This window comes from Nelumbo lutea, chromosome 5 (genome assembly GCF_056320005.1).
Source record: "Nelumbo lutea isolate HS-2025 chromosome 5, American lotus-T2T, whole genome shotgun sequence".
Classification (NCBI taxonomy): Eukaryota; Viridiplantae; Streptophyta; class Magnoliopsida; order Proteales; family Nelumbonaceae; genus Nelumbo; species Nelumbo lutea.
The window spans coordinates 14,247,561-14,303,159 of record NC_142688.1 but is presented as its reverse complement, the minus strand read 5'-3'; the positions used below and the strand labels follow the sequence as shown (position 1 = coordinate 14,303,159).

The window sequence follows — 55,599 nt, the reverse complement described above, 5'->3', positions numbered from 1 at the left end:
TCCAAAATGGTCCAAAGTACTCATCAGATTGGATTGGAGGTCCATTTGCAATGGGCTCAGATTGGACCAGATCGGATCAAACCAAATCTGGTCCAATTGACACCCCTACCTGTCAGAGTGCTTCATGTCTCCTGCTGGGTCCCTCTTAAGTATCTAAAATCCAAATTGACTACGAAAAGCTTGTGATTCCACCAATATGCATCCATCAGTCTAGTCTAGCTTCATTCTTTTTCTTGCTTCTCCTTGTGTAATTATCAATAAGACAATCATACTTGGTATGATTTTGAATTTCCTTCTCTTTTCTTTTTGGGTTCCATTTACAGTAGGGACAAAAGATTTTGAATATATTGAAAATGTATATATATTATAATGGTTAAATGATAAACAGACTGTATGGGTCATGTTTGAACTACCTTTTTTGATGGAACGGCAGTATTATTTTTGCTCCAGGAAAATACAACATGGCTCAACTTCAAAATTAATGTCAATCGTCCAAAATCTTGGTCAAGGATCCAATGTTTATGCTCATTCTACTTTGAGAATTATCTTCATGAACTCGTAAACAAAATAACTAATAGCAGCCGAAGGTAGAACCTGAAAAATCAAAAAGAACTAGAAAAAGATGAGAAAGCAGCAGAAATTCCGTAAGGATAAAAGTGGTAGACCATCATTCAAGATATAGAATGCATTGCTGACAATTATCATAACATGTTGGAAGACTCACACACACACAAAAAAAAATAAAAAAAAACAAAAAACAAAAAACAAAAAACAAAAAAGCTGGAGAACGGAACTGTTTTGATGGGATCATTACAATCTTAATTCTTTTTAAGTGAGGACAAATGAAGGAATTCAGATTAGCTGAACGTGGTGTCTGTTCAGCAGGCTGTGGAACCAATGATGAGATTCCACGCCAGAAATAAATTCATGGGCCCCACTGTAAATGGTGCGGGTCCTATGTATTTAAGTGCATGGAACCTTATCATTGGTTCCACAGCCTGCTGAACAGCTATCGCGTTCAGCCAAACCTTGCTCCAAATGAAGGGCACTGAGTTAACACAGATCAGACCAATATTGATAAGGTTACTAAATGGCAAATAACAATGCTCGCATACTTGCATCAAACATGTACACACCACATAAAACTTGGATATACCAATACCCCTAAGTGACCAGTAGGAACACTTCCAACATCTGAGGTTTGACAGGCACTTACAGATCATTAGGCTGGAACCTTATATTTTCTCCCTAGTCAAGCAACCTCAACATACAAACAGGGTCATGTAGCTTCAATGTGATGTCAATATGGCATCATACAATGACGACAGAAGCTTTTGTTTCTAAGATGTTGCTGATACCCTGTAAATCTGTAAGTGCCAACAAAATTCAATGCTGGCACATCTATGTTGCTGGCTCGCTGCAACACTGTTAGCACTTAATTGCCAAGCTGTACATTCCTCATTCTAATATTTAGGGGTGTCAATTGGACTGGATTTGGTCCAATCCGATCCAGTCCAATGCGAGTCCATTATAAATGGACCAAGTCCAATCCAATCCAATGAATATTTTGGACCATTTTGGACTGGTCCAATTCAATGTCTGGATCGTCCAATCTGTTCAAATTCATTTTGGTTTAGATTGGTTTTAACCCAAACCCAATCCATTAACACCTATATTCTTATCTTATATCAATGGAACAGATATTTGCTTAATCCAATCCAATCCAATATAAACTTATTACAGACAGGACCAGGTCCAACCCAATCTAATAAATATTTTGGACCAGATTAGTCCAATCCAATATGTCTTGTTGGTTCGTCTAATCCATCCAGATTGATTTTGGAGTGGATGAGGTCCAATCCAAAACCGGTCCATTGACACCCTTACTAATATTCACCATATCCAGCAAACTGCGTATTGAAAGAGAAAAAGAAGGGACGTAGGGAACCAATGTCCAGGATCCAATTCATTTTAGTAGATGGATATTAAGCTCCATCAATTGAGACTGAGATGATGAGCAAGGAGAATAGTTCATTGAACCCAGTTTGTAGTGTTTAAATATCTAAGAATGATATTTCTATGAGGACATGGGATAACTAAGGAGGGAGAGATCAAGAGGAACTTCGATGTTCAGCTACTAGATCAGAAAGGCATGGTCCAAGTGTCAGCCCCTCAGACGGGCTCCGAGATCCACCAACTCCAATGTGTCAAAAATCACTAGTGTAGGAAAGTAAAGTAAAGTGGAGTGGGGATATGGGATCACCAAATTTGAAAGCATCTAATGTTTGGAGTATCATTGGAATACAGTTAGTGTGTGTACATGTATGTACAGTGTTCGATTGAGAGGGGGAGTGGATATAGTTTATGATGATAAAAAGAAGCTACAATTCTATAACCTCGATATAAGGTTCTACTATCTCTCAAACTCCATTTCCCAGTAAATCCAACATTGAAGAGCAAAAAAAAAAAAGTGTATAAAATATCTAAGGTTGATAGTGAAAGGGAAAAATCAACAAGGCTTAATATATTGAAGCACATTTTTCAGCTGGAAAACCTGAAACTTTAAAACCATCTTTCCATTATCTTGGAATCAGAGTACAGGAATGGCTGTGCCCCAAGAGTGGAATTATTCTCCCCACCACCTCATCCCAACCCCATGATGTGTGATTGATTTCCTGTAGGGAATTGAGACAAGTCTGCTAAGGTCTGAAAGGAGGTCATATTTATAAAATTCCAATCCAGGTATCAACCAGGTTAGATCCATAGTTCAATTAAAAGGTAAGTATAATGTTATCATTATCTAACAATTTGAATTTATCTGGCAGATTAGCATTTCTGGGTACACCCAGTTAAACAGAAGTGAAATTCCACATGATACTAATCAACTAGCAAACTAAATAACTGATATCTTCATTAATGTACCTGTAACAAGCTGGGAATGAGTCCTGCATATAACGCAGGAACACCTCCTTGCTCAACTATCTTGACACAAGTAGCCATTGCGTTCAACTTTGTTGCTTGCACTTGCATCTGTAGCTGTCTCCTCACAACTTCAAATGGATATGTAGCAGCTTCAGCACAAGCACCAGCAATAGCTCCATACAACAAGGTTCTAATAGGACCCAACTCCAGCCGGTCTAAAGCATTCAGTTCTTGGCCTTGTTGGTTCATATGCTGAATTCTCTTCCTTCCTTCTGGTGAGTGTAGATAAGCTGATTTCAATATATCGTACACACCATAAAAGACTGCACCAGCAGGTGCCATGCTTATAATAGATGGCACTAAGCCCTTATATAGGGAAAAGAATCCTTCAGTTTGGATCATGTGCCGAAAAGTGCCGATTACTCCACCCAGGGCTTCCCCACCAGGTGCTACCATCTTTGTTCGGATCTGAAAATTTATACATTGCAGGTTCAATGTTATTTTTCTTTATTGCAGGTTCAACATCATGCCAAGAAAGTATGGGTCATGCAGAAAGAATAAAAAAAACGGAAATAAAGTCAAGAAAGTCAATGGAAAAATCTACAGAGAACTTGGTTAAAATGAAGGTTAGTTCAAATAATGTGATCCCATAGCAAGAAGCCACTAATGAAACATATTATGAGCTGATAAATCACAAATAATCAATGGAAAAAAACTATAATTATGAATCCGATTAGAAAAATCTCAGTAATCTATGATCTCAAAAACTGAAAAGATGAAGATGTGTATAAAGAGAGAAGAAAGGAATGCAACGATTGTCCCAGTTTCTGAAAAGCTCATAGTACTGCCATAAGATGTAAGGACTTTCTTGCAGTTTGCCATTTTATTATAAACTTATTAAGTTCTAATAAAAACTGACTTATGTGAGTATAAACCAATTTACTTTTACATATAAAAAAAACAAATTTATTTTTAGAAAAACAATTCCTTCACTACAACCAGATTAATGCAGAAACAAACAGCTGTTACCCATTAAATTAGACCATGATGAATTCCCAAAGTACAACAGAGGTTTCCCTCTGCTGCAAAATTGATTCATATGAAAGACTAGAAGCCATCATTAGATGGGCCACCAAAAGATGTAGTGTTAAAATACAGTGTCTTTGTAGGGTATTCTGGTCTTTTTCCATATATTTTTATGTTCTGTTTTGTGTCTGTTCGCATATAAGTGTTACAGGGGTATTACTGTAATTTTTCTTTCTTTTGAATATAACATATTGGGGCAGCAGTTTGCTTCTCTCATAGAGACTGTTTGCCCTATTCTCTTCGTCTCCCTCTTATCTTCTTCTTCTTCTTCTTCTCTCTTGCTTCTCCTCCTGGGATCATATCAGGAGTACTTCATTTATTTAATTCAATACAGGTCTGATATCATCTAGGAGATCTCCTGGGTGAGACCAATTATGATGGTTGGAACCTCACACCCTGGACGTGCTCCACATGCTCAAGATAAGGGGAAATTCAATTCTTCATGCTCATCCTGTCTTCAACATTCTTTAATCCTTGTACATAGGCTACATACATTAAGTTTCATGTTATAATGAATGACAGACAGTTCATAGTGCAACCAACCACCACTTACAAAGGGAAACAGTGAACCCAAAGGAATTTGGGAAATTCATTTCATAGAGATAGGCGGACTGTTTTGGTATATAGGGGGTAGGGGCTCCATCATTGAGTGTATAAGCAGAACTAACAACTTATCTGTGCACCTTGTATCGTCTCCCAGAATCTATTTTCCATCCTAGATGGAGATTTGCAAATGCCATTTGGGGAGGGGGGTTACGTAGGGCCATGGAAATTGTCAAATAAGGTCAATAAGAACTGATTTTTAGGGGCACTTGCATGTTGGTTTCAAGATGGAATCTTAGTGGTTTGAACTCCATTGTAGATGGTTTGGCACTTCGGATAGATCTGGAGCGAACAGATGAAGGTTGTATAGTGGGTCATCATGGTCTTAGGTCTTGTGTGCAGCACATTTTTTGTATAGCTCAGATATGACTTTTTTTTTATAGTAAAGGAAAAATTATTGAAAAATAATTACAGCAATTTGATGACAAGAAATCACCCAAAGAAAATGTTTGATATTTTTCCAATCATGCATATAACCTTATTTTGTAATTGCCTTTCATTTTAATGACATGTCTTTGATTAATACAATACTGTTCAAACAAAAAAGGAAACTGCATTCAGTTCTTTTTTTTTTTTTTGAGAAAAGTTAACTGAATTCATTAAAAGAGTGGTACACAAGAGGGTGTACAAGGAGGAGAAGAAATAAAAACAGGGATCAGACCCCTGACAACTACACAGGGGGGGGGGGTCTTATCACAGTCACTTCCTGGCAGAAGCAAGGGATTTATTGGCAGCTTCAAATGCCAATCTGCACTGGATCCCAAGGGAACTCAAAGTTCTTGCAGATGGGTTAGCAAAATTAGGTGCTTCTTCAGTAAATTATTGTCATCACAAGAAAAATTTTGCATATACACATACCGTGTCCATTGGTAAGCAGAGAATAGTGGCAGTAATGCCAGCTGCAGCACCAGCAAGGAACCTCTCAAAATTTGTTGTTTCCTCATTTCCTGACATTTTAAGTAGTTGTTTTCTGTATGTATCATAAGCATAGAAATTTACTGCCTTAAATGGAGCTGTACGAAGAATGTTGACAAAATTCCCCTTCCAAAATCCTTTCAAGCCTTGAGAAACTGCAATTGTCTTGATGAGCTCAAAAAGATTTCTTTGTTCACCACGAACTATATATTCCAGCTTTAGTCTCTCAAGTGGGGCAACAAAAGTTCTGATACACATAACAGTAATGTCCATTAAAGCATAGTAATGTGAAATGGTGAAGATGCTAATGATAACGTAAAAAGAAAGAAGGCACTTGAAAGAATAAAGAAAGAAAGAAAAAACAAGAAAAAGATATGTCGGATAACAGTAATGTCCAGCTTTAGTCTCTCAAGTGGGGCAACAAAAGTTCTGATACACATAACAGTAATGTCCATTAAAGCATAGTAATGTGAAATGGTGAAGATGCTAATGATAACGTAAAAAGAAAGAAGGCACTTGAAAGAATAAAGAAAGAAAGAAAAAACAAGAAAAAGATATATCGGATAATGGCCACTCAACAAGATAAATGCAGGAATCATCCAAGATACTGATAGATGACTTATTTTCTCAAGATCCATATGTTAATGCAACAGATATTGCACAATTAGATTCCAAAATAATGGGCACCTGGATTACAAAGTTCATATGTTGGTTCCACACAAAAAAGCAACTACTGTGAAGAGTATTGATTAACTAATTGGTTCGTAAAGAAATGTGGTAAACCACATTTAACGGACATAAAAAGGTAAATCAACTCCAGATGAACACAATAAGGGATTCAGTAAGAGTTAATTGGTAAGTTAAGTAATTACTTAGCTCACATCTCCCCCTCCCCACCCCTGGTCAACCTAGAAGGGGGGGAGGGATTAGTCATGACTTTGTCTTTAAGGCCATATCTTCAGTCAAAGCATGAGACTTCAAATCTTTCTCAATACCTCTAGTTCTCTGCCTAAGCAACAACATTGTCTCATTTAGCTCTCTTTATCTTTTCACCTTAAAGGGAAACCAAATATGTTTCTTAGATATTGCATACACTATGATTATCTGAATGTTGATCCCATTATTTGTGTGAAGATTAAATACCCATTTGACAAGGCATCTAGCCTCCCTAGGTACGTAAACTACTTCACTTCGAAGCAGGTTGTTTTTGAAAGGAGATAAGCTAGCTATTTGACTTCTCAAAGTTTCTTTCTCACTATAACTCATTCTTTTGACCGCATTCTCATGTCCCTACCTAGATTATCCCCCATCTAATCCTCTATCTCTGGTGACTGGATTAGTATTGTCAGCTAATTGGTTTAAGCCGACTAGGATATACTCTACCTACTCTGACTTCAAGCCAACTCCAACTAAGATAAGCTCCACTGTAGCTCACTCTTTTCTATTTAATACTTTTGGATGGGGTTGGTGTTATAGACAGTGTTTTAAAAAGCGTAGGAGGTGTATGCCTTCCAAAATGCCCTGAGGTGTAGGCCAGAGGTGCTGACACCTCTAAGGCGTACACCTCAGGTGCAAGAGGCATACACCTCATACGCTTTTTTCATGAAACGTACTAGAGGCATACGCCTCATGTGCCTCATGCACACCTCATATAAAAGACAAAAAAAAAGAGAGAAAAAAAAAAGAACGAAAGGAAAAAGAAAGGGAAGGGTAAGAAAAAGAAAGAAAGAGAACAAATAAAAGAGAAAAAGAAAGAAAAGAAAGGGAAAGGAAAAAAAGATAAGGGGAAAGAAAGTGGATAGTACTACATCTTCATGCCTCTTATGTTCTGAACTATGCCTCACGCCTCTACGCCTCTAGGTAGTGGAACGCCTTGCTTCATGCCGCCTGTTTTAAAACACCGGTTATAGATTGTCTTGTTTGGTACAACCTTCAAAAGAAAGTTGTGGTGCTATGGGGTTTCAAAGGTAGATTTTATTGTAATCATAACAGAAATATAGTAGAATACATATGGAAGCCAAAACCATTGTGCCTGGAGAATCTTGTATAATGGTCGTCGTTCAAAGTGAGAGTGTCTTATACGAGGACATTATACTGAAGGAGGTATAAAATGGTTTTCTAAAAAATAGTTTTAGGCTTTAGAGCAGTTGTGCAAGAGTTGATGGTTAGTTTTCGGCAAAAACCACACGGAATCTAGTATTCATCTCTATTATCTTTCGCAGTGCAAAACAGTTTTTCCTCTCCCAAGAACTGGGTCAAACTCCAAACCATGCAAAATATTTGTACTTTGCGCCTCTCTATATCCTCGGAATTGTTTTTTGCTATAGTTCTCCGCAGAGATAACATTTCAAACCTACGGATTCCCAGCGGTTGAAGCTTCAAATTATCAAATCAAGCAATCAAAATGCAAATATGGCAGATCCTCCATCACATATTGCAAGTAGAGATGGAAGGCAATTAAGTAGATGGGCAAAAGGAGGGTAGCCAAAATGATTATAAACATTGTCATCTGGCAACAGAAGAAAAACAGTAAAAGGAGTAACAAATTTCTCTATATCTAGTGAATAAAGCCTACTTTAGAGTTCAGATTAAAAGAACAAACCTTGAAACCATTGCAGCAACTGCTCCAGCCCATAGATGCTTCGTGGTGTTCATAGTACCTGCTCCCTGTAACTTACCCTTCTCTTCCTTACTCTCTTCAAAGGCCACCGCCTCCTCCGAAGTCTTCTCCCCATTTTGAGGCAAAAACACGTTGGATTCCTGAACATATCCATTGTTCCCCTTAACAGACAAGCTTACCGATAAAAAACCATCACTGACTACTCCATATTCTCTCTTTTCTCGCCGGAATACCTCAAAAACAACTGGTTTCCGACAACAAATCGAAGAAGAAGAAGAAGAAGAAGAAGAAGAAGATGAGGAAGAGGAAGAAAAAGTCGAACTCGAAAGTGTAACTGAAGAATTCCTGGACGGAATCAAAGAAACAAACCAAGCCGGTACAGTAGAATCGAGAAACAATCCTCCGCCTACGAAGAAAATCGAATTGGAATCCTTCAAGACTGGAACTTCAGACGATTGACAAGCAATCGAATCCCTGAACCACAGCTCCAAACCCAGCATTCTGACAATGCGACAGAGGAATCCAATAAAGTGGCAGCCGCTCTCTTCTTCCGATACTGGATTTCTAGGGTTTCCTCAGCTTCTGGCATTAGTTTGTCAGCATGAAGCTTGATGAAGAAGATAGGATCGGATAAAATTGGGACGCCGAGAATGACTGCAACGACAACAAGGAGCAGGAGGATTCTGCTTGGTTTCCATCGCCGCACACTTTCAGCTCTTTTTGTTCCGCTCCTTGTTTCCGTTGCTTTTCCGGTTTTTCCCTTTTCAAGTTTCGGTTCGCGGGTTGTTCCACGCTACGCCCGAAGTCAGATAATATAAATCAGGTGAGACACAGTGACACCTGTGTTTTGCTCGTTCCTGGCCATCCGATCGAAGGAACATTGCTGCAATACCAAATCAACGAGACAGCGAAGTTCATGTGTACTTTCAATCGCAGCTCGCAGTGTTAAAAGATCTGTGACATTTTTAAATAGAAAGTAGGGTATTATCTACAGATACCAAATCGACGGTTAAAGTGTGAAAGCCGATTTATTGAATCATCAGTACGTCGTGGAAAATAATTAATGCACACAAAATCTCTTGCGGGAGAATATCGGTATCGTGTCGGTGACGGATTTATTTATTTTGAAACACAAGCTGGTTTCATTTCAGTTGTTTTTATGAATCAGTTTGGTAGAGTGATCCATTTGCACTCGGTGACTTTTTATTCTCTGTTAAAATGTCAAACCATTATTGACCGGGAAGGATGAACCGACAGCTGGTGACCAACGTCAGACTGGTTCAACGCTTTTTCACAGTATTACAGACAGTGAGACAGATCATCTGGTTGATCCGTTAAACCGGTGACCAGATAACTGCTTGTGGATTTGGGTATGTTCTATAACGTGCTCTCACGTTGTATTTGGTAATCGGTACTACTGCCAACTATGCAATTTTTTTTTTTTTACATGTTTTGAATTGATTAATACAACATTTGGTACGGTTGTTGGTTCGAAATGTGACAAAGCAAGGAGACGGGATCTAGGGCGCCTCACACAGATCTCGTAGGCACATCTCAGTCTGTTGAAAACATGTATGTGTTATTTTTTACGGAAGATGTTTTAATATTACAATTGGATGTGTCTGTGAGGTCGTTATAAGGCGCTCTGTGAGGAGCAGATTTAGATTCCTCCCAACCATGTTAGGTAGAAATTTCAATGGTACAAAACAAATTTTAAATTGCATATATGTGGGTTTGGTACCATTAATGGTGTTTTGAGTTAGGCCCGTTCATTTATTTCATGGAGATCAGTTTTCGTCGGGGCAAGGCCGTTCCCACACCATTCCAACCATTTTTCTCAATCTTGCGTTGCGAATATTTCCCATAAAATAAAGCATATTTTCATTGTCAGGCTGTAACAGCTGTTTTAATGGACTTTGTCATGATCCAAGTCGAATTCTTTTTCAGGACATTTTTTCAGGTAAGTGGATTTTTTTTTTTATGGGCAAATGAGGTTTTTTAGGCTTAGTTCAAAAGAAGTATAAATGCAAATATGTAAAGTGCAAAATCTTATATTTTGTACTATTTTGTATGTATTTACATTGTAACTCTTTCTAAATTGAGCCTTAGCTTTCTCATGTTGTCTTGCCTCACACTTTTTGGGTAAGGTGCTAATTTTTAATCTTTTCTCATTTTTACCCCTTGGATCCAATGAGGTTGCAAGGAGCCGAGAAACTCTCGAGCCTTAATTGCAGGTATTTTTGACCTTTCGAATTTTTAGCATTTATTCTCTAATTGAAAAACTCTATTTTCCTAAGGCTACATTTGTTTGAGGTGTAAAATCAAATTTGCACTTATGCAGGTGTTTGGATAACACCCCATCAGGTAAAACTCCACTGATAAATAATGCCTAAGCCCTAGGTGATGGATTGCACATTGAAGTCTCGGATTAATAAAAAAACAAAGGTACGGGTAGCTCTGTTCCATGAGGCAGAGATGAGGCACTTCAGGATGGTCAATTAACGACTAGAGTGGTAGAAATGGTGAGATGTTGTAGGAAATATAGGAAGGAAGAAAGAAGAACAAAAAAACAGGGGTTTTTTTACTGGATTCAAGCGAGAACGAAGAGGAAAGACTCGCCAATCGCCACTGCAACTCCCCGGCTTTTGTCAGAGAAGGGAATGAGTAATGGGTCACTGGCGAGAAGGAAGAGGGAAAGGGAAGCGGAGAGAATAGGAGGAAGATAAGAGAAACAAAGAGCAAGAAAAAAACGGAGGAAAAAAACAAAGAAAGCGGAGAGAATAGTGCTTTGGAATGTTGAGGACGATGAACGGGACCATTATTAGAGCAGAAAAATGGCGAGAAATAAAAAACCGATGAGAACGATAGGGCCGATCTGAGGAAAAAGGAAAAGAAAATGCGGGCAGATCTGAGAACGATGCATCGGTTCCTCAGATCCGTGAGAGAAAAAAAAAAGGGGCAAATCTGAGAACGATGCATCTCTTCCTCAGATTTGTTCATCAAATGGGAACAAAATGGTGCATATATGAGACTGATGCATTCATTCCTCATATCTGTTCCTCCATATTGGAAAAATGATGGAAGACTGAACTTGCACCGTTGCCAGTAGAGAACAATACCTGGTAATTGTTTGAACGTTGCAATGAATAGAGGTCTGAGGAGGGAGCTTTACACTGATGGGGAAGACGATGGAATTTTACATCGATTTTATCAATGATAAATTTCCACCGGTTATCGATGTAAAACTTGGGCACAGTGGAGTTTTACGCTGGTTTACGGTGTAAAACAACACCTCAAACAAACAGATGCAAATGGTTCAAGTTTTCACCTCAAACAAGCATCGCCTAAGGCTCATTTTGGAAGGAGTGCAAATGCAAATATTTACAGTATAAATACATACAAAATAATAGAAAATATAGGGTTTTATGCTCTATAATTTTGTATTTATACTCCTTCCAAATTAAGCCTAAGTGAGAGTCGTATCCAGGGAAACAATCTTTATCGTTAATTCCACACAAACTTAAAAACCAAACATAGTATGTTGGTCAATGAAAACAAGTGCTGCAAATAAGTTGGATCAAGTCCAATTTGAATCTGATTTAGATCCAATAAGAGCTGAATTCAAGTACCCATTGATGATTGATCCCAACAAATCAAGTCGGGTCGTTGGGAAGTTGATCCATTTAGTTAACGAATCAAATTTGAATATACCCCAATCCAATCAACCACGACCCAATCAATTAGTTATGAAATATTATATATTATAATACTACTGTATTATATAAACAATTCAAATCGAATCAGATTTGAATCAAATATCGGATAAGATACTTGAAATCAATTTCAAATCATACTCTTGAAAAATCTGACAAATTCTTATTAGATTTGGATTTGTGGGATTTCTTAGGGGTGGCCATGAGTTGAGCTTGTCACGAGCTATTCAAGCTTGGCTTGGCTCAATTTAAACCGAGCTTCGAGTTGAGCTCGAGCCCAGCGAAACTCGATTCATGAGGCTCGTGAGGTTAGTATAATAAATAAATAATTTTTTATTATACATGCATACATACATACATATACATATATAAATATATAAAATAAATAGTTTTTATTATATATATTAATATTTTTATATAATGTTTTGTTTTTATGTATAATAGTAAATAATTTTTATAATTCTTATTTTTTGTATGTAAAATAAACACTTTTTTATATGTATAATAACAAATATTTTTTATAATTCTTACTTTGTTGTATGTAAAATAAAAAATATTTTTATATGTATAATTTTTATTTTTTTAGAAAAAACTTGGCGTGTAGTCAAGCTCAAACCAAGCCAAGCTCGAACTTGCGAGCTTTAGACCAAGCCGAGTTCAAGCTCAAGTCTCTAGCTCGAGCTCAAGCCTAAGACTATTTCAGTGAGCCGAGCTTGAGTAGCCAAGTATTTGGCTCGGCTCGAATCCACTCCTAGCAATTCGAATTGGATATATCCTTTACCAAATCCAATCTGATATGATCCATTTGTAGTCCTAATGGGAACCACAATCTCATTAACCAACTTTCTCCCCTTTAGAATTTAAAAGAACAAATACGACCAAAAAAATATTGTGGGTTGTTTCATTTTGAAACACAAACACAATGTTTAGACTTAATCCTGTTTATTGGTAGTGATTAGGCATTTTAATCATGATTTAAATTGAATTTTATTTGTTACAACGCTTTAAAGCTTTTTTTATTTTTTTTTTAATTTTGAGGTAACATACTAGTATACGTGTAAGTCCTAATGGGAACCACAATCTCATTAACCAACTTTCTCCCCTTTAGAATTTAAAAGAACAAATACGACCAAAAAAATATTGTGGGTTGTTTCATTTTGAAACACAAACACAATGTTTAGACTTAATCCTGTTTATTGGTGGTGATTAGGCATTTTAATCATGATTTAAATTGAATTTTATTTGTTACAACGCTTTAAAGCTTTTTTTATTTTTTTTTTAATTTTGAGGTAACATACTAGTATACGTGCATGAAACCTACATTTACTCCTCATAGACCACTTCTCACACCAATCAACATCACATTGCAGGCATGCATTAGGAATATCTTTCCATGAATGATAAAACAACATAACAACTATGGGAGATGCTCCCGATGTGTAGCTTCAATGTGATATTGGTGTAAATGGTAGATATGATCTCATATCCTCACATACATCCTGTGATGAGTAGGGGTATTCATTATTTAGTTAATCTAACCATGAGCTCTTTTTTTGAAAACAAACCAAAATCAATCGGTTATTTTGACCGATTTGGTTTTTCGATTTATTTAATATATTATATAAATAATATATATATATATATATACCAGTCAATTCAACTCAATTAATCTTCGATTTTTCTTAACCGAAAACTGAAACAATACCATCAATTTTTTACCAATCGATTTGACTAACCGGATTTGTTATTCGGTTCAGATTTTTCGTTTTTTGTTGGGCATGGAATGTGGCAGATGGAGTCCAATGTGCGAACACATATTATTAATCATTCATGGATTTTTTTAATAAGGAATTAGAGATGATTGAGGGATTGTCAGAATGATAATTTTTTTAATTTTTTAATGAGGGACATCCACGCATCAGCCAAGCTAAAATGTCATATAATGGACTTTCATTTTGTTTGCGTTAATTGAATACCATTTGAGTGTTTTCTGTCATTTCTAAGTTCTAACACACAATTAACAATACCACCTATCACCATCATATAAGAATGCAGAAAAGTCCCCTCACAGCCACGTGTCCCTCAAAACTATGCGAGCCATTTTACACGAGCGGAGGAGCCTAAAAGCCATTCCGTTGGCGGTTACTCCTCTACACCTTCCAAAATTTTGAGTCCGGATCTCCTGCCTATAACAATCTTGCCCACGTCTACCTACAACACACTATCTCTCATGAATTGAATTCGGATCTCCTATTTACGAGAATTTGTTCACTTTTACCCACAACATACTATCCCTCATGAATTGTGAATATTTTCCCCTGTATAATATTATGTAGATATTCTTCATGTGTGATTGCGATAAATGTGGATAAGAGATCTGGACTCTCATAAATTGAGAACATCTCCCCCTATATAATACTACACAGAGGATGAGATGTTCTCTATGTGTGACTGCGATAAATGTGGGCAGAAAATCCAGACTCCCAAAATTTTCTAGTTTTCTTTTCCATTCCCGCTCAAAGACCCTGCTTTTTCTCTTTTCTCTTCGGCAATGAAAATATAAAACCCTAATGCCCTCCACCACCAGTTGCAATGCTTTCTTTGAGGGCCACCGATCTTATCGGTGACAATACGAGGGGGTTTTTTCTTTTTACTGTCATCGGTGACCATTACCAGGTTGAGATTACTATCATCACATGATATTATATAATGTTAATTGCTTTCGGATGGTAATCTTATTGTATGAACACTTTGTTTTTTAAGATGTTTTCAATCTGAATATAACTTAGTGAACCATTTCAAATGAAACTATCATAGACAATCGGTTCTTCATGGTCTCGAACTATTGTTTCTGCATTAATTTAAAGTTTTAGTAAAGTTAAAATCTGTTTTCTAAATTTTGTTCATTTCAATCAGCACCAAATAGCCACGAGAGTGAAACTTATATTCCTACATTAATGATTTAGAGCTCTAGATAATGGAATCGTTTGATTTATGGGCCTAATGTACTTTTTGACTAAGAACCGTAACACCCAAAGACCATGTTGGAATGTTTTCTGGAACTTTTTTGGTATATAATTTGTCATTTTTTATTTCAAAATGGTTAAAAGCAAGGTTTTGTTGATTCAAACGGTTAGACCGTTCGGCCTGGGAATCATCCAAGCAACTGGTTGTTCCGCTTTATCTCGAATTTAGGTTTTAGTAAAAAACCATTGAAAAAATCAATAACCTATTGATCCGGGCGGTCGAATCGTTGATTAATTCAACAATTTTGATAATTTTTTATTTTTATTTTTTTAGAACAGACCATCCATTCAAACTGAACAATCAGATCATCAACCCAAAAACTGATGGCCCGAACGGTTACATTTCCGGGTCATTTTTTAAAATGCTGGTTAAAAGTATGCAAACAAGTTATTAATCTTAAGTTTTGTAGTTATGAATCTAAGAATCTGATGTCTAACTTTAAAGATCAAAAATCCCAGTTGAAACTGTTGAATAGGATCTGGGTTACTTGAAAAACTATTTAGTCTTTTGTGGAAGAGGTTAGATAGGTGTACCCTATGTCTCAAATATGGCTGCCATCTTTGATACAAAGACTCGCTAAGCTATACGAGTCCTAAAATATATGAAAGCGGTTGCAAATTTAAAAGTTACATAACATACTGGAATTTTTTTTTTTTGTTATCTACTTATTTACCTCTGAAGGAGCATATTTGTAGAGTGGAGTGTATGTGTATTTTTTTTCTTGGATGCATACCATAAGGAGAATTACATGACTCCCACCAGTGGGATATGACATATTAAAAATTAGTTATTCAACAAAAAATAAGGAAAAACTAGACAACTTCTTAAGTTGTTAGTGTCTGTAAGAAAACAGAGAGAAGTTGTTGGTCTCAATGAACAAACTTTCTAGAAAAAAAAAATACTTAAGAAATTAGAAAACAATACATTCATTCATTGGAACCAAGTTGGAAGAAAAAAAATACTTAGAACTAGTTGTGGTCATCAATGTGAGTATTCTGCAGTTGAAAGAGACAAACAAAAAACCTCAACATGAGATACAAATTTTTTAACAGTCTTTTGTTTTTCGGATTTTGGAAGATATTTGCTTGTGTTGGAGTCTATGGAATCTCATCCACTAGACCTGTTCATGGGCCGGGTGGCCCGATGGGCTGGCCCGGCCTGGCCCGACCCCTGGACAGGCTTGAATAGGTATATAGGCCCGTGGGCTTAACCTCGGGCCAAAAAGCCCGGCCCACAATAAATTCGAGTCGGATTCGGGATTTGACAAAATAGCCTGGCCTGACCTATAACTAAGCCTAAAAACCCTAGTTGAATACCCCTCTTTTTTTCACCTCCTTCCCTTCTTTTTTCCAACCGAATTCTTCTTCTCCACATCCTCTTTCTCTTCTTTATATTATTTTTTTAATATAAATAAATTTTGAATTTATATATATTTTTTAATGTAAATAAATTCTGATTTATATTGATTATTGAATAGGGAAAATTTCTAACTTTTTTTATTAGGTTGGGCTTCAGGCTCGGGCTTTTTATTAGGGCCGGGCTCGGGCCCAAGTTATAGGCCCATTGATCGGGCCGGACTTGGGCTCGGGCCTAACATATTTCTGTTAATGGAAAGTAACCATGAACAGGTCTATCAGCCACCCGTGTTTGAGTGAACGTGGCCAATAATGTGTTGTGATCACCAGATCCGAACTTGAAATTATCATCACGACTCCAAGTCCGAAAGAAAATGGATTATTTCCACAGATCAGATACCGAGGTGGAATCGGTAGATATTTGATCAAGCGGCGGAAGTCACGACCGCATGGATGAGGAAATGCAGTGGTTCTTTTGGAAATATTTTCCCATTTAAGAGCTGAGCCAATCAGTAAAGTCAACTGACTGCTCCTGCCGTGTTGGAAAGGCAAGGAAAGAAAGACTATAAAGAGCACAAAATCGTCTCAACTCGCAAATAGACGGGCGTTGATCGTCTTCCTTTTTTCTCGGAAGCATTTCATTATTCAGGAATCAGGACCACCTCTTACATTCTTTCGTTTTCCGTCTCCGCCACGATTTCACCACGGAAGACCTGAGGAGAGGCGTTCACACTGCATGATACAAGTGTATAACCAGTGATACCCGCCAAAATCAAACCATACTTTCAGCTTCTCCGAGAACCCTTAACTGTTGCATTTATTGAGTCTTGTTTGAAATGACAAATTACCTGGTTAGATCTCTGGTCCTAAGTCTCCTACATGGGAAGAACTGCAATCGTCTCGTTTCTCCGCTTACCACTGTAAGACCTGCAGAAACGTTTTGTGTCAAGCATCAGAACTACCTCTTCTTGGGCATCTCGCAACTGAGACGGACGTTGAGCACTTCGTCTTCGTCGGCGGAGACTGGGCTGGCCGAGAAGGATCCAAAGGAGAATTCGGATGCGGATGGTGCAGAACGACAGATGGGAGTGTCACAGGAGAACGGTGTCGTGGTTTCTAGCTATTGGGGAATTTCGCGGCCGAAGATTACAAGGGAGGACGGAACGGTTTGGCCTTGGAATTGCTTCAGGGTAAGGAAGAGTAAGGCTTCACTTGATTTTTTATCGCTTTTGTTTAGGTGATTTTATTTCAACTCTGAGATTGATGATAGAATTAACTGTTGCATTGCCTTGGTATTTTGAGTTTTTTGGAAGATAACATCGATCTGGTGTTAAATTACGTACCGACCTTGATTTCTTTTTTCGGAAATTAGTTATGTTTGAAGCTGTGGAGAATGTTGATCTGGTTTTGTTTTGGGTTTTTAGCATATAAGGCTTCACTTCTTCTTCTTGCCATTTGTTCACCAGAACCGCCGTCCGCCTCCGGCAACGTTGCCGGAGGTGGCGGCGGTGCTGGTGGTCATTCTTCTGCCCGCCGCCGCCACCACCTCTGTCTCTACCCATCTCTGGCAACGTTGCCGAAGGCGGAGGTGGCGGCGGGCGGCAGCGGACGGCGGTGGCGGGTGATGGCGGACGGCGACTCTGGTGAACAAATAGCAATATATTTAAAAAGTAATATATTTTAAAAAAAGTTAACCTGTTTTTAAATTTTTTTTAAATATAGGGTTTTTAGAAATTTAAAAATAAATTAATTTTAAAAAAATATCAATAAAAATAAAACACTGTTCATCATCTTCTTATTGCTATTTGTTCACCAGAACCGCCGTCCGCTGCTGCCTGCCGCTGCCCCCGCCTCCGGCAATGTTGCCGGAGGCAGAGGTGGTGGCAGCGCGGTGGTCATTCCTGGGCGGTACCCTTTATTAATATTATTTTTAAAAAGTTAATCTATTTTTTATTTTTTTTAAATATATTACTTTTATTGATATTAAACCCCCAAAATTGCCCTTGTATGTTACCCCTTCTCTTTTATAGCTTTAGGAACTTAATTTTGTATTTCTCTCTAAACTGATCTGGTGGCACCGACATATATGGTCCACCCTTGGAGAATTTCAGAAAATTTTTGAGACTGCAAAAAATATGATAAATGGACTAAGGTCACATACCTTACTTGCAGAATCAGTTATTTTTAACTTAATCTACTTGATTAATTTCATGGAATGGAATGGGACTGAAAAAGTACATTTGTTTGCTCAGGAAGCAAGGACAAATCTGATTGAATTTTATAAAGGATTAAAACAATTTTCTATATAAATATCATGAATCAATTCATTATGAAATGTATTACTAGTTAGTAGAAAAAGCGGTCATTTAATTAATAAATATCACTACAAGAGCCCAATGTTTTGATGCACCAATTTGGTGTTAAATTGCTGGCCTTGATATTATGCACCAATTTTAATAAATATCACCGCTGTAGTTTTTTTCGTTGTATTCTTGTATGCTTCAGTGCCTAACTCTTTTCTCTGTTTTTGTAGCCTTGGGAATCTTATTCAGCTGATTTGTCAATAGATCTGAGCAAACACCATGTACCTAAGACCTTTCTGGATAAAGTTGCATATAGAACGGTGAAATTTCTTAGGATTCCCACGGATATGTTCTTTCAGGTCAGTTATCTACTTCTTTTTCTTTTTTACCTTGTTATGCCTATGTTTATTGTTGAGCTTGCTGCTTATAACTTACAGCACTTATATATGTACACACAGATACATATATATGTGGTGGGTGCACTAGAGAGGTAGTCTGTTAACAAGGTTATACGATTATCAAGTTGGCAAATAATTGGATAAATGTTTATGTTGATAACGTCCCAGAGTGATCTGATTCAAATTTGGTCCAACAGATAAAAAAGTAACAGATGCTTTATGAACACTTGAATGTGGTAAAAAGGTTTTAAAACCAAAAGCTGAAAGGCTGTAGAATAATGTGTGTAAATTTTAAAATTGGCTTTGGATTATAAGGAATAAGTAGGGACTTATAGTTGCTGGACAAGGTAAAAACAAGCTCAGAAACAAATATAGAAGATTTGAAAACAAAGATAGGAGAAATCAGGGTTTGTGATATGGTCTGTTTTATCGTGAGCTGAGAGTTATAAAGTTGTATGGGTAATAAAGATAATGATTAGGGATTTCTGGTGACTGAGCAAGGTAAAAACAACCTCACAAACATATCTGTGGTATAAAAATTGAAGGAGATATTTAGAGTTGTAAGTTAAAATTTTCTTTTAATTCATACATTCATTATAAAAAAAAAAGCCATACATTCATTAAAAGTAACTGAAATTCTTGATGCCAATACTTTGGATAGAATTTTATAAACACTACCTATTAGGCTTTTAGGTCTATAATCCTTTATATCACAAGCATCTTCTTTCTTCGGGACCAAAATAATAAAATTGGAATTGAGACTTCTCTCCAAAGCTACATTTGAGTGAAACTCCTCAAATACTTTTAGTAGGTCCTCTTTGAGGAAATGCTAGCCTACCTTGAAAAAAAGAATTGTGAACCCATCCGGCCCTGGAACTTTGTCTCTTCTATCTGTTTAACAGTCTCCCATACTTCCTCCTGTGAAAAAGGTTTTACCAGCTTCGAAGCTTCCTCTTCTGATATACTGCTGAACTGTAGCCCATTTAACTGAGGCCATATCTTGAAACTCTCCTTATACAGGTTTGAGTAGTATTCCACTATTGCTTCTTTGATTCTTCCAGCTCCATTCACCATCTCCCTATTGACTTTTAGGCACCTTATATTGTTCACTCTTTTCTTGGCACTTGCCATTTTACGGAAGTATGCAGTATTACTATCCCCTTCAACCATAAATTTCTCAATCTTTTCCTCCACTTTATTTCTTCTTGAACTGAAAGCTTGTCAAAAGTTAGTTTTGTTTCCTCCGTCCTTTTACTTCTTGAATTTCCCCCATTTCTTCTTCCCTGTCAATGCCCACTATATGTTGCAGAAATTCTAGCTTTCTGACTGCCACCCCTTAAAAGTTTTCTTGTTCCATTTCTTGATTTCCATTTTCTTTCAACCCTTTTAGCTTCAAAAACATAGCATGATTGGCTGACCGAGACAACTGCATCTCTACCCACCAATTCTTCAACAAGCCCACAAAGCCGAGCTCTTTCAGCCACATATGTTCAAACCTAAAAGGACCTGGAGCTTTTTCATTTCCAACATTATCCAAAAGTAAAGGCATATGTTCAGAGATGGGTCTCAGCAGGGCACTTGAGCCAAATCTTGGAAGCCCTCCTCCCAATCTGGTGAGATAGTGAAACCTGTCCAACTTCACTAAAGTAGGCTGTGATTGATTATTAGTCCATGTGAATCTTGCCCCACTAAGCAGAAGAACAATTAGATCCCTTCTGTTAACAAAATTTTCAAATTCTCTCATACTTATATCTCTTCTGGCCTTCCCTTCTTCTCATAGAAAATCTTGTTGTATTGAAGTTGCCACTTGAGAATATGTACAGTATGGCCCTCCCTTTTTTCTTTCTTGTCTTCAATCAAAGTTATCTTTTTTTTTTTTTAAAAAAAAAAAAGGCCACTTAAGCACCATGGCAATGACACATTACACCCTGTAATGTCACCCAGGTCTGCCCAAAACGAAGTCATCTCTGAACTGTCAGTAGGCTCATAGATGGTAGTAAGCCCCTGAAGTTGCCTGAAATCAAGCCAAGGAGTACAGTAACAGAATAAGCACCTACCTTTGTATTCGATACTTCATTTCTGTTACTGTCCCAGACTACTAAAATACTTCCATCTGTCCAATTTCTGGTAACATTCACACTACCTACAACTCCAAATACTTCTAAAAAGGTGCTCACTAACCTGCTGAAATTAGCTTCTTGTAAACATAAAATGTCATGGATATCTGCATTGTTTACCATTAAAACCGCTGGAAGCAAGCTCAGATGATTATGTCCTCGGAAACGGAAATACTAGTAACCATAAACACAATCAGAATTGTAAAAGTCTCTAAGCATTTTTCTCTCTCATGTATGGATGAATATTCTATTCAGTTTCCTTGGAAGGTGACCTTTTACTTTGAGAAGTTCAAAAAATGAGCTTTTGGTTTGAATTGAAAATTCTGTTTTCTTCCCCTCTTTCTTGGAGCTCCAAAAGGCAGCTTCATCAATGTCTTACCTAATGTACCCTTCAGAAATTCTTTATTTTATTTTCAAAGTTACTAAAAGAAATTGCTCTGAAAAGCTTATCCAGGTGCCCATACTCAGTTGAGTCATTTTAGTGTTCTAGGGCAGAGATTCTAAGGTAACCTGTCCAATATTCTTCATTTGGGTGGAACAGGGTGAGGGGTGTTCCAAACCTCTCTGTAGATTGTATTACCAACAGACTCAGAATAATAAAAGATAAAACCAAGCACTTTTCACAAAAAGAGAGCTTACCCAGGTGTCCCAAGCACCTTCCACACAAGAAATTTCAATAAAAGGACTCCCTTCTTAAATTTACATAGAAGGGAATGAAGTCAGTTCTGTCCTCTATTTTTCTCTATCTCAAGTTGGTATGAGGGTGGGGAACAGTATTTTTTCAGCAAAGAATATATTTTATCCATATGATATGGAACTTTAAATTGCATGGATTTTCTTTAAACATTATCATTCTAAGTTTATTGTCTATGCTAGCTTTTTTCCACTTTTTTTATGAACAGCGAGTGCCGGATTGGGTTTTCAAATATTGTTATTTTTTACTTTCTCTCAGTGTTAGGTAATTGGTGTTGTGACTATTCTTATCCTTTCAATTGTGATACAGAGGCGGTATGGGTGTCATGCAATGATGCTGGAAACTGTGGCAGCTGTTCCTGGCATGGTAGGAGGAATGCTCTTGCATCTTAAGTCTCTTCGTAAGTTTCAGCAAACTGGTGGTTGGATTAAGGCGTTACTTGAAGAAGCAGAGAATGAGAGGATGCATTTGATGACCATGGTGGAGCTTGTGAAGCCTAAATGGTATGAAAGGCTATTGGTTCTTACTGTTCAGGGAGTCTTCTTCAACTCTTTCTTCATTCTCTATGTGCTTTCCCCAAAGTTGGCACACAGATTTGTTGGGTATTTGGAGGAGGAGGCAGTACATTCATACACTGAATACTTGGAGGCTATCGAGAGTGGTGAAGTTGAAAATGTTCCAGCTCCTGCTATTGCCATTGATTATTGGAGGCTACCAAAGGATGCCACTCTGAAGGATGTTGTGACTGTTATTCGTGCAGATGAAGCCCATCATCGAGATGTCAACCACTTTGCTTCAGTGAGTTTCACAAGCCTTGTACCATCCATGATTTTAATTTGTTATCTTCTTCTAAGAAATTATTTGGTATTCATTTCTGAGGATGATATAATCAGCCACAGATGTTTTTTTTTTTTATCAGTGAAAATGATTTTATTAAAAAAGAGAATATTAGTACAGAGAATGGGTAGCCTCGGCTACCCTCCAAAGACATTCCGCCTAAAATTTGCTTTGTAGACTTACAACAGAGCCCAAAAACAATGTTCCCTGTTAGCCCCTTGCTTTGCTAGCTGATCTGCAAACCCGTTTGCTGCTCTTGGAGTCAACTGAAATAAAACCCGCATATCCTTTGTGGAGTGATTAATTTTCTTAATCTCATTTCTGAATACCCATGGAGCCTTTCCATCCTGCTTCAGCCAGCTTATCACCACTTTGGAGTCGCCGTCTACAACCAACTTCCTTACACCTATTTCTGAGGCCTTTTGTATACCGAAAACCAAAGCTTTTTGTTCAGCTGTAATGGAGTCTCCTCACCCAATAGGGCTGGAAAACAGCCCCACTACATTCCCCCTGTCATCTCTAATGACCCCACCAATACCAGCCATGCCCGGGTTGCCAAAACTGCTCCCATCAAAGTTTAATTTGAGGATTAAACAACAACAATTAGGTGAAAGGCACCAGCCAGGCTTCCTCCTCTGCATCAGATCACAGGTGTTAATTGCACCATGGTAAACTTCCCAACAAAAGGCACCCACTTTAGGGGGAATAGGGTGACACCAGACTTCACGGAATGGAAAATGGACCCCAGGTTGAAAAGAAGTCAAAGCTTTGAAGAAGGACGCACAACTGAACTCACCAAGGGGGTTAGGAATCCAATTTCTAGTGTCTTGCTTGGTAGAATCTATACAAATCCCATCAAGCAACTGAATAGTAGCAGACACCAAATCCAACTCCGAGTCACGCACATTTCTGTGTAGACCCAGGTTCCAAGCATACCCAGATTGCGAGGGAGAGGGGGACAGGAAATCAGCAACCAGCTTCCCTTTAAAGCAGGACAAAGCAAAAACTAAAGGGAATAAAGTCTTTAAATAAGAGTCACCCACCCAAACATCTTCCCAAAATTTGACTTTGTTACCTGAGTTGAGATCAAACCTGACATGATTAAGGAACGATGAGAGGAGTTTGTGAATCGCTTTCCACGGTGAAGCATTGGAAACCCTGTAAGACACTCCAGCATTCCAACCATTTTCAGAGAGCCCATGAATACTAGTCACAATTTTGTGCCACAGCCTATCTGTTTCTTGTGGGAACCTCCATAACCACTTTCCTAGTAGAGCCTCATTCTTTTCCTTCAACCTTCCTAACCCCAATCCTCCAAATTCTTTCCTCCTAGTTACAATATCCCATTTTACTAAACAATCTTTCTTCTTCTCGCCCGGTTCCCACAAGAAATCCCTCATTATTCTCTCTAATTTCTTTCTCACAACTTGAGGCAAACTAAACACCGAGAAGCAGTAAACTGGAAGGCTTGCTAGGGTAGACTTGATAAGAGTAATCCTTCCCCCCAGAGAGATATAATTCCTCTTCCACACTGCACGTTTCTTTTCAAACCTCTCCACAACTGGATTCCAAAAGTCTATGCTTCTGGGATTTGCACCAAGGGGGAGCCCTAAATACTTGAGTGGCCACTCACTGCTTAACATCCTAGTTCCTCGGCCCAAACATTAATCTCTTCTGGTGCTAATTTGATCCCTGCCACCTGGCTCTTGTGGAGATTCACTCTTAGATTTGTCACTTTTTCAAAGAGTTTTACCAACATTCTCAGATTTCTTGCCCCTAACTCATCACCGGCCTCACAAAAGATAATGATGTCATCCGCAAATTGTAGTTGTGTTAGCACCACCCTCTCCCTTCATACTTTCCAACCCTTTAACAAGCCTACCTTCGCTGCCCTCGAGATCAATCTGCTAAAGGCCTCAACTAAAATGGTGAAGAGGAAAGGAGACAAAGGGTCCCCTTGTCTCACACCTCTTAGTGCACCAAAGAAGTCCTTAATTGCACCATTCACCAACACTGAAAAATGGGAAGATTGAAGATATCCTTTAATCCATTTACACAATCTTGCCCCAAAACCATACTTTCTCAAAGCTTCAGCACACTCATTGGCAATGAGTATTTGATCTAGCTTACACACAATGCCCTTCCTTCTTGCTACTTTGAAATCCTCCACACACTCATTGGCAATGAGTATTTGATCTGAAATTTGTCTATCTTTGATGAAGGCCCCTTGAAAATGAGATATGATTGACGGGAGGGCCTTTTTTAACCGAATAGAGAGGACTTTTGCAAGGATTTTATACTGACTTGTCACCAGGCTGATTGGCCTAAAATCCTTGGGTTGGCAGGCACCAGATTTCTTGGGAACCAACGCAATGAAAAGTAGTTGCAAACTTGTAATTGCTTCAGCTGAGTTATTGCTTTGTCGAAGGGAATAAAGGATATATTGATGATAACTATTTCTATTTTCCATATTTCCATGCAAAATCTAAAGGGCACTGTCATTATCATCATCCAAGCCTTATCCCATCTATATGAGTTGGCGACATTCATCGCCATTCCGTTCTATTTAATGCATTATCCATTGTTAAATTGTTGATACTTGTATCATTTCTTACTACTTCTACCCTTGCCCCTTTTGATCTACCCCTAGCCCTTGTAGCCCCTACAACTTGCAATAAATCATTTCTTCTTACGGGTGTTGTTGATGGTTTTCTATGCACATGACCAAACCATCATTGTATACTTTCTCTCATTTTATCACCTATTGGAACTACTCCTAGTTCCTTCCAATGACTTATTTCTTATCTTATCCTTTCTAGTTTTTCCACTCATTCATACCAGCATCGAACTTTTGACGCTCATTTTTTTTTTACATGTTTCTTGACTGCCCAATACTCTACTCCATACTAGAGGAGCAAGTTGCACAGGTTGGGCTGGGTTTAAGCTCAATCCAAACCCAACCCTAAGAATTGTGCTTGAGTAAGTCCCAACCAGGCTTGATGTCATGCCCGATTTGTCAAACCCAGGTCCAGCCCACACTGAAATTTGTTGCAGTTGGGCCTGGGCAGGGTTCGGGTTGGTTAATTAGCTCACACTAAAATTTGACATAAATGTATGTCTGCATGCATGCATGTATACAAATATGTTTACATACATGTATGTATGCATACAAGTATGTGCCTATATATGTATGTATGTATGCATATAGTTGGGCCAGGCTTGGGTTGGGATAAGGTTGAACCAGGTTTCGGCTGTGCTTGAGCTACTTAAGGGCTAAGCCCAGAACCTGGCCAAACCTGAAAAAAAAGAAAAGAAAAAAATACCAAACTTTTGGGCCTAGGCCCAGCCCTAGGACCGAAATCCAAGCCTAACCCATGTAAAGTTGTGGGTTGGGTTGGTTTGAACTCGGGTTGGGCCCGCCCAAGTTACATCCCTACTCCATACAACATAGCTACTTATGACTGTTTTATAGAAGTTTCCTTTTAATCTAAGTTGTATTCACCTATCACATAAAACTTTGGATACAACCCTCTGTTTTTCCCATTTTGCTCTAATTTTATGTGAGGCATCTTCCTCAATCTCTCCCTTGTTTTGAATTATTGAACCATGGTATCAAACAGTTGAAAAGCAGTCCTAGAAGTATGGGACTGTGCTAGAAAACCAGAAAAATTAACAAGAGAAGATTAGAGAAGAAGAGAGAGAGAGAGAGAACTGCGGAAAGGAGAGTTAGAGGATGAGGAGTTCGAACTAAACCTCCCTCTAACACTCTAATACGTTTTATTTAAGTTAATCTTTGATAAATTACAGAGAGGCCCTTGAGTGGGCAGAAAAATACAAAAACAGAACACTACAGAGTATGGGCCCAGAATAAGGCCCATAACAGAGAGAAACATAACATAACATGAAGTGACAGTCTATGGGCCATTCGGCCCATCTCCTCTACACTCCCCCTTGGAAATGCCCTTGGTGAGAAAGTCTGTCAATTGTCCTTCAGAAGTAATGAATGGAAGACACTTCTCCGGAGGAGACTCTTTCTCGAATAAAGTGTCAATCAACTTCAATATGTTTGGTTCGATCATGTTGTACCGGGTTGTGAGCAATGTTGACGGCAGCTTGATTATCACAGTACAACATCATGGGTTTGTCATGATCAATCCCAAGTTCTTCCATTAAGGACCTTAGCCACAACAATTCCGAGACTCCATGTGCCATGGTTCTATACTCTGCTTCTGCGGAGGATCGGGCCACAACAGATTGTTTCTTACTCCTCCAAGAGACAACATTACCAGCCACCAGACTGCAATACCCTGAAGTAGATCTTCTATCATCAATATTTTCAGCTCAATCAGCATCAGTATAGGCATCAAGTTTCAGATGACCATGCTTGGTAAATAGAATTCCTTTCCCTGGAGAGCCTTTCAGATAGCACAAAATCCGTTCTGCTGCTGCCATATGAGTATCTCTAGGAGCATGCATGAACTGACTAATGCAACTGACAGCATACGCAATATCTAGCCTAATCATGCACAGGTACAGAAGCTTCCCAAGAAGTCTCTGAAAAACCCTTTTGTCTTCCAACAAAGTTTCATCCGAAGCTGAAAGTTTGTGACTCATATCAATGAGAGTTGCAGTTGGTCTTGCACCCAATTTTCCAGTTTCAGACAACAAATCAAGAACATATTTCCTTTGGGAAATAAGAATCCCATCCTTGGATTTGGCAACTTCTATGCCAAGGAAGTATCTCAACTCCCCCAGATCCTTAATCTCAAATTCTGTACGGAGGAAAGAATTAAGGGCCAGAATGCCTGAGGCATCATCGCCAGTCACTATAATGTCATCAACATACACAATGAGATACACTGCTAGAGATCTACTTTTCTTCACAAACAGAGTATGATCTGACTGTATCTAAACATAGCCGAATTTAACAAGTGCAGCTCTAAATCTCTCAAACCAGGCTCTAGGAGATTGTTTGAGACCATAAAGAGATTTATTCAATTTACATACCTTTCCTTGCATATCTTTCCCATACATCCCTGGAGGAAGACACATGTAGACCTCCTCATGTAAGTCACTATTCAAAAATGCATTCTTTACATCTAACTTATAGAGAGGCTAATCAAAGTGAACTGCTAGAGATAAAAGAACCCTCACAGATGTCATCTTGGCAACAGGGACAAAAGTCTCCAGGTAGTCAATCCCATATGTCTGTGTGTAGCCTTTTCCAACAAGTCTGGCCTTGTACCTCTCAATAGTTCCATCAGCCCTGTATTTAATGGTAAAATCCCACTTGCACCCAACTGGATCCTTCCCTTCAAGAAAATCCACCACCTCCCAAGTACCATTTGCATTAGAGCATCAATTTCGATCTCCATGGCATCTCTCCATTCTGGAATCCCAAGAGCTTCTGAGACAGACCTAGGAATGGGGTTAGAAGCAACAGAAGAGAGATAGGCAAAGTATGAAGGAGAAAGCAGGTCATAAGAAAGGTGTTTGGAAATGCAGTGTGCAGTACACTTCCGCTTCCCTTTCCTAACAGCAATGGGGACATCAAGGTTTGGGAAGGATGATTCCAAAGGAGCTGAAGCAGTACCTGTTATCTCATCTGTGATTGGGAATGTATGAGCATCATCTGTTGTAAAGGAAACTACTTGCTCATTCCTGGATCTCTGTCTTTGATACACTTTGGGATTATGGATAGGATGAGGAGGTAAAGAAATAGGGGCACTAGGACAAAAGGTATGAAGTGATTGATCATCCTTTGATTCATTTGGTGAGGATACAGGTTTGTCAAGAGACTCAACTGGGATAGGAAGAGGAAGGGAAAAAACCTGTGACAGACTCTCCCCTTGTGGACAATGTCCTTCTTGAGAGGAATCATAAAAAGGAGAAAGTTCATCAAAGGTAACATCCATAGAGACATGTCGGTTGCCAATCTTTGGATCAAAACAACAATAACCCTTTTGTGTGGAGGAGTAACCAAGGAAGATGCATTTGTGGGCTTTCGGTTCAAACTTATGTCTCTGCACACTTGGAATGTGAACATAGCAGGTACATCCAAACACACGAAGAGGAATTGGGAAGAGCTTGTCTGGATGAAGAAGACAAAAGGTGGATTTAAACCCTAAAACCCTGGATGGCATACGGTTTATGAGATAGGTAGCAATCAGTACAGCATCACCCCAAAATCTTGTGGGAACATGTGAGGCAAACAAAAGGCTCCTTGCAACTTCAACAATATGTCTATTTTTTCTCTCAGCAATTCCATTTTGTTCAGGGGTTCTAACACAGGAGCTTTGATGAATAACCCCCATGTCAGAGAGATACAAGGATAAACTCTTCTCAAAATACTCTTTTGCATTGTCAGATCTGAAAACCTTAATTATGGTATCAAATTGAATTAAAACAAGCTCATGAAATTGCCTCACAAGTCTTGGGACTTCATCCCGGGATTTCATTAAGTATATCCAAGTGAATCTAGAAAAGTCATCAATAAACAAGATAAAATATATGTAACCCCCCATAGAGGATAGGCGGTAAGGCCCCCACACATCAGAGTGCACAATATGAAAGGGAAAAGAGGATCTTTTATTGCTCATAAGGTAATTTTTTCTACAATGCTTTGACAACTGACAGGACTCACAATTGAGACTGGACACACTGACTCCCTTAAATAGTTTTGGAAACAAATGGCTTAAAGCAGAAAAAGGTAAATGACCCAACCGACAATGACTCAACATAATTTGACTAACAGACTCTGAAAAAGTAGAACCAAAAGCAACATTCTTGAGATGATTAAAGCATTGGCCAGCGGTGTCGAGCAAGTATATTCCATTCGCTTCATGGCCACTCCCAATCACCTTCTGAGACTTCAGGTCCTGAAACACACAGCGAGATTGGAAAAAGGTTACACAACAATTATATGACTTGGTCAGGCTACTTACAAATGATAAGTTGGTATTTAATTTCGGCACATGAAGAGTGGAAGATAAGAATAAGGAGTCTGTAGCCTTGACAGTTCCCTTACCAGAAATAGGGGCAAGAGAACCATCAGCTAAGGTGATTTTGTCACGACTAGGAAGTAAACCATATGAAACAAACAAAGTGTCAATGTTGGTCATATGATCAGAAGCACCTGAGCCTATGATCCAAGGGGTTTTGTGATTACCTGAGGTGGATGCATGGTTAGCGGAAGCCCTTATACCTGAGTGAGCAAATGCAATGGTGGCTGGACTTCCAGAAGGGATGGATGATGAAGATACAACTTCAAGCTGACTGATCATCTTTCCAAACTTCTCATATTCAACTATGCACTGGTAGACTCAACCTCTGTATCTGTGCTTGTGGCTGCATGTGCACTTCCTGTCTTTCTACTATCATTCTTCTTCTGGAATCTGATAGGTACAAGATTGGGATGCAATTTCCAGCACTTGTCCTTTGTGTGTTTCGGCTTCTTACAATATTCACACACCACATCCTTCCTTCCTGTGCCACTGTGAGCTCCTGTAACCCCTTTGGGTTTAATTCCCATATTTGCAAAATGGTCATTGATACGACTCCTTGAACCTGCACTTGCCTCCTACTTTCTTCACTGCTGACCAAAGTATATGCTTGTGACAATGAAACATCTTCCTTAGACAAGATGTTTTGCTTTGTAATGTCGTATTCAGAGTTCAGCCCTGTCAAGAACCCAAAGACCCTATTCCTTTCAACCAATTTGCTGTAGGTTTCAGCATCCTTGGGGGTATCCCATGTCACAGCCTCTATCAAATCAATTTCTTGCCATAGAGATTTCAGGGTTGAGAAGTATGCTGCAAGTGACTTCTCCCCCTGCCTTAGATTTTTCACATCACTTCTCAATTTATAGGCTCTGGCAACATTCAACTTCTGGGAGTAAGTTTTTGCAACACTGTCCCAGATTTCTTTAGCCAAGTTCATCCACAGGTAATGTTGGCTAATCTATGGCTGCATTGAGTTCACAAGCCACCCAATCACTATGTAATTCTCCTGCACCCATTTCTCATAGGAGGGATCCTCCTCTGGGGGAGCTTTCTTGCTTCCAGAGATAAACCCCCACTTTCCTCTACTGCAAATATGAATTTTTACGGATTGTGACCAGGCCAAATAATTGGTTCCATCCAATTTAATTGTAGTTACAGCCAACAAGAAATCAGTTGTAGTTCCTGAATTATGTCCATATTCAGTAGTGCTCTTGTTCTCAATTTCTGAGTAGTCCATTATGTAACAGTTTCAATTAGGGTTTCGGCAAGCCTTTAAAAGTGATCTGACTTCAAAGAACTCAGATTGAGTTGAAATAATAGCAAACACAACAACACACAAACTCAGTTCAGAACTGACAGCCGTGAGAACCAAGTTCGGTGGCAGCACTTTCAAAGAGAAGAAACCCTAGTTCAGCCTTCAAGGAACAATCAGCAGGCCTCCAAACAATATGTATTCTTGGTTCCCAACAATAATTTCCCAAGGAGAACAAAGAAACCAGTCCACAGTACCTAAGAGGACTTTTTACAAACATTATGTATGCAACAGTTAACACTTCACTATTAATAAGCAGAAATCACTTCAAGAACACTTTGTCTAGGTCCAAGAAGCAGCTGAACTAAAGTAGAGGCTTGTACCACTTAATTTAAATCAGTTTTTCAGCAGTTTGGAAGCCCAATAACAGCCGAACAACACTTTTAGAATAACCCATAAATCAGTCCAGCAACAATGGGCCGAATGGAGGTGTGCTTTGAATGCTTTAACAGTCCTCCCAAATAACAAAAATAACTCAGCAAATAACTAAGAAAACAACTTACAGTATCTTTGGTTTGAACTTCAAACCAGGCCGAACTCTTTTCTCTCTGAGCTAGCTTCGAAATCCATTTTCTTTTATTTCAAATCAGGCTGAAAAAAACATGTTCTCTGATTCCTCCTGGTCATCGAACCTTTCTCCAAGTGTATAGAAACTTGGGTACCCTCCAATGACCTCCAAGAACCAGGCGAATGACTGTAAACATTCAGCCCTAGAACCTCCTTATGCAGTTGGCTGAACTAGAACCACATGAGGGACACGTCAAGTAACGACCCGCTCTGATACCAAGTTGAAAAACAGTCCTAGAAGTATGGGACTATGCTAGAAACCAGAAAAACTAACAAGAGAAGATTAGAAAAGATTAGAGAAGAAGAGAGAGAGAGAGAGAACTGCGGCAAGGAGAGTTAGAGGATGAGGAGTTCGAACTAAACCTCCCTCTAACACTCTAATACCTTTTATTTAAGTTAATCTTTGATAAATTACAGAGAGGCCCTTGAGTGGGTAAAAAAATATAAAAACAGAACACTACAGAGTATGGGCCCAGAATAAGGCCCATAACAGAGAGAAACATAACACAACATGAAGTGACAGTCTATGGGCCATTCGGCCCATCTCCTCTACACAAACAATGTCATGTTGAGGGTTATCTGCTGGTTTCCAATCTTAAGTGCACCCTGATTTGCTCTCCTATTTGTATTAATTTTCATGTCATATATTCTATTTTAGTCCTACTTATTTTAAAATCTCTTGTTTCCAAGACATTTGTCCATAAGCTTAATTTTAATTTTACATTCAACCTTCATTAGTTTCATTTATTAAAGCAAAGTCACCAGAAAACAACATGCACCATGGGACATCTTCCTGAATATATTTGGTCAAATTCATCTATGATTAGTGCAAATAGATAAGGACTAAGTGCTGAACCTTGGTGAGAACCCACCCTAACTATGAAATCTGATGTCTCTCCCACAGTTGTTCTAACATTGGTCATTGCATCCTTATACATATCCTTATTTAAGTGTATTTACCCATTTGGAACCCCTTTCTTTCCAAAGACCCACCATACTGTCTCTCTAGGAACCCTATCATATGCTATCTCTAGATCAATGAACATCAAATCAAAGATCTCTTTTTTCTTCTCTAAACTTTTCTATCAATCATTGCAAAAGAAGATAGTTTCCATGATTGATCTCCCTAAGATAAACCCAAATTGATTCTCTGATACACATGTTTCATGTTGTAATCTTTAGTTTCCATGATTGATCTCCCTAAGATAAACCCAAATTGATTCTCTGATATACATGTTTCATGTTGTAATCTTTGCTCAGTTGGTCTAATTGATAACTCACAATAACACATCTTGGCATTTGTCTTTGAAATTAATTCTGACAATAGTTGCTTAGTTTAATACCGTATTTTTATATGTTGAGAATGATGTTGTTAGCTTTTTATAGAGAAAAATGGACATAAGAAAGAAGCTTGGAAATCTTGATGTCACGCTATAAGTTTTTATATATTGTGGTGTATGGTGTGGTATAAAGACATGTTGGGAGGGCTTTGTATGGCAACTACCATAGATGTAGCATGAGGTGGATATCCTAATAATTCCACATGCTTGATGTCTCCCCCCTACTGGGGCAAATTTTAACTTAGCAAACCCTTGCCAAGTGGGTACCATTTTTTTTTTTGAAAATTTTGACCTGTTTAACATTAATCTTTCCTTGGTTGATGATTGACATCCTTTTCAGTCTCATGCCTTGAAAATTAAAGAAAAGAAATAAGTAATCTCTGGGAATGTTGGAACTGCTGTAAATGTCTAAATATCTGATTTTCACTCTTCATGTTGTTTCTCTCTGTATTGTTGTTTCTTTTTTTATTTGGATATTTATATTCAATTATCTTGGTGTCTCATTCTGGGATTAATAGATTGATCAGTTAATTTTCTTCTGATTTTGATATAGATCTCCCCTCTCTCTGTGATAATTCATCTTATTTTAAATATTATATTGATGGTCGTGTTATTCTTGTATTTTGACACACTGCATGTGATGCAGGACATTCATTTCCTAGGCAAGGAATTGAGGGAGGCTCCAGCTCCTATCGATTACCATTAGTATATCATTCCCTTTCTGGTTTATGTGTAGGGGTGTATATTTGTATTAGCGAATCTGTATCTAATTGCTATATAGAGGAATAAGATGTACTATATAGAGGAATAAGATGTAGTAGTCCGTCAAGGGTGATAGAGAAGGGTAAATCAGTGTAATCCCATGTAGAAACACGCTATTTTACAGTATGTTCTTCCTAAGTGGGTAAATATGAACTTCTGATGAAAAAGAAAGAGAAATTGAATCTGGCTTTGGGGACCAACAGCAACAGGTAAGTGGTTGAATGGAATTGTTTCTGATTACTTATTATGGGTACAAGCTTTTAAGTTTTAGATGGCTGGTACCGGTCTAGAGGCGAGATCCTTTTCCTCTTATTTCTGTTTCCGAGTGATTTTTTTGCACAAATTATGTTTATTTAGGCTGTCTGTTGAGCCCGGATCCTGTAAGCAAAAAACGTGGTCTTCGTCTTAATTGCTTGGTTGTATTAATATTTTGTGGTGGCAAGCCTTAGAAAGTGTGAGTTCGAGACTTCAAGTCGGCCACTGGTCTATAATCAGACCACCACTGACCACTCCCAAGAACTCGACAGGACCAGCGTTAGGTAACGATCTTTTGGCCTTTTAAGGTGGGTGAAATTTAATTAAGGCCGAACAGCGCAACGAATAATCAGTACAAAGCATATTGGTATAAATCCATTCAAATGTGCTGAAAGTAAACATCGTGATTGAATCGTTGCAGGAAAATAAAGCTCAAATCAACTCTAAAACATCGACAGGAGATGGGGTACCGCGGATGGTGAAATCGGATTTGGTCCTCACAAGACCGTGATCACACCGATGGCACAGTCATTTGCATGCAGCTTTGAATTGAAAATATTCCCGATACACGGTTATAAAACGTCTCTGAGAACGGTATGAACATAGTCTTGTGAGCAATGAAACCGATCTCAGTTGTGTATCGTCGTGAAAGCTAAAAATATGTCATTATACGATTCAATAGACAAACCCAATCAAAAGCACCCCTAGAAAATTTGGTGAATTTTTCGTTGGTTAAGGGGGTACCGAAGAAGTTCTGATGATGACCAAAGAAAAGAAGACATGCGAAGGGGATTTAAAAATCGTAATTGAGAACTTTCAAAGGAAGATCACACCCCTGTAGAGCATTTAGAAGTCGAATAATCATCATTGGTTTACAGTTTTACCGGTTAGCTGAGTGGTACATTTACATCATTCAGACTGTAAAAACTGTCAACTAAACTGGACCTCAAAAGTTCTCAGGCCATCACTGGTCAAACCAACATCGCATCGGAGAAATGGACACGTCACCACTCTGCCCTACTACGGATTTTCTTCTCTCACTCTGGTTCAATGGTTCTTTGACATGGGCAAAGAAAAGGCCGGTCCAATCTCCATGAAAGCAAATGGATGGTACCATCTCCATATCTTTTGATGATATATTGGATATTGCAGAGAATATCATGCAATCAAGGTTTAAAATATCGATACATCTGATACACCGGTAGGGGCATATCGAACGAATCGATACACATTTTTATTACTTTTTTTTTTTTGTAACCGGTTCAGGGGCCGGTTTAGGTCTCCTCTACCCCCTGAACCGGTCAGACCTCCAATACATCCACTGTAGGGGCATATTGGAGGGGTCCCGAAATGATACGTATCGGCCGATACGTGTCGATACTTTGAACCTTACATGCAATACCAACCAAGAAATTGTTGATGTTGAAATTCGCCACAAGGGTAGAGATGGAAAGTTATTGGAGTAGGGTATACCTTGGCTCGACACCTTGACTAATGAGGGAGACCTGCAATCATACCAGAAGTGAGTTGGAGATCTCAATGGGATGAGCTGGAGAGTTCGGTGAGATGAGACGTGTGCCGAGGTGTTCAACATGCATAGTAGCATAATGTAGTGTAATGTTGTGTTCAAATGAATGAGGAATTCACCTATTTATAGGAGAGGGACTTCATCCAAGAATTGACATGTCATTTACATGTGGCCAGAGCTTAGTCCACTTGTCACACCCTTGCTTGACACATGTGCACATTGCATGTGTAAACATATTATGCATGTGATAGGTAGTGGACATGTATAGAAGGCACTAGCATCGATGTTCTGATCAACTCAGCCACATGTTGCTTGAGCATGTTATGAGTTGGTGCCAGGTTAGCTCGACAAGATTAGGTCAATAAGTCAGTTCAGCCAAGTCAAATCGACTCATAGATTCATATAGGTTAGGTTAGCTGGCCAGGTCAATTAACAATTAACACTTTTGACTATAATTGATTTTGGTTGTATCAAGAAGCATCGTAGCCACCACTATGCTAACTCATGCCATAGTTGTGATGAGTTGAGCCGAAAGAAAACAACCTTTGACTTAGTAAGAGAGGATTTTGATTAGATGATTCAACAAAAAGGGTTAAGGGTTTTTACTTGTAGACAGGAAGATTTGCCAATGTATGAGTACCTCAAAATGAATAGTTATTAGAAGTTGTCATTCCAATGGGGGTTTTAGGATGAGAGTTTGGGCCTTTGGAGTTTAGTGCAAGGGGTGTCATTATCTTAAAACTGAATTGAAGTAAGGTGGATGGGAGTTCAATAAATTAAAACTTCGTTTTAGGAGTTAAAGTGCTCTTGGTTTTGAACTCTTAACTTTTATAGAAAAAAGTTGGAGTTATGAATGTAGAAGTAGTTTGATGAACAAGTGCAAGTATTTTACACACTTACATTTTGAATATCTAATGTTATGATGGTGTTTGGTATGACTTTCATCATTTATTTGAAAAACGGTGCCAATTCATCACCATGTAGACATTTATCCCAAAATACTATTTGGTAAGATTGTTTATTTGTGTTTATCAAATAAATGCTTGTCTCGGTTTATTTGTGAGCCAACGGTTGGGGGAAGTTTCATTTTAAACCAAGGTGTTTATTTACTATTTTGATTATGTGGTGCCTAGTGGCATCTAATGGTGCCTAACTATCAAATTACACTAAAAAAATGTTTATCAACCACTTTTTCTCGGTTTATCAAATAAATGTTTGTCTCAATTTATTTGTGAGTCAACCATTGGGGGAAGCTTCATTTTAATGTTCCCCCAACATCAATGTGTTTATTTGTTGTTCACTTGTTTGGCTTATGTAGTGCCTAATGGCGGGTAGCTGTCAAACAACAGTAAAAAGTGTTAATCAACCACCTTTTTTTCGATTTTGAGGACAAATCAAGTACAAATGTTTTTCAAATAAACAGAATCCATACCAAACACCACCTATATATAAAGTGCATGACTGCCTTGGTTTCTATGCAAGTCATAACATTTCAAATAAAAGCTAAATAGAAGGTTGATATCTTTTATCTTTTGCGCTTACTGCAGTTGTCTGTGCAGGCTTGCACTAGTATGATAAATTGCATTTTAAAATTATATGATATTAGAAAGTTTATGAAGATGTTAGTGGATCATGGGCTACAAATTATAGTTTACAAGAAAACTTTCAAAGATGCCTTGACCCACTATTTTGCAAAAAAAAAAAAAAGTTGGTTTCACCTTAAATCTTATTTTTTAGTATAAAAATAAAATAATACTGGTGTAAAGGGCATATACAAGTAAAGAATGAAGATATAAGTTGACATTATAAAATCAAACTTAGCTTTTTTATTATCACTAAAACCAAGGCAAGTATACTCTTTATAATAGTATAGTTAATTATATATATATATATTTGGAAGAACAGGGCTATAAATGGGTCCGATCTGAGTTTATTTGTATCTACGAAAAACGATGTGCAAATCCAGACACATTCTATGGGGTTGGGCTGATTTTAATATATGAGATTGACTGGGATTATTGAGAGAAGGGGGGGGGGGGGTACACGAGGTATATTGTCTCTCCCTATTTTCTTTAGACAGTGGTTGAATTGGTGCATTAGTCGAGTTCTTACTTCTTACAGCCCGAACGATCTAACCGATCGATTAATCGATTAAACTGTAACTTATTGAGATTTTCTGTTTTGTTTTCGATCTGGATTCTGGAAATGCTTTGACTGTGAAAAAACGGGGTAGCGTGTCATACGGAGGAAATTCCAAACAGCCAAAGTCATGTGCAGTCATATTAGAGAGGGAAATCCGAAATCAGCTGGATCAGAGACCTCAAATCTGTCGTATTTGATTGGCAGCGCAAATTTTGATGCAAAATTTCCTTTCGTTTGTCAGTTTCCCTCTTGTTATCTTCCTCTCTTTCATTTCTCGTGAATCGTGAATCCGTGATTCATGACGTCGGGCGCTCATAATTGGTGATTTCGACTGACTGAGGCAAAATTGCGTTCACGATGGAACAGTGCAAGAATCTTTTACCAAGTATATAGAATTGAACCATTGGATGATGTTATTTCAACAATGGACCCCGATATACAGCCTTGTGCAAACGGAGATTGATAGGGATGTTATTTCAACAATTTCATCACATGCAGGATTTGTAAAATTTATATAAAGGCATTCGACATACAGAGTGTTAAGTTTTTTGTTAGATTGTATTTATAGATTTGTAAAAGCCAAATTATTGTATAGGAAAAAATGAATTTATAAAAGATAAAATTTTAATTAAAAATTTTTAGAAAAAAAATATTTATTTAAAATAAATAAAAATTTATGGATAATAATATATTTAATTTAATAAAATAATAAATAAAATTTTTAATCTTGAAGTCACTTTAATATAAATAAATCAATTTTGTTGTTAAATAAAGAATACACATCTTTTATTTTCAATTTCCTAGTGGGGCTTTGGCCTTTATATGGAGATCAAGCTTGGGCTCAAAATCTAGGCTCGATGGTCCAATCATGCTCAAGCTTGAAATTGAATATGTTCCATTTATATAAAGGCAAAGCCTAGTGTGGCCTATGAATAGGTTTAATCCCAACCTTGTGGTAGAGACAAGGGGACCCCAAGGAGCTATGGCCCCCCTATGGCCCAACAAATCCCCACTCTTCATCTGTATTTCCCTCATCCTTCACTCCCCACCCTAATGGCCATTCATATTTACTCCCCTACCCCCACAATCCACTTAGATTTTGGCACCCCTCATATAAAAAAAATTCCTAACTTTGCTCCTGTATGACCCAAACCTAACCTATTGATAGCACTAAATTACCCCCCATAAAAAATTCCTAGCTCCACCCTTGCCCATTGTAGACATAACCTATTGATAGCCCTAAATTATTGGGCTCAGGGAGAAAGAGAAATAATTTGTTAGTAAAATAAATTATTAATTAATTGAATAATTTAGTAAATTAAATAAATAGAAATCTATGGATAATTATTTACTAAATAAATAAACCAATTATTTAATATAATAAAATAAATAAGAAAATATTCATTTATTATTAGGACATGATTGGTCCAAGTTATCTAAAACCAAACCCGACGATAACCCTAAATATTGGGTGCGTGTTGAATTAAATAAATAACATTTTATGGACAATAATATATTTAATTTAACAAAATAAAATAATAAATAAATAAAATTTTTAGTTCTAAAGTCAATTTAATATAAACAGATCAATTTTGTTGTTAAATAAAGAGTACAAATCTTTTTTCTCAATTTCTTGATTAGGCTTCGGACTTTATATGGGGGTCGGACTCGAGCTCAAGATCTAGGCCCGATAGTCTGGTCATGCTTAGGCTTAAGCCTGAATATGTTTTGTTGATATAAAGGCAAAGCCTAGTGTAGCCTGTGAATATGTTAATCTCAACCCTAGGAGCAGAGCTAAGGGGGACCCCAGGGAGCCATGGCCCAGCAAATCCTCACTCTTCATGTATATTTTCCCCCTCCCCCACTCCCCACCCCAATGGCCATCCATATTTATTCCCCCCAAATGTAGAAAACAATGAACAATGGTCTTCTTTTGAAAGGTAGTTTTGACATTTCTAACAGATAACTGGCAGAGGATTAATGGTAGGGACAAACTTGACACTTTTTGAAAGTTTAGGTACTGACTGCAGTGACATGTTTGAAAAATCAGGTACTAATTTGACACCACCCCCAAAGTTCAAGATACTAAAGTGAAAATTTTATTAAAATTTAAAATGAAAAAAAATCAGAATTTACACTCAAATCATTTGTACTATCATAGCTTTGCATCAATGCAAACTTATTTGTATTGCAACCAAACACAGCCTGATTTTTCCTCAAAAATAAGGTGGGTTTTCATTAAAATTCAAAATTCAGCGGGGGTTGTGATTGGTCAAAGCCTTTCAGCAAGTTTTAAAAAATATTGAAATGGTATCATTTTAATAGTTAGTAATTAACTAATCCATATCACTCGATCTTTATTTTGTTAAGATTTAGATTATGATAAACTTATGAATTATGATTAACAATAATGTTAAGTAGCATTGAGAGAGAGATTAAAGCAGACCAAACGCAAACAGATCTCTCAATCATGGTTATAAGAAGAAAAGTGTGTTAAATAAATCAAGAAGTGATCAACCATTCTAAAAATATGTGATTAATTAATAATTCGAGAGGTTTCCTCACGTGCACTACCACGTTGTATGGCTGCAATGTATGTAGAAAGGTCTAGAACCCCTGAAAGGATTTAGACGTTCAATACAAACCATTGCTCCATCAATGGTTGTTGAAACCGCTATAACCGTTGGTAGCCGAAGTAAATAAATAAGGACAATGATATCTAAAGTATCTATCTTAATATTAAACTAGAGAATGACCCTACTAAAGTATGGGATAATAATTAAATGCGTATATAATTTAGTTTGAAGTTACTATTTAGTAATAAAAATTAATTAAAAAAAACTAATATGGGTCATGCATTTTTGTAATTGGTAATCTATTTTTAAAAATTAAATTAGGTTTATTCTTAAAAGTTAAATCAAGTTTGTAATTAAGAAAGTATTTTCTTTTTGAAAAAAAAATCGTTTAAAAACAAACGAGGGTTTATGATAATTTTTTAATGGGTCCCACCATTTATATTTAATAGACTATAGATAAACATGTGTTAAGCTAATAAATAATTGTCTATTGAGAATGCTTAGCAGTGAAACTACTCACTTTTTGAATCCTATTTCTTGAATTAAATAAATGTCATGTGTCTGAATGGTGTAGTGGGTTGTAGGTTTGTGGGTTTAAGCAGCAGCTTCTCAAAAAATGTCACATGTCTAATTTTCCAGAAAATTGAGAAAGCCACATGTCTGAATGGTGGGGGGTTGTACCTTGGTAGTGGGTTGTGAATTTTAATAGGAATTTCTTAGAAATGTCATGAATCTAGCTTTCTAGAAAATGAAAAGGCCACGTGTCTAACTTTAATTATCAAATTCATTAATTAAATAGATAGATTTTTTTGTCATTATTTATAGTATTAACAGCATGGCACCCAACCGCCAGATTTCAGATTTTACTATTAAATCTATGGGTAAAGGTAGATGTGAATCTTGTTACAAGGAAGAATGGTAAATATGCCCCTTGTTTATCCAAGTTAAGTTGAAGTTTAGACTAAAAGGGTATAAATAATTTAGGTGGAAGTGGAGCCAACTAACAGGTTGTGACCCCAAAGATTTTTTGGCTAAGAGAATCCAATGTTAGGAAAAAAAAAAAAAAAACTAGAGGAGTCTAAGCTAAGGTGGTGTTTGATAAATTTGAAGTTGATACCTAATAAGTAAAAACATCATGAGAATAGTTTTGCATATTCCAAATTATCAAAAATAACTTTTATGCTTTTATAAAACTAAGGTGTTGTTTGGATAGACTTTTACTTTTGTACTTTTAAAAATATCAAAGTATAAAGTACACAAAATACTTCTAATTTGATATTTTTGCTTTGAAAACCATTTGGGTAAAAAAATTGAAAAGTATACTTTCCAAAACAGAAGTATCATTTTCTGTTTGGAAAAAGCATGCTCATTTATACTTCCAGTTACAATTTCCAATGGTTTCGGGGTTTGAGATTGGTGACGGCAGTCTAACTCTAGTAGCAGTGAGCAGAGGTAGGGTCAAAAGTTTTATCAAAGGGTGGTTGCATGTGACCACTCGCTTGCACGAAAAGGAAAGCACAATTTCACCAAAAGCACAAAGTATAAAAAGCTGACTTTGTGCTTTTGGGGGGGTTTTCATACTTCCAAAAGTATGAAAGTACTTTATAAAAGTCTATCCAAACATGGCCAATTTGCATTAGGGAGTGCTTTGTCAATGGTCTTGTTGTGCTTTTCATGTTGGAGAAGCCAAAAGTTGGTCAAGCAATTGTTTAGTGAAAAAGCTTTAATAGTTCCTTTTATATAAAAAAAAAAGCATGTTAAAAATGCAAGAAAAAACTCCATTTAGCTTTTAACACTTTCAATAAGTTACTTTCAACAAAGGAAAAATTTTATGCTATTGAAAAGGGGACTAGATCTAATAGGTACAACATAATAAGCTTGTTAAATGATCAATTGATAAATATTCATACAATTGTCAAAAGTGGGTATTAATCTTTTTCTAGGGCCGACTGGGGTATTTTAAGGGGTAAGTGTCCAAAAAGTTTCTAAGTGCTCCTTTAATGTACTTACAACATTGTACCCACTTGATTCAAACTGATCAAAAAGGCATGATGCTGGAAGGGCTTTGGTCAATCAACCCCCTTCCCCTCATGTGATTTTTGATGAACACCAATTGATTGGTTACCACATTTTATGATACCGGCTAATTGATTGGTTACAAGTTTATCTAGTATCAAAAAGTCTCTTTTAGGAGCCCATTAAGGCTTAAAAGCACTTCCAAACATGGCCTAAGTGTAATAAGACCATCAGGTATTCTAAACATTGGAACATATTAAAAATGTTGTATAGAATTATATCATTGCATTGAATAGATATTATATGTTCTATTATATGACACTAAATATATATATATATATATATATATATATATATATATATGTGTGTGTGTGTGTGTGTGTGTGTGTGTATCAAAATATATTTAATATTATTATCTATACTACTATAAAATGAATATTTAAATTTGTCTTAGTTTTGTATATATAATTTTAACAATATCTTTACCCTTGCATACGTGGGCCTTTATGCAATAGGGGACTGGCGAGGATATTTTTATTGTTTTAATTTTTTAAGTGTTTCGTTATTTTTTGGAACAAATTTTGATTATATATGAGCTTTTAGACTTTTTAATGACAAAAATTATCTTTGAATTTCATTATTTCAATATTATTTGTTAATTGCTCTATTTTCAATTGTTATATTTTTTATGTATATACCATTGGATTACTCACATCTTGTCATTGCAATAAAAATTATGTTAACAGAATGACATTTTATCCCACCTTAATTTCTAAGATGAATTTTATTAAAAAGTATTGGGACTTCGAAAGTCGTCTTATCAGAAAATTAGATATCCACACTTTTCAAAAAGATGATAATATTCAAAAAGTGTGCAAATTGATATTTGTTGACTTTTAGGTATATTTGTATCATCTTATATTTACATAAGTACAATTAATATTATTCAATAAATTTACCATTTTTTATTTTTGCAGGGGGATAATATTAAAATCAAAATGTATGGTGCATAAATTGAATTATTTTGGAATGAGTTAAATGAGAGTGTAGTATATTGCATTTCAGGGTTGATGATTGATTATGTTGATTCTATTTATACATTGGTACGTACTAATATAAAATTGCAATTCACTAAAAATACAAAAATTATATGTACCATTGACAATTGCATAAAAATCCCCCTATACAAGTACAATTTTGTCACATTTGATCATGTTCTAGAATATGCAAGAAAAATGGTTTTTACAGTTATGTTTCAATTTATTCATTTCTTAAATATATTAAGAAATGCCTATTTCCTAACATTTGTATCTGATATAGATGTCATTGGAGCAATCATTTATATTGGTGATACTTCCTCGGTGTATCCAAATTATAAAAAAAAAAGGAAAATCTTTTATTGGATCAACAGTACGTTTATTTAATATGCTTTTGTATAGTGTTTAAGATTTGTTTATTTAAACATTTTTTATTTGTGATGAAATGTATCGTTAATGGCAGGTTGATTCCAATGAGATTTACTTTATGGGACGAATTTGCAGATATTGTTCATTTTTGTACTAAAGAAATAAAAGAAGAATTTACAATTGTCGTTGGAAGTTGTGTGAAAGTTACCCATTATAAAGGTAATGTTAAATTTATTTTTATTATTTAATATAAATTCTCTTCTTATATGTTAAACATTACAACAAGATACACGATTTCTATCGTGAAGAATACAAGGTTGTCTTTCAACTCCTTCACTATAGAGGAGGAATTACTTCGGTCATGGTACATAATGATTGATAATTATTACTTTAAATAAACAAATAAGTATTTTTCTCAATGAGTAAAAAGTTAATTATACAAGATTTTTACTTCACAGGTTCGATGACAATGAAGAGGTGGTCAAGATGGTTCAACATTACTATAAACTATGGAGAATTTAACGTGCATTTTTATGTTTATTTATAATGTATTATTAAACCATATTATTTTGGTATAATATCTACATTGTTCTTCTCTTATAGATTATATATCATATAATTTAAACATTATAAACCATTGTACATTATAAGTGGTGTTTTAATATAATGCTAACTATAGAGTAGATTTTAGTAAATCCATGAAACAATAAGGGTATTTTAGTAAATGACCCCTTTGATTGTTTGAGCCCAGATCTCCTACCCACGAGAACCCTACCCACATTTATTGTAGTCACACATGGAGAACATCTCATCCTCTGCATAGTATTATACAGGGGGAGATGTTCCCAATTCACGGGGGGTGGTGTATTGTGGGTAGGCATGGGCAGGGTTCTTGTGGGTAGGAGATCCAGAGTCCTATTGTTTATCTTTTGCTTAATAAATCTCATGCATCACACGGGTCCCCGCTAGTCTTTTATATGATACAATATTATTGCATGGGACCGGAGGATGTATGGGAGTTTTGTGATGATCAGAGACAGAGTTGTCGAAGCACAACGTTGTTCAATTGTCTACTAAATCATTATTGAATTTCTTTGAACATGAACATCTATCTATTCCCCCTTTAAAAATAAATTTTAGAACTCAAAGTTAGTTTAGTGTGATACCAAAGTTATCTCAATCCCAACAACATACAATTGCAGAGATGGGCGTACTCTTGACACTTGAGGTGGGTAACTGGCAAGAAAACCATATTGGGGTTGGAGAAGCATCCAAAAAGGCAAGGAAATCCTTCAAAAAGGTTTGTTTTGGAAGATTAATAGAGGAGTTGGAATAAATCTTTGGGCTGACCCTTGGATTCCTAACCTAGAGGGCTTTAAACCAACGAGTTCGAGGCCTGGTCCCGATAGTCCTGTAAAAGTGGCAAATCTAATTCTTCAACAAAAGAGAAGATGGGATGTTAGGAAAATCGACAGTTTATTCACCCCTTTTGAGGCACAAAAGATCCTAGAAATAGATCTGGTTAACCTTGTATGGAAGGATAAATTAATTTGGGCTCTAAATAATAAAGGCAAATTTACGGTGAAATTAGCCTACTTACTAGCTAAAGAGCATTTGATGATGAGCAAAGGTTCCAACATAGCTGAGGGTAACACAATAACTGATATAGAGGTTTGGAATATAATTTGACATCTGCCCGTAGAACCAAAAATTAAACACTTCATCTGGAAGTGTTTTCATAACGGCATTGTTGTATCTGATAACCTCTTTAAGAGAAAAATCATTAATTCTCCTTCCTGTCATAGATGCAACAGAGACCCTGAGACCACCTCCCATCCTCTCTTGCTATGTGACAGAGATAGGTGCATCTGGTTGGGGGTTGGAGTGGGAATCATATCTCAGTCTATCAAATAACACCCCCTTCCATAGCTGGTTCGGCTATACAGTCAAAGACCTAAGGAAGTCAAATTGAGAAATAGTTATAAACCTCGTCATTTGTCTTTGGCACATGTAGAAAGATAGGAATTTTCTCCTTTTTTATAATGAATCCCCTAACATCTGGTCTATGGTCTCTTCTATTTGCAGATCAATAGCGGAGACATCTCAGCACTGGCAAAAGATATCAACAAGCTGAAGCCTCTCAAGTTTCTTTGCATCCTCCGATCCAAGGATATCTAAAATTCATTGTTGGTTGTGGCTTTTTATTTAGTGGAAAAGCCTCTTTTGATTTTTTGTCAATGGATTCTTTTGGTTTTTGTTGGTGTGTAAGAGGTAGCCCTTTATTAGCTTCTTCTATTTTGATAGCGAAAGCAAAGATACTGCTAGAAGTTGTTTGTTTTGCAATGAGATAGAACTTACGTTCAATTGTGTTTGAATCTGATAGCTTGCAGTTGATAAACAGTTTAAGAAATTTCAATGTCACTTGCAATAAGGATACTCTCATCTTCATATATAAAGAGATCCTTACCCTTCCCTTGGAGGAAAAAAAAAAAAAAAAACTTTAATTTCAGTTGGGCTCCCAAGATTGTGAATGAGGTTGGCCTCTCTTTTCACCATCAAAATCCCCCCTGCAGGAGTGTTTGACTCAGTTCCCCCCTCCTCTAATCTTTAATTTAGCATTTGTTTTTTTTTTTTCTCTTCTTTGATGCTTTGTTTTTTAGTCTCTCCTTTAATGAATGACTGTTTTCTAAAAAAAAAGTAATAATAATAAAAAAGAGGTGGCTAACTAGCTACGCTCCTTTGTATTAAAATTGACCAGAAACTGAACACCAATAATGATCTAACTCCAAGGAATTGATCATTTTGGACGTAAGCTCAGGTCTCTGTGGCGGTGTTAGATCGTTCTGGAAACAAAGCAAAGCCGTGGCCACTGGGTCTCACAACCCCTGAGACGCCCGTGACTCGCTTACTTTTAAAGTTTTAATGACCCCTACTTCACTTTCAACCTTCACATGCACTTGTTTAGACAAGGCGACAAAGCTACGTACAAAAATCATGAATTTATGATCCCAACAAGCATTCATTTCAATACCCATTTTGCCCTTACTCTTTTATTCCACAAAACTCTTTTCATTTTAATCTCTTCACTCTAAATTAATCCCCCATCTCTCTCTCTCTCTCTGTGGAGCCAATCACCAAAGTTGTCCGGACGGACAGCCAGTCGGCCACCATGTGACTGAGGACTGAATGACTTAGAGCCAAGTTGGATTTGCAGGGACGATGGGGAGACAAACCATTGCTTACTTCTTTCTCTGTCAAAAACTCATTAAGCACATATGTCCCTTTTAGTACGTACGTTATGTCCACCGCTTACAGCTGCAAGTGAATCATCCATGAATTAATAGTTTAGAAGACTGAGAAAATCATATAGGTGTATCATGGTTTACAGTTAGTTATTTAGGTAAAAATAACACCACAACTTTTTATGGAAAATGCAGGTTACGGTAAGAAGACATGAAGGTTCCTCCTTTTCTAAAGCGTCTGTACATATATTGATATATAAAAGAACTGTGGTTTGCACTAAAATCCCATAATACACTCTTTGGCAACATCGTTTCCCTTCAAAACAATATACTCTTTGGCAAAATAATATACTCAAAGGCCGTGGGGTGATATCCTGGGAGCATGGCCAAACTTTGCAACATTTGTCTTGTTTTTTTCATTTTATTGCAATTCAATAATGAATTATATTATTAGCTTTCAAGCATAGAGCATGGCCAATTTGAGACATATTTTTCTTATTCTCTTTTTTTTCTGCGTAAATATAGGCTACAGTGTCATGTATGTCCCCTCTAAAACTATAAGGAGTATAATATCATGCCTATCGAGCCCCAAAAGAATGTTTATTCTGAGGGACAATGGATATGGCACTTTGGTGAAACGTGGCACTGTTTTTCTGAAAAATGGCATTGATGTCAAACATCCACGTAATTGGGACAAAGCTTACATGATCATGATGATGAGATGAGGAAAATAGGTTTATTCATTGAAAAATGATAGAAGGATGATAGAAATTGATTAAGGTGGATTGACCGATCTTAATTATAATTAGACTTTAAAAATGGGAAGACGAAGACTTAGGTGGTGTTTGATAAATCTGAAATCTGAAAACAGAAAAGTTAAGAAGATATTAGAAGTGTTTGAAATTTGAAAAGATACATAGGTGCTTTTTGACTTTTTAGAGATACTAAATAGAGAAGGTTGTTTGTTTTGGATCAAACCTTTAGAATATGAAATTTTCTAATTTTATTATTTTACCCCTAAACTAGACTATTTGGTAATTTTGATTTCAATCGGTACTATTTCATAAAAAATAATTTATTAAATTCAAAATAATATTAAAAATATGAATGAATTATAAAAAATAAAAAATAATTTATTAAAATAAGAATAAAATTGAAAATGCATATAAATTTATAAATTATTAAAAATTAAAATAATAATGAAAATAGTAATAAAGTCTATGAAGCAATAAAAATAATAATTAGCAAATTAATATCTTAAAAGTATTAAAATATTTAATCATTAATAAAAGTTAAAATAATTAATACAAATAAAAATTTTAAAAAAATAAAAAATAATAATAATTTATTAAAATAAGATTAAATTTGGAAAGTATGTATAGGAAGACAGGGGAGAGGGTGTTAATTGCCACTACTGAGAGTTGCATCGGTGGTGGCAAGAAGACTAGGGAGAGAGACCACAAGCGGCTCATCACGGAAGAAGTACATATTGATTTCCCTCTTTCCTTTGCGTGGGATATGAACTCGACCGTAGAGGTCAAAGTTTAAGCTGCCATTGAAGGGATATTGCCATAACCAATTTGTGGTGCCTTCGCCATCACGTTGCCGAAAGTAGCATCAACATTCCTAACTTTCCAATCTTCACAGGCCCGTGGATCTGTGAAGCAAAGGATGTAGAGAATGTTAAGGAAGAAAAAGAAGAAGAGGAAGAGAGGGGGAAAGAGAGAGAGAAGGGTGGAGGGAGAAGCTTGTATTGTTGGTTTGTCGTCGAGTGGAGAAGAAGAAATGTGTGAGAGAGAGAGAGAGAGAGAGAAGGCCAGAGGGAGAATGAGGGGCATTACGAGTATGGGTATTTTTATCTTTCAACATGGTTTGAAACGCATCTGAGCACGTTAAGTCATTGGCCTGCTTATTACAAACTAAAATCTGAAAATGCATTTCAAATCCCTTTTTGAGATACAACACAAACATAGGTAGCATCTGAAAAAGCAACACTTTCAGACTTCAAAGATCTAAAAAGTATTATCAAACACCACCTTAGGCATGATCTTAAAACTGTCATGTTGATTTTATTTCGACCCCCACATTGTTATTTAAAAAAAAAAGCATTGAATTAATCATCAAGTCACTTGATCTGAATAACGATTTTTGGGCCATTTTTTATTTTATTTTTTATATATTTAAAAAAATAAAATATCAGGGCTGTTTTTTTTATAAGATTGGGGGAAGGAGTACAAAATACAAATATGTAATATTTTATATATTTGAAGTGTCATATGTACTCCTTCCGTCAGGAGAAAAAATGACGAGGTGGTCCGGCCATAAATGAAATTGTTGGGGGTAAATTAGTCATATTGGACTCAAAGTTGTCCTGGTCGCCGATGTCATGATCAGGAGTTTTTCTGGCTGGCGTCAGTGAAAAAGCTCCTTCCAGCGTAACGTTCGAATCCACAGGGTTGGTTTTACTCTCTGAGTGTTCCTGAGAACTTCTTAAACAAGAACATCTACTCCTGATTCGCCGTGGATATATACATAAGCTAGGGTGTTCTTGGATCTCACATGTCTGAAGACTAGCTAGCAAGTCTTCTCCACTGAACCTCTGTGTTTTCTTCGAAATGGCGGTTTGTCCGTGCGAGGAGGTAAATGCCTTCTGCCCTTCTCTTCTTCTCGTTTTCTCTTATTTCTTCTAAAGCTTTCAGTTTTTTTTTTCACTCGATGTACGAGCGTTTCTTGAGCTAAAAATCCTGGTTTCCGTGCTTCTTCCTGATTGATGTTTGGCTCATTTTTTGTGGTACTCTGGTTGGGTTTTTTAACCTGTAATTACTTCGTTTATTCTGCAGTCACTAGTTACATCAGCTCTGCTGGTGTTATTCCAGTTTTCTGGTTCAAGTTTAGGGTTTGTTTGAGTTCAACTTTGTAAATTTGTTAGAGGCTGCAATGCAGCTCTGTAGTTTTTACTACTGAGTTTTGTTCAGGATTATTTGCTCTACCTTAGATAATCAAAGGAACCTTTTTTTTTTAATATATCTTCAAGAAAAAAGGGAAATGTTCCCTCAAAATTTATGGTCTTGGATGGATTCATTTTAGTTCGTGAGTTTTTTTTTTTTTTTTTGGTGGTTTACCGTATTCTAATGTTAAAATTTTGCTAACAGCATGAGCCCTTTCAGGTAAAATTTGGTTATTTTTTCATGAACATCAGAATTTTCTCTCCTTCACGCTGAACATGCAAATTCCAAATATTTTATTCCTCCTCCACTGAAATCATTGTCTGATAGTGTTTGTACCTCGGTTTTCCTTACTTTACTGGAATATTCCTCTTCTACCTCGGCTTTCTGCACTGAAATTATTGTTTCAATTTAATATTCTCATTATTATGTTCTGACTTTTTTTTATTTTTTCCTTTAAATACTAATTGCAGTTAATTTCACATTAAAACAAGTTCTATGTTATTTGGCCTCTATGTATTTCAATATGTTCAATCAATACTGTATCATCTTCCAACGTTATCATATAACTTGGTTCTCCTAATTCATTGTATTCATTACCTAAAGAAGCTGTATTTGGAACCAATGTATATGTCTGACTGCCTGTGCCCAAGATACAAATCTCACCATCCTTGCGTTTTCCCTCCTTGAGAAATTTTCTTATGAAGCATCTCCTATGATCTCTCCACCCAATCTTTTGTTGGAATATTGTAGATCTTTTCACTGACATGAAGTGCTACAAGAGGCCCAGTGCATGAGGCTCCAGCGAATGCAGGGTCTGGGGAGGGACAGACGTACGCAGCTTTACCCCCTGCACATACAGGGAGGCTGTTCCAAAAATATATAAAATGCTACAAGACTTTCTATAATTTCCGATAGTCCTAGTTAGAAGTTAATTACCCAAACCAACTTCATCCCAATAGAGGTTGGTTTCCTTAAAAATCTTAAAATGGTTTCCAACACTTCCTTTGCTGGGCTTTATGACCGATTGCTATCACATTGTATTTATATGGTAATCAATAGGGTACTTATATATAGTCTGGTGCCTATCTAATATATTAGATCATGTTTTCAATGGTTTTTAATCAGAGCTTGGCTTTGCATGAGTAAATATTACATGTAAACCAGTGGGAGGCGAAACTATTCTTATATGCTTTAGGTGGCAATTGCAGTCTTCCTTTTAGCGGTTTATGTGTTCAGTTCAGTTACTAAAGCCAAGTCCTGATCAATTAACCAGGAGTACCCTTTAGGTGATTGCACCTCATTGAAGTTGATACCTTTAGTTTCATAAGCATGTTAAAAGGATGTTCTCATTCTTCTCGGTTTTCAGATATTTTTCCATTTCTTGTCAACAAGCCCCCTTGAGACTAGAATGCCCATTCCATAGTTAATATGTAAGTTCGGTGGTCATAGTTTTGAGGCTTAAAATGTAGTTAGTTTCACATCCTTGTCATCATTAATTCCATCCTTTGGAAATGAGGTGTTGATTGTAAGAGTACCTGGAACTGACCGTTTGGTAGACCATAAGTGTGGTTTCTTCTGATGTACATCAAGTTGTATGTATGATTTATTCAATATTTCAATCTACAATACTCTGAAGGTGTAGTTAGGATTGTTTGTCTCCGCTTGTTAAACATGCCACATATCTGCAAATGTAACTTATATTCTGGTCTTTTTTACATTGAAAGTTTCCGGTTTCAGAAATTTACTTGCTACTGCATAATGGACTGAAAATCTGAAACCCCATATCCCTGTATCATTAGAGCAGCTGCTGAACAATTTTCATGGTGGCATAGAACTATTCTGGATAACAGTAATCTTGTCACATTCATTTTGATTTCTCGTTTTGGTCTTACCATCTGGTCCCTGGCAATTTAGCTGTTTTCCTTGAATGGAGATAGGCATTTTAAAGTAACAATGGTATTCAGATCGAATACATCTTGAAGCTTTTCTATGATTACCTCTTTTGCAGGGTCAAGATGTCTACAGCATCTCAGTGGTTTCTGACAAAGGAAATGCCAATCCACAGCGCCCATTGGATTTATTAAGTTTTACAGAAGTCCCCTTTCTGGAAGAAGGTCAGACCCTCTTGGTTAGGCAGTGGGATTGCAAGAATTGTATCAGTCTGCGGACAGAAAGTACAGATAGATGTTCTCTATTCAGTGTGGATATAGATATTGAGAAAGACAACTTGGAAATAACAAAAGCAGAGGATAACTTTGTAGGGTGCTCTGTGAAATCTAAGAATGTGTTAACTGTATGACCTCTTGTCCTTTCTGTGTTATGCCATCTAGATTTCCATGCTTCTAATAGAAGATCCAAGGTGCCATTGGGCAGACAAGGAAGGCTACCAGGAAATTTTTTTCCTTGAGTAGCATTCTAACTAATGCGCACCTTGAGTGTCCTCTACAATGCTATCAGCATATCATCTAACAGCTGGTCAGTATTTGCAGAGGTTGTTTGAGAGAAAGATTGGTATAGCAATTGGAGGAAAGATTATTCAACTTTTAATGAACAATAGCCTAATGTCTCTGAGGTTCACTTCTAAAGGTAGGTAAACATATTCAAGTGCTATTTGCTTAGTCTCTTTCTAATGTAGTTGATTTCCTTTATGTCTCTATGCCCAGCCTCTTAATCAAAAGTGTTCCTTCCCTAAAACTAAACCCCAGAGTTAAACATCGGGAATCAACATTTGTTTCTTCAATTAGAGCAACATTTGATCTTGAGATCTCATATGGTATATTAGAATTTTCTTTTAAGAGGAATTGTCTGCATTCTTTTTGCTATTACAAGGCCTTTACTAGCCACAATTTGTAACACCCAACTTATTACATGATTGTTTATAACCTCTTCATTGTTCCCTCATACTCGTTGGCAGACAAGCCAACAACTGAGAGGACTCAAGACACATCCAATAATAGGTGGCGGGGATATAAGCGTTCAGCCTCCTTTGACTCAAGAAAGTTAGTTCTTCTCTTCTCAATATTGTAAGCTTTGAACCCCTCTTTCTGAACAACTTAAATACACATGTTGAGTTCCACTCTTGTTTGTCTAAAGACTAAAAGCATATTAGGCAATAAGCTTACATAAAGTTCTAATGGGAATATTGGTTTTTTTATGTTGCATGATGTTAAGATCGATTATCAAGCACATCATTCTATTACGATTTTTATTCTCAATGAAATCATGTCCTACTATTTATGTTATTGATACATTGTAGAGCAGTTTTAAGGCTCTCCAGTCCATCTTAAATTAGTCAAATTGTCCACTTGACTGCTAACTAGGAACAATCATGGACTATGATAAATCTAAGTGATTGTAGAAGTGTTTTCTAATAGGAGTGATTGTAGAAGTTTTTGTAGTTCCTATCTTCTTTTTATATATTTGATAGACAAATTGTAGCACATAAGCCAACTTTATTTGAATATGATATTCTCTTTTGGTGGTATTCTCTGTATAAAGTTTTACTATTATTCATACACCAAAATTAAAACAGAAGAATGTATATTTTTCTATTCATTAGCTGCTAATATCATTTTACAAATACATTGTTTTATATTTTATCATATCTGCAAATTAACTCCTAAAGCTTCATTTGTATATATAATCTCTTTCAGGTCAAGCATGGGTACAATGATGTTGATATATTTGACACTTAGAGTGAAGCAGATCAATGATGGCATTGTTCATGTCTAGTGCAAGCATCCAGAGGGGGGGTGTGAGAGAGAGAGAGAGAGTCCTATTCTGTGGATTTTTCCCCGGTATTGCCGTTCCTTTTTCCTTTGCTTTGCTTGTTGATGACCCTTGTTATGTACATAAATTACCACTAAATATAAAATGGAGCTTACTTAAAAAGTCTTTGCTAGTTGAGTCTTTTCTCATGGCTAAAAGGGTCGCTTATGGTTTGAAGTCTGAAATTCTGAAGGTTAAAAGATAGAAAATGAATGGCAAGACCTCTAAACATATGCATGGCTTGAATTTGTATTGGAATGTCACAGCTTCAAACTATGAAGATTAGATTTTGGGGTAATTTGAGTTCAGTCCACCTCAGAATTCATATTGCGATCGTACAGTTCGGGTCAGTGTCAAGAGGGGAAGATTCCCAATTCACGAAGGGGATGCTGTTTATAGGGGTGGGGATAAATACATTTGGGGAATTAATAAAGGCCTTAGATTTTCCTCAAAATGTTTCTCCTCACGCTTTCACTTGGTTAATTACTTCGTGTAGGGTCTGCAGGTGACTCAGTGGAGAAGAATTAATAAAGGCCTTAGATTTTCCTCAAAATGTTCTCTTCACGGTTTCACTCAGTTAATTACTTCGTGTAGGGTCTGCAGGTGACTCAGTGGAGAAGAAAATGTAGAGATAGTGAGAGTGGTGAGAGTAGTGGAAGCCAAGGTGAGGGAGAGAATTAGAGAGGATCACAGCGGAGGCTTGAGAAAGTGACGAAACTAAGAAAGAAATGAGGTCGAGAAGATTAGGATGGAGAGAGAGAGAGAGAGAGAGAGAGAGAGAGAGGGCGAGATTGCAAAAGAGGGAAGACAGCATAGAGAAGGGAGAAAGACTGTTCACCCCACCTTCTTATCAAGAGACAATAATCAAAACAGAGGCCAACAGATTCTACTCTTAGGGTAGAGATCTATCTAAAGCAACTAAAGTCTAGGAGAAAGCAATGATCAAAATTTCAATATGATACGCCCTATGCCCTATCAGGCATATCGTATCATATCTTTTGGGAACCCTTTTTTAATAACAATATAAGAAACGCATGGTTTTTAATATATCCATACTTTGAACCATGGTGCTGCCTTCTCCTCCCCTCTGGCGAGAAGAGGCTCGGGAATGTCCTCGAGCTATAGCGAAAGCTTCACCGCTCCAGAGGCTAGCTTAAGAAAACATTTTCATTAATGTCTTGTGATGAGGAGGTTCATTACATTTATAAGCGAGTTGGTTGTAACCATTCGGCCACGTGGCTCGAATATTCCTTCACTCGCACCTTCTATATTGATTCTAACAAGATGAAAATTACTGAAGAGGAAGAGGCTGGCTGGCGGTTATGATGTGCGAGGCCTATAAAGCGTGTCTTGCATGGATCATTTGTTGGGTTCAACGTCATGCATGGGCTGGCAGTTATGATGTGCGAGACCTATAAAACGTATCTTGCATGGATCATTTGTTGGGTTCAACGTCATGCATGGGCTGCATGGGCTGTATGCGGTTTTCCTCCGCCTCTGGGTGCTCGATGAAGATGGGCTGGGCCGTGGGCTCCTCTGGTATCTGTATCACATGGGAGAAAGAACATTGCCAAGATGAAAACTGGCATGAACTCTCCAACGCTAGAGACTGCGTCATTGTTGTTGTTGGGTTAGCTCGGCTATTTTGTTTTGAGAAGAGATAACGGCCAAGGTTCAAAGTATGATGCTCTCAATATGAAAATCACTTCTTTTATTTAATAATTTGACACGTTATTTATCACATCAATTATTAACATTCAAACAAGTAAAACCTCATAACTCTCCCATTATCGAGTATTGGTGACCCTAAAAAACAATAGTGACTATGCAATAATATATTGCAATATTTTTGGCTAAAAACTCATGTCACTTAAATTAAGGGGGTGTTCTATAGTGTGGTCAAGAAATTGTGAGGTATGTCTTAAACCATACTACACCTGTGGTGTGGTTGATATCACACCAATCCCCCTCCCAGTTAGACACGTGGCAACTTCAATTTTTTGGAAAAAAACATCTAAGAAGTGGACTGTTCAAATTTTCAAAGAGAAAACCAACCCCTAGACATGTGACATTGTTCTTTACAAATACGTGAGAAGTGGATAGTTTCCATTCTCAATCTATTCCTAAAAAAAATGGAGAAAATAAA

General features: G+C 37.0%; 3 protein-coding genes across 8 annotated transcripts; 2 read left to right on the top strand and 1 right to left on the bottom strand.

Annotated features, from left to right (window-relative positions):
- Positions 1 to 336: 336 nt before the first annotated feature.
- Positions 337 to 11,449, bottom strand: LOC148850495 (putative mitochondrial adenine nucleotide transporter BTL3). Of its 2 annotated transcripts, XM_088947015.1 has the most exons (5): positions 11,266 to 11,449; positions 8,129 to 9,029; positions 5,470 to 5,773; positions 2,923 to 3,390; positions 337 to 594 (listed from the first exon to the last, which is right to left on the bottom strand). In XM_088947015.1, exons 2-5 carry the CDS (start codon positions 8,644 to 8,646, stop codon positions 526 to 528), a joined length of 1,359 nt encoding a protein of 452 aa, XP_088803141.1. In that variant the 5' UTR covers positions 8,647 to 9,029; positions 11,266 to 11,449; the 3' UTR covers positions 337 to 525. The 2 variants fall into 2 exon arrangements, with proteins under 2 accessions (XP_088803141.1, XP_088803140.1); XM_088947014.1 differs by lacking the exon at positions 11,266 to 11,449 and having other exon boundaries at positions 8,129 to 9,277.
- A 5,132-nt stretch (positions 11,450 to 16,581) lies between these two features.
- Positions 16,582 to 33,772, top strand: LOC148850494 (ubiquinol oxidase, mitochondrial-like). The gene is made up of 4 exons (XM_088946861.1): positions 16,582 to 17,431; positions 18,775 to 18,903; positions 22,063 to 22,551; positions 33,457 to 33,772. Exons 1-4 carry the CDS (start codon positions 17,078 to 17,080, stop codon positions 33,514 to 33,516), a joined length of 1,032 nt encoding a protein of 343 aa, XP_088802987.1. The 5' UTR covers positions 16,582 to 17,077; the 3' UTR covers positions 33,517 to 33,772.
- Positions 33,773 to 48,975: 15,203 nt separating this feature from the next.
- On the top strand, positions 48,976 to 53,576 carry LOC148850493 (uncharacterized). Of its 5 annotated transcripts, none has more exons than XM_088943875.1 (5): positions 48,976 to 49,376; positions 51,694 to 51,978; positions 52,175 to 52,271; positions 52,600 to 52,708; positions 53,339 to 53,576. In XM_088943875.1, exons 1-5 carry the CDS (start codon positions 49,353 to 49,355, stop codon positions 53,415 to 53,417), a joined length of 594 nt encoding a protein of 197 aa, XP_088800001.1. In that variant the 5' UTR covers positions 48,976 to 49,352; the 3' UTR covers positions 53,418 to 53,576. The 5 variants fall into 5 exon arrangements, with proteins under 5 accessions (XP_088800001.1, XP_088800003.1, XP_088800004.1 ...); XM_088943877.1 differs by having other exon boundaries at positions 49,027 to 49,376; positions 52,600 to 52,684; XM_088943876.1 differs by having other exon boundaries at positions 49,124 to 49,376; positions 52,166 to 52,271; positions 52,600 to 52,684.
- Positions 53,577 to 55,599: the final 2,023 nt, after the last annotated feature.

Bases quoted from the DNA above. Each gene is read 5' to 3' on its own strand.
- LOC148850495 (XM_088947015.1), bottom strand. From the start codon at position 8,646: ATGCTGGGTTTGGAGCTGTGGTTCAGGGATTCGATTGCTTGTCAATCG. The intron at 5,774-8,128 runs GTTTGTTCTTTT...TATGTGTATCAG, and splicing joins GTTGCTGCAATGGTTTCAAG to AACTTTTGTTGCCCCACTTG. The intron at 3,391-5,469 runs GTATGTGTATAT...ATAAATTTTCAG, and splicing joins TCTGCTTACCAATGGACACG to ATCCGAACAAAGATGGTAGC.
- LOC148850494 (XM_088946861.1), top strand. From the start codon at position 17,078: ATGACAAATTACCTGGTTAGATCTCTGGTCCTAAGTCTCCTACATGGG. The intron at 18,904-22,062 runs GTCAGTTATCTA...ATTGTGATACAG, and splicing joins CCACGGATATGTTCTTTCAG to AGGCGGTATGGGTGTCATGC. The intron at 22,552-33,456 runs GTGAGTTTCACA...CATGTGATGCAG, and splicing joins ATGTCAACCACTTTGCTTCA to GACATTCATTTCCTAGGCAA.
- LOC148850493 (XM_088943874.1), top strand. From the start codon at position 49,353: ATGGCGGTTTGTCCGTGCGAGGAG. The intron at 51,979-52,165 runs GTATGACCTCTT...ACAGCTGGTCAG, and splicing joins AATCTAAGAATGTGTTAACT to TATTTGCAGAGGTTGTTTGA. The intron at 52,272-52,599 runs GTAGGTAAACAT...ACTCGTTGGCAG, and splicing joins TCTGAGGTTCACTTCTAAAG to ACAAGCCAACAACTGAGAGG.